Source organism: Panthera tigris, chromosome C1 (assembly GCF_018350195.1).
Source record: "Panthera tigris isolate Pti1 chromosome C1, P.tigris_Pti1_mat1.1, whole genome shotgun sequence".
Classification (NCBI taxonomy): domain Eukaryota; kingdom Metazoa; phylum Chordata; class Mammalia; order Carnivora; family Felidae; genus Panthera; species Panthera tigris.
Window position 1 is genome coordinate 191,817,914 of NC_056667.1, and position 70,529 is coordinate 191,888,442.

At 42.5% G+C, this 70,529-nt stretch overlaps 5 protein-coding genes and 1 non-coding gene across 8 annotated transcripts; 1 reads left to right on the forward strand and 5 right to left on the reverse strand.

Annotated features, from left to right (window-relative positions):
- Positions 1–1,965: 1,965 nt before the first annotated feature.
- Positions 1,966–3,683, reverse strand: LOC102969189 (gamma-crystallin D). The gene is made up of 3 exons (XM_007089933.2): positions 3,675–3,683; positions 3,341–3,583; positions 1,966–2,248 (listed from the first exon to the last, which is right to left on the reverse strand). Exons 1-3 carry the CDS (start codon positions 3,681–3,683, stop codon positions 1,976–1,978), a joined length of 525 nt encoding a protein of 174 aa, XP_007089995.1. The 3' UTR covers positions 1,966–1,975.
- Positions 3,684–8,376: 4,693 nt separating this feature from the next.
- LOC102968694 (gamma-crystallin C) lies at positions 8,377–9,974 on the reverse strand. Of its 2 annotated transcripts, none has more exons than XM_007089932.2 (3): positions 9,966–9,974; positions 9,613–9,855; positions 8,377–8,649 (listed from the first exon to the last, which is right to left on the reverse strand). In XM_007089932.2, the coding sequence occupies exons 1-3, from the start codon at positions 9,972–9,974 to the stop codon at positions 8,377–8,379; spliced, it is 525 nt and encodes a 174-aa protein (XP_007089994.2). The 2 variants fall into 2 exon arrangements, with proteins under 2 accessions (XP_007089994.2, XP_007089993.2); XM_007089931.2 differs by having other exon boundaries at positions 8,377–8,652.
- Positions 9,975–14,988: 5,014 nt separating this feature from the next.
- LOC122241686 lies at positions 14,989–15,094 on the forward strand. Its single transcript, XR_006221923.1, has one exon. It is a non-coding gene; the product is annotated as a U6 spliceosomal RNA (small nuclear RNA).
- Positions 15,095–17,603: 2,509 nt separating this feature from the next.
- LOC102968403 (gamma-crystallin B) lies at positions 17,604–19,913 on the reverse strand. 2 transcript variants are annotated; one of them, XM_007089930.2, is made up of 3 exons: positions 19,905–19,913; positions 19,567–19,809; positions 17,604–17,879 (listed from the first exon to the last, which is right to left on the reverse strand). In XM_007089930.2, exons 1-3 carry the CDS (start codon positions 19,911–19,913, stop codon positions 17,604–17,606), a joined length of 528 nt encoding a protein of 175 aa, XP_007089992.2. The 2 variants fall into 2 exon arrangements, with proteins under 2 accessions (XP_007089992.2, XP_042853469.1); XM_042997535.1 differs by having other exon boundaries at positions 19,561–19,809.
- Positions 19,914–29,665: 9,752 nt separating this feature from the next.
- Positions 29,666–31,501, reverse strand: LOC122241430 (gamma-crystallin A). The gene is made up of 3 exons (XM_042997536.1): positions 31,493–31,501; positions 31,146–31,388; positions 29,666–29,938 (listed from the first exon to the last, which is right to left on the reverse strand). Exons 1-3 carry the CDS (start codon positions 31,499–31,501, stop codon positions 29,666–29,668), a joined length of 525 nt encoding a protein of 174 aa, XP_042853470.1.
- Positions 31,502–32,839: 1,338 nt separating this feature from the next.
- CC1H2orf80 (chromosome C1 C2orf80 homolog) lies at positions 32,840–57,376 on the reverse strand. The gene is made up of 10 exons (XM_042993911.1): positions 57,336–57,376; positions 55,496–55,577; positions 53,380–53,462; positions 51,750–51,837; positions 51,277–51,348; positions 40,642–40,729; positions 39,974–40,092; positions 36,860–36,879; positions 35,911–36,037; positions 32,840–32,965 (listed from the first exon to the last, which is right to left on the reverse strand). Exons 1-10 carry the CDS (start codon positions 57,374–57,376, stop codon positions 32,840–32,842), a joined length of 846 nt encoding a protein of 281 aa, XP_042849845.1.
- Positions 57,377–70,529: the final 13,153 nt, after the last annotated feature.

The window sequence follows — 70,529 nt, forward strand, 5'->3', positions numbered from 1 at the left end:
AATAAAAGAATAATTGATATAATTAGTGTCTTAAATTTTTTTTATTAGTACCTTCCCCTCCTCGGGCTTCCTACCTCTTTCTCCCTTTGTTCTTTCCATTCCAATTAGCTTATATCACAAAAGCTTATACTCAAGAACCTGATAACATTTCCAGGTCCTCTTTAATCTTGGGAATTTGTGCTCTGGACACCATTGTGTTGGAGGCGACGATGGTTGGGTGTTCGCCTTCCCCCAACCTTCCTTGTATGGTGTCCCAGTTGTGCCTAGAAGCTCTCCTATGGTTACCAGTGATACCAGCTTCAGGATGATGCAGGTTCTAAACATGGTGGGAGACAGACAAAACCCAGGGCCCTGCTAGCATTGCTGAGCTGCTGAATCAACCATCCCTAAATCCTGTGCTATCCTAAGACTTCCTATCACATGAGCTACTAGATTCCCATATCGTTCGTCCATTTGATGTGGGGCTTCTGCTTCTGAAGTGATTCAGATTCATTTTTGGCTGAGAGATTAGGGTGAATTGTGATCAAGCTTTGGAGAAGGAGCTGCTCACCAGGGGGAAGGTGGAAGAGTAATTCAGGTATGGAAAAGATGTGAGCAAAGACAAAGAGATGTGAAAATGCTTGGTGTGCTTGGAGGACTCAGGTGGGTCAGAGTCAGGTAATAGGGGATGAAGTAGATGGGCTGGGGCTGGGTTCTTGTAAGAATTGTTTTCCTGTGGACGGTGGAGGAATATCAAAGCTTTTTAAGCAGGGAAACGACTTGATCAGATCGGTCTTTGAACATACACACCAATCCTCCTTTCTAAAATTCTAACAATGAGAACACAAGACAGAGCAGAAAGTAGAAGAACCAATGTAAGTGAATGCACCATCCAAAATGTTGAGGGCCTTGAGTAGAAGAAAAAGGTGGAGAAAGGACAAATTAGTTCTCTGCTTGAACTGAGACGTCCATCTTCTCTTCCCCTCAGACACTAGCTCTCCTGGTTCTCAGGCCTTTGGACTCGGACTGAATTATAATATAACACGTCCTGGCTCTCCCGTTTACAGATCGTGGGGCTTCTCAGTCTCCGTTAGGGAGCCAATACTTACCATAAATCTCATATTCTCTCTCTCTCTATCCTATTGGTTCTGCTCTCTGGAGAGCCTGACCAATAAACATTGTTTCAGGGGCTTGACCACATTAAGGCCAGCATTTCTGAAACTGTGGCATTTCTCCCACACTTGTCCCCTCTTGGGTATAAAATGCCTGAAAGAGGAAAGAACTGTGGCACCAGGGGCAGCCACTCCTTTTCATCAGGAAGGCAAAAGTTTTTCCAGAACCATCTCTTCTCTCTCCATCAGCATTCTTTCACTTATGTTTCCATATCCAGAGAGTGTCACGTGACAGCCTCAGTTAGCAAGAGACTCTGCCAGAGATTCATGAATTCAATGTGTACATACAGTTTAGGGGATTCAAAACCTTCTGAAGCCCATTATGGTAACCTAGCTTCAGGATCCCTGTGTGTGTGTGTGTGTGCGTGTGTGTGTGTGTGTGTGTGTGTGTGTGTGTGTGTGTGTTTTCAGAATCCCTGTTTTAAAAAGTGGGTCCTGCTATCTCTGAACCTCAGTTTTCACATCCTCACACCTCAGAGAAAAACCGAAATCTAAACAGATTTTTAATAATCTGTTTTGAAGCAACAGCTTGTTTAAAGACCAGGGAATCACATGAGACAATGTATTGTAAAAATGTTTTGCCAATTGTAAAGTTGTACTTAACACGAAGGCACGTTTTTATTGTGAGAGGTGTGTTTTATTTGTTATGGATCACACATCTTGGTTTCCGCTTGTGCTGTGTGGTTGTGCGTATGTGTGTGTGAGTGAATAAAACAATAAAATAAGAGGAGGACAAAAGAAAAACACAAGAAAACCAATGCCAGGAGCACACAGAAAATATTTTATTAGTTTCCAGATGGAGAATAAGGTAGAGTAAAAATATTTCAATAGTAATCCATGACCCTCCTCAAAGAGCCCACTCGGGCACTCGTGGCCCCCCAGTCATGGTAGTGCCTGTAGTCCCCTGGCCTCAGCAGGTATTGCCGTCCCCGGTAGTTGGGCATCTCGTAGAGGACCCAGGAGCCCTCCAACACGTGGAGGGAGTAGATCTCATTGAAGTGCAAGCGGTCTTGAAGAGACGGGCAGTCCTCAGTGATCTCTACCATCTGGCCTCTGTAATCTTCCCTCTCGTAGAGCCTGATCCTGTGGGAGCCAGCCTGGCCCATCCAGAGATGGAAAGAGGAGAAAAGCAAACCATGAAATGGATGTAACACATTCAGGCAGTCCAGCTCAAGGTATTTTGTAATATAGGATAAGCCTTAACTAATTCTCCATATTAATATACTCTCCATTTTCAAAGGTGGAAATTCAGTACCTTTTCAAGACCATAAAGTGTGACAGAAAGAAGAAGGAAATTCCACTCTTTCTGTGTTCAAAATTTCCCAGGATAAACTATTAACCGAGTTCAGTATACCCCACCAGAGAGAAACCCAAACCTTTAACAGCTTATTACTACTTTTTCCATCTTGGGGAAATATTTTTAATTTTTCAAGCAGGTGTCTTTGAACAGTAAAAGCAGCCTATGAAATGAATGATCTTGCATTGGATTTAAAATAAATCTTGGAAAAATCACCAAGGACTTGGATGTTTCTGTTTCTGTGGAAAGCAAAGTTAAGCATCGTAAGTCTCTCAGAAATCATTGACTCTCATTGAATTATTTATGAATACAATAAAGAAAAATGAGAAAGAAAAATCAGTAAGCCCAAGGACTCGTTTTTCAAAAGCCTTAGTGTTTTTAAAAAACACATATTTGAAATATACATGGGTATGTGCATAAAATTTCTCTGTGTTTCTCTCCATTGAGAGAAAGCACTTTTATTTGTATAGGTCCGGTAAATCAAAATATGCAAGTGGGGAGCAAAAGAGAGAAAAGTCTTTTAAACATTAACCCTTGTAAAAGTTTCCTTTACAATGCCTCACTGCTCTGTGACTACGGTATATTCTAGCAGTTCATTACTCTTCTATGGGATATTAGTGCTTTTTCTACAACTCCATTGCAAGTTGTTCCAGGACAGGACCCATAGCTTTTACATGTCCAGGCCAGCCAACACATTGTTGCTGAGTAAATATTTGTTGATTCATTGGTGCCTGGGTAACACTTTGCTTCTGTCTGGGGCAAATGACATTGAGCTACTCTACCATAGCTGGTCTTTTGTCCAGACTCAATTATTCTTGATGATCACTACTCCCGATGGTTAGCCTTTGCTTGAAACTACCCATTCTGTGTCCTGTCACGGGGCTGGACTCACGTGGGGGATGAGGCGGCAGGAGCGGACCGCGTCGTTGAGGCCCATCCACTGCTGGTAGTCCGGGTAGTCCCCGCGCGGCAGGAAGTACTGGCAGCCCAAGTAGTTGGGCTGCTCATAGAGCATCCAGCAGCCGCTGTCCACGCGCACCGAGTTGCAGCGGCTGAAATAGGGCTGCAGGTTGGAGTGGTCACTGCTGCACTCGTAGTGGTGGCCCTGGAAGCCCCGGTCCTCGTAGAAGGTGATCTGCAAGGCAAGGGGAGGAAAGGCTCAGAGGCCTGGCCCCCAGCCCCGGGGCGCGGGGGCCCCTCCCGGCCTGCGGCTGCGCTGGGCTCACCTTCCCCATGGCTGGTGGATGGAGGTCAGTGATGGGCCGCCGGCCCACGGGTCTATATAGCACGAGGGCTGCTGCTGCGTTGGCAAGAACAACACAAAAGGGGCCCGCGGGGTGAGGAGGGGCTCATTGTGCTCTTTTTTCTCTTTGCTGTCAAAGTCCACCGGCTCATTGTGGGTTTTGGTCCCATTCTCTCTGGAGTATTCGGGTTGCTATCACTGTCTGATGCTATTGACACCGTTTGAAAAAAAAAAAAGTAATTTGGAACATTGTTTATTTAATAATAGAAGCAGAGCTTCAGCCATTTTGTATATAGTCGATCCTTCTACTTGTATAGGTTGGGGAAAAACAACAAAATGTGACTGAAGGAGCAAAAAAAAAAAAAAAAGCAGAGTCTTAATATGGTCAATATAAAATTAATCTGCAAGAACTATCATATGACGTATGTGCCACGATATTGTACTAATTATGAATAGGAAGAGCATGACCTTAGCTAAATGTTGAAAATTCCAAAGTAGTTCTTTAAGAGAATTTTCTTATTGAAGGGTGTAAGTTACTGGAATGTTTTATCAAGGGAATTTACAAAACTTCGGACTTGCAGGTGTGCCAAACAATAGCAAAGACAATAAGAACACACCAGCAAGCACAGATCTGAGGTGTCTGGTCAGAATTTGTTACAGCCCTGTCTGGAGGTAGACTGAGGATTAGATGTTTCAGCGTGGCCAATTGTAATTCAAAAGGGAGAGCAGTGTTAAGAGGCTTCATCTCAGAAGAATGAAAAGGGAAATTCCTAAGTTGGAGGAAATAAGAAAAAGTGAACACACAAAAATCAATGACCTCTCAGGTTATTATACAGTAAAACCCAATTCCTAGAAAACCCATTTCTGGTAGGAATCCCGATACCCCTTTTTCTCTGGGGGAACAAGAGTACGCAAAGCTTTTGACTCAAAGGAGATTAACTGCGTGAACACAAAGAGAAGTTATAGCTAAAATGGTGTGGGAAGAGGAAGGAATAAATCTGGAAGCTGAGACTCTAGGAAGACTTTAGAAAGTATTTATTAGCCTGGAAGAGAATAGTTTGATGGGCTGGAAAGAGCACTGGAGTGGAAGATGACCTATGCCTTTGGCCTCTTTCATGTCCAAAGAATTATTCACAGTCCCGTGTTGTCTCATGGAAATACTTTGTCTTGACTTTGGGTCATAAGTCTTTGTAAGTCTGTATTTGTGAATAAACACCAACTAACGTACAATATGATGATTTCCGTTCTTGTTAACCACTAGATAAAGGCATATGTTTGCAAAATTACTTCTGTTTACAGAGTGGAAAAATAAGTAGAATAAAAAAATCATCATTTTAATTAATAATTTAAAAATTAATCATTAACAAAATAAAAAGGTTAAAATTGTCATTTTGCTCAGAGTTGTTTCTGCGGGGAGAGTGTTGAGAGGTAAAAATAGTAAAACATGAGAAAGAACCAAATGCAGAGCCCCAGGGAACACCCAGAGGAGCATGGTGGGAGTGGGCTGTGGGGACCACCAATACAATTACAAATTTATGATACATGTAGAGGACCAAACAAGGGAGTTGGGTTTGGTATTTTCATTGACTAGGAAGAGAAAAGGCTTTATTTCAGCCTGGAGAGACAAGGAAAAAGAAAGAAAAAACCAACCCACAGTTTTCACAGAGCTGAAAAGTGATTGGCTTGGGCCAAATGTGCCTTGATTTTAATGCTCTACAGAGAATTCCTGGATTGACAAATGTGTGTCAAACCAAAGCCTCAAACTGCACTTAGTGTGCTAAGTGAACATAAGCTAAGACTTGAGAATCCTCACGCCTGTGGCACTGAAGCAGAGGTCTGTACAAGTTGCCTGGAATGACTGATGGGGACTGTCTTTGGAGGGAGAATAAGAGATAAGGATCAGGCACCCTCAATCCTGAGCTCTAGTCTGGGAAGTAGCCCTTTGTCACTCCCGAAATATTCAGGTGGTTTCAAACAAAAGTGAAGGCAAAAGAGACGAGTTCAGGTTAAATTTTACTGCACGCAGAGTCAAAGATTTTTGTAGCTGCTGTAAATGTCAGTCTACAGAATGAAGTGTATGAGAAGTACCCCTTTCCTTATTTTCTATTGTTGAAATATTTCATGAATCTAAGTCTCATTCCACTAGGATGGACAGAAAATTGAACTGCAGTCATTGTTGGGGTTTTGTCTTCTCACTTTCCCAGGCTCTACAGTTGGGTTCTGTGGGCATTTCATGGCGGTATTGGGTGTGCTGGGAAGTCCCGTGTTAGCCATTGGTGGTGGCTGTCCCCAGCTTTCACACCAGCGTGGAAATGAGCATTGGCAGCCCCGAGGGCTGTGGGAACTGGGATGTGTTTTATTTGGCCGGCACAATGTTTAGATGTTTTTCATGATGCTTTAGGTTGGTTCGCACAACCCATAGCTCCCCATACTCGTCATCACTCCTTGTTGTCTATAAGAAGTTGTTTTATTTATTTACATCATTTCTCAGGCCCCTGAGGGCATTGAGCTGCAGCCTCAAACAAGAGTTTTCAAACTCTGCTCAGTTTTTGCCAGATGAAAACACTATACATCAGAGCAAAATCCCAAGCATTCTTCCTTGGTCGGAGCCATAGTTTACTAGGAGCTTGTGTATCTTGGGGTATTAAAGTGTCCTTTTGTAAATGTCTCTTCTTTTGTAAAATGATGTACGAAGAGATGGTGCTTAGTTTTACAATTTTGCTGGTTTGTTTAAATTTTAAGTGTCCTTGCTTGGCAAAACAAAAATTGGCAATCTTATGTTGGTCTCTATTTAAAGAAAACCGGTCTGGGAAACCTAAGCTACTGAGAATCATTTGATTTGATATCATGATTTGAGCCATTTGGTATCATAAGAAATATGTAAATAAATATTACTCCATTTATTTTCCCTAGAAATTTGTCTCGGGATGACTTTAAAGTACTAAATAAAAGTACTTGATAAACAAAAGTGATTATATATGTATTATTTAGTACCTGAAAAGTACTTGATTTTAAAAAGTGATTACATACTTATGTTTAACGTAAGCATCTCGTATTTCTGGGTAGAGCTCTGTGGTGGTAGGGACAATGCCTTTCATTTGTTTGGGTTGTTTCATCCCCAGTACTAACATATGACAGGCCTATGGTAGGTGCTTAGAAAACGGTGAAGATACTAACTCAAAAAAGTTAGGATCTTTGGGTGGCCAGTAATTGGGCAGAATCTAATAAAATTAAAAATAACTTGTGCTTTGATTGGGCGGTCTCACTCCTAGGTCTCTATCCTCCAAAAGTTATGGCATGTGTAGATAAAGGTACATGTACAATGATATTCTTTGCAGCCTTGTTTGTAAAAGGAAACTTGGACAAGCCCAGTCACCAATGGGTAAATGGTAAAATAATCTAGGGGGTCTTCAAATCACGGAATGCACTGCAGCCATTAAATAGAATAAGATACGTATCTAGATCTATGTCCATATCATTTTTCATGGTAAAAGCAAGCTGCAGACTAATATGTGCAAGTAAGTAAATAAATAAAAAGCATGCATTTCATGAGATGTCAATATAAACAGGGAAAAAATTCAAGAAGGGTGCCCATCAAGTGTAAAGCAGGGTTGGGGAATAGGGGCGCCTGGATGGCTCAGTCGGTTGAGCGTCCAACTTCGGCTCAGGTCATGATCTCACAGCTCATGAGTTTGAGCCCCGCGTCGGGCTCTGTGCTGACAGCTCAGAGCCTGGAGCCTGCTTCGGATTCTGTGTCTGCCTGTCTCTCTGCCCCTAACCCACTCACATTCTGTCTCTGTCTCTCTCAAAAATAAAATAAACGTTAAAAAAAAAAAAGCGCTAGCAAATAAAGAGTGGAATCAGAAGGACCCTCTCTACTTCTTTCTTTATAGAGTTTGTAAAGTAGTAGGATTATAGGAGGCTTTTCTTCAGAGGAAAAAATTTAAAAATAAATTAATTCTCTACTAATGGAAAGATTTTCAATTTTTTTCAACATGCAAGCAGGTTTTACTTCAATCAAAGTCTATTTAAAATATTTACATATATCTCATTAATTGCTTTGCATTAGCTGCACTTCAGGTAGGGTTTGGCCCAGGGGATATACTGGCCAAGAGGTGCACCGGGGGCTGGAGCCACTTTAGAAAAGGAAGGGGGATCTATGACCCACCCAAAAGTATGACAATGTCCACTGGAAGCTTTGACATTAGTCATGTAATACTGTGCTCAAAAGTAAACAATACTACAATTCCTTATGTAGCCTAAACAGGCTTTTTGCCAAATGGGCTTCTCTTCACTGCTCATCTGGGACCTCCTATGGCTTCCACTCACCTGCTGGGTCAGAAGGAAACTCCTAGAATGCTATTCCTCAAGACCCTCACCTGAACGCCTCCCTCCTCACCAGTCACCCTCTCCCATTTTTCTACCTTGACTTCCCTTTCCTTCTTAGACAGGCTACCTCATCCCTCCACCCCCACTTGGGAGCCTGTTCCAGACTCATTCTACCTTGAAGTGCTTCTAGAACTGAGCCCTCCCCACCTAGTCACACCTCAACCTTTAACAGGGAGCCTTTAGAGGTAAATTAATTGGCACACAATGAAAGAAAAACAGAAGTCAGCAGTTGCCAACAATACAGACTAAATACTTTATTAGGTTCCAAATTGAGAAAATGGTAGTGTGAACCTATTTTAGTATAAATCCACCACCCTCCTCAATGCGCCTGCCTTAGCATCCACGGCCCCCCAGTCGTGGTACCGCCTGTATTCTTGGGGCCTCAGCAGGTATTGCCGCCCCTGGTAGTTGGGCAACTCATAGAGGACCCAGCAGCCCTCCAGCACGTGGAGGGAGCGGACCTCACTCAGGTGGAAGCGGTCCTGGATGCAGGAGCAATCCTCGCTCAGCTCCATCATGAGGCCTTTGTGGTCCTCTCTCTCATACAGTCGCAGCCTGTGAGAGCTCGTCTGCTTGGTCCACAAAGACAAGGAGCAGAAGAAGCAACCAAACAACAGATGAATTTGGTAGGTTGGGGGATGGGACTACCAGTGTCAAAACTGAGACTCTGAGATTGCTGCATATGCTGTGGATAGCTCTGTGTTCTACCAGCATTTAACAAATATTTGCATATTCAATTTTTATTTCATATCTGGGAAATACAAATTTTAAGAGGTTCTAAGTCTGGGTTAGAGTGCATTAAGAATTCAAATATCTAGACTCCTAATTCCCTAATTTCCATTGATTCCTAGGTGATAAGTCAAATGTATATTTTGGGGAAAAATACAAAGTATTTTAACTAGTATTATTTTAATATGAGTATCATCTCCCCAACTTATATACATACAAGTGTACAAATAAAGTTGGACTTTTAAAATTACATACTTCAGTGAAAATTGGTTTAATTAGTCACTTGGAACCAGAATTCAACCGCTTTTCCAAATCAAGGGCAATTCCCTTCTCCAAAGTTGGACACAAACTTAGAATAGCCTGTATTAACAATAGAGTTTCCATTTTTACAAGTCTGTGGTGGAACCTATCTAATTCATTCATGGTCAGTTCTTTACTACTAATTAAAATTACAATTTAAAAAATTTTTAATTTGTTCGAAATACTACCTTCTTAAGTCCAACCAGCTCCTCATTCGCAAGTTTCGGTCTCTATCTCTGTATATTACATTTGTTACATAATGGTAACAAAACTTTGTAATTGACATAACGGTAGCAAAAATGAAAACTAAGACCGACTCTTCCCATGAGTGAATTCCTCTCATATTCTCTGCTGTTTCTGTGCATTTATCTCTCTGGGCTTAGGCAGTAACCAAAGCCCACTCTACCCTTCCGTGTCTTATAAAGAAAACCTGCCTCACGTTAACCCCCCAGTAATCCAGTGAGGACACTCAGGCAGCGTGATGGAAATGAGGTCGGACTCACCTGGGGGATGAGACAGCAGGAGCGGACCACGTCGCTGACGCCCATCCACTGCTGGTAGTCCGGGTAGTCCCCGCGCCGCAGGAAGTACTGGCGGCCCTGGTAGTTGGGCTGCTCGTAGAGCATCCAGCAGCCGCTGTCCACGCGGATGGAGTTGCAGCGGCTGAAATAGGGCTGCAGGTTGGGGCAGTCGCTGCTGCACTCGTAGCAGCGGCCCTGGAAGCCCCGGTCCTCGTAGAAGGTGATCTGCAAAGGAAGAATAATTCTGAATTAAATCAGTTGCTCCCAACAGATCTGGTATAGAGGCATTTTCTCTCTCTTGATGTCTCTTTTTCTTTAACTTGTATCCTGCTCACCTTCCCCATGGCTGGTTGACACGGATGTGCGAGTTCAGTGCGCTGGGCCGGCAGCGCCGCGGGTCTATATAGCCAGGCTGCTGCTGCGTTGGCAAGAACAACACAAAAGGGGCCCCCGGGGGTGAGTAAGGGGATTTTATGGATCCCTTTTACACGCTGCATTCAGTGGAAATGCCTGTAGAGTTTGCCCTCATTCTCTGGTATATTCTAACGCCGTTCTGAATGCGTCCTGGTTGAGTCCCTAGAGTTGCTTTTATGTGGATTCTTAGTATTTTCTAAATTTATCAGCACCTCAATCTGAACTTTTGACCTGAAATTCATGTCGCTATGGATATGATTCAGTTATGCCCCGTGTAATTTCTACAGGAAAATCTATGCCTTTATAGCAGTGCCCCCCCCCACTTCCAGGGGCTGTGATGTGGAATGCCACAAACATGGCCTAATTTTCCTTGATGACAGAGGCCACTGTGACTTAACATTTTTTTTCCTTTATACGATTAGCCAGTCTGGTGCAGGACACAGGTTTGGTTTCTGATCTTTGCTAGTTTTGACTGTGGTGATCTGATGCTTTAAGACATAGCTACTACTCCTTTGGTGGGCGTACTTCATGTACGAGAAATCAGCCCCTGCAAGTCAACTTGTCATAAGAACCAAGGGAAAAGTTTGTTTCTAGGGACTCTGGGCCCAAGACTAAGAAGTATATTGTTTTTTGGCGTAACTTCCCTTTGTTGGGCCCGGGGAGGCAGTAAAGCTTTGCACGCTCAGAATGTCCACTGAGGAGCCACATGAACTTGGCAAGCCACGTGACCTCTCAGAACCTGAGTTATTTCATGGTACTTATCTCCTGGGATATAGTAAGTTGAAAAAGAAAGAAAGAAGCAAACGAGAGAGGTATTTGCCTACAGAAGCTGTCCTGGCATTCAGAGCTAGGGCATGTTTTTCCTCTGTTAGACGAGAGAGAGAGAGAGAGAGAGAGAGAGAGAGAGAGAGTCTCTCGAGAGGAAGAGAGAGAGAGGGGAACAAGAGAGAGCCCCCCTCCCCGCTCTCGCTCTCCCCTCCCCCTCGCTCTCCCTCTCTCTCTCTCCCTCTCACTTGAGAGCTGCCTCACAGAATACCAGCTGCCGGCAGGGTTCCTCTGAGATCAGGATGCAGTGAGACAAAATAAGGTCACTTCACAATGTTAAGCACACGCGAAAGCAAAGTCACCGTGTCACCCACACAATACCAAACACCACCCCTCTCAGCCTCCACAATTAACTGTAGCTTCATCCTTCTTCTAGGCTACCCTCCCCATGAGTAGATTTATTGAGATGTCGAATCGTAACATTACCTCCACTTTCTGACAACATCCAGTTTAGACTGAACCCCTGCTTCTTCAGACTCTTCCCCAAATCACCCAACCAAAGTACGGATCCTATAATAACATCCTTTGCTGAGACCCCCCGTGCTTTCCCATGGAGTGTGTTTTCCCTTGCTGTGACAAGTAATAAAACCAACTTGTTTTGTGACAGGTATTCTGGGGGTCTTTGGCTGAGGGACACTGACATGAATACATGGGATTATGTGTGCAATGTGTTTGGCACCCACTTGGCACAAATGAGCATTAAGTACATGTCTCCTGTTAGTAATAGTGTGACAATACTAAGAATGACTTCAGCCTATTAATCTCTCAAACATACGCAATCCTCTCAAAGATGCCTGAAAAATTTCTTTGCTATGAATCCATTTTGCATATATATGTGTATATACATATATATATATATACACACATGTATATATATGTGTATATACATGTATATATGTGTGTATATACATGTATATGTATATATACGTATATATACATATACATGTATATATACGTATATATACATATACATGTATATATATAGAGGGGGGCACTTTAGAAATCATCTAGTGGCTTTCATTTGGTGGCTTTCAAACTCCAGTGAGCATAAGAATCACCTGTGCTTGTTAAAACTGCAAATTGTCAGGTCCTCTCCTCTCCTGAGATTTTGCATGATTAGATGAGGAAAAGACTCCAGGAATCTGTATTTCTAACCCACACCAGATCATTCTTGCATCAAACTTTAAAAAATACTACTCTGGTTTACTCTTTTTTTTTTTTTTTTTTGGTAAAGAAAACATGTTTTAGCCATCTCCAGCTAATGTTTTATTAGCACTTATGCATCATTTTCCTTAAACACGTAGGCAGAAGAGCTCTCTGCTTTGTTCTACAAAGTTTTATATGCACATAAAAAGAGAACCAAACAGAAATACCAGTATGATATAGCTGACTAGATAGGAAAAGAGGTGAAAGGGTCAGAAAATGCATAGTACTAAACTTCAGTCTTGTTTTTTTCAGATCTTTCTCTTTCTCTCTAAGGCCCCTGTCTTCCCTTCCTTTACCCACTCCTCCAACACCCCCCTAACACCATCACTGCAGTTGCCTTTCTTGGACTCTCACGATATCTCAACTAGACTGTCCGCAGTCTCCTGACTCTGTCCAGCCTTGCCTTCTTCCAAACTACATTCTGTCAGGATGCCAGGGTGATCAGAAGCAAAACACATAGGAGTGCCTGGGTGGCTCAGTTGGTTGAGCATCTGACTCTTGATTTCAGCTCAGGTCATGATCTCAGAGTCATGGGATCAAGTTTTGAGTTGGGCTCCATGGTGAGTGTGGAGCCTGCCTGGGATTCTCTCTCTGTCTCTGTCTCTGTCACCCTCTCCCCTGCTTGTGCTCTCTTCCTCTCTAAAATAAAAAAAAAATTTTTTTTAAATAAGATAAAGTAAAAAGAAGCAAAATGCATCAAGTCATGTTCTTGCTGTGGACCAAATGTTTGTGTCCCCTCCAAATTCATATGTTGAAACCCTAATCCCCAGTGTGATGATGTCTGGAGATGGGGCCTTGGGAGATAACTAGGTCATGAGGATGAAGATATCATGTTAGAATTAGTGTCCTTATAAGAAGAGCCAGGAAAGAGCTTGCTTCCACTCCTTGGGCAAGGAAGCTGGCTCTCACTGGATACTAGATCTGTTGGCATTCTGACCTTAGACTCCCCAGTCTCCAGAACTATGAGAAAGAAATGTTTGCTTAAGTCATCCAGTCCATGGCATTTTTTTATGTTAAAATATTTTTGAGAGAGAGAGTGCACAAGCAGGGGAGAAGAGCAGGTTGGGGGGAGAGAGAGAATCTCAAGCAGGCTCCACACTCAGCACAGGGCCTGACATGGAGGTCAATCCCACAACCCTGGGATCGTGACCTGAGCCAGAATCAAGTACAGTTCCTTAGCGTGGCATACCTGACCCGAGATCCTCTGTCTGTCTGAATCGCTGAATCACTTGTAGTTTCCCAAATGCACAATGTTATTTTCACTTTTCTCATTTACCCCCTAGTTTTACTGAGATATAATTGAAATATTACATTATATAAGTTTAATGTGTACAACATATTGATTTGATACATTTGTATATTACAAGATGCTTACCACCATAGTGTTAGCTGACACCTGTGTCACATTCCATAATTAATTTTTTTTGTGATGAGAACATTTCAGATCTACTCTCTTAGCAACTCTCAAGTTTATAATACGGTATTATTAACTATAATCACTATGCTGTACATTAGATATCCAGAACTTATTCATCTTACAGCTGGAAGTTTGTCCTATGTACTTCTTTTGTTTTTTAACGTAGCGATCCTTCCCACTGAGACACCAGTTCTACATTTTTCACCCAGAGAAATCTTACCCCTTTTTTAAAGGTTCAACTCAGGTATCAGTTCCTCTGTGAAGATTTTCTTGAACCTTTCCTAATCTTTCAGGCTGAATTTAGTGCTGCCTACTTGGTTCTACCAAGCATCTTGCTCATACCACTGTGATGGTGATGATCGCTTATCTAATTATGTTGTTTAGACATCAGTTTCTCGAAATAACTGAGGACAGCTCCTTTCTGGACTATTCCACCTTTATTTTTGTATTCTCACTGATCGGCAAAACAGACAGGCACATAAAGGCAACTCATTAAATGCCTGGAGGATATGAATGTTATTCCCTAGTCTGAAACCCATTGTTGCGATAGTCCATGAGACCTATTTTGAATGCTCAGCACAACAGGCATATGGGCTCCCATCAGAGTTCAGTATTTGCAACTTTCAATGTGTAGGATGACACAAGCACTCTGCATTTGATCTATTTAATGGGCCTTTATAACAGGGGAGATGAGTAAGCAAAAGAGAGAAAACAGGAATGTTGTGTTGTCCCCTAAACCCTCTGTTCCTTGGTCATTCTGTCTAATTTTTGTGTTTCCTGAGATGCCAAGTTAATGTCACAACAGCAGTGGCCAATTCCAGAGTATTGCTAGTGTCCGAGGTCCAGCCAGCAGTTGATCTTAAGCCCACCCTCCTGCTTCCTGGTAATTCATGTAGCATTTGTATCACATACAGGCTTGGTTAAATGAGAAAAGGTCAACCGGTTGGCAGCTACTTAGACCAAACTATCCCAAACAAGGAGGCTGGGAGAGAGACTAAAGCATCACCATCATAGCCCCAGCCTCTGGTTCTCTTTCTCTGCTTGTCTTTGAGGACTATTCAATAAATGACAAGAAGACAGGGGGCAACCTGTCTTAATGACCCACCTCTGCTTAACTCCTATGGCATTCCATTTGGATCAAATTGGCTTTCGTGTTAAACATAATACATTTCTTCTTGCTCGGGTGGTTGTGATTGTCACTTTAGCTTTAATAAACCCACAAAGAAGAACCCCTAAAGTCTGGAGGAGAAGGAACAGGACAAAACTAACATCAGGACCTAACCCTGTGGCAGCGAGGAAGGATCATTGGAGAGAGAACCCACAAGGAGGAGCACTCTTTGAGGGTATCCATCAATATGGCAATTCTTGGCACTTCTTTACAGAATGACCTCAGTTGCTTTGCTTGGTGGGTCTTCTATAAGGTTAGATTGGCCAGAAGATGCTATAGATTCAAAGGGAGAGAAAAGAGGAAAAGGAATAAAAAGATTTAGATTCTGGTGCTTACTTTGGCAGCATGCATACTAAAATTGGACCAATATAGAGAAGATTAGCATGGTCCTGCACAAGGATGATGTGAAAATTCTTGAAGCATTACATAAAAAAAAAAAAAAAAAAAAAAAAAAAGATCTAAAACCTGGGCTTATTACAAACTAGGACCTATGTGAAATACTGGTGAGTATAGGGTATATAGGCTGACAATGGGGTTATCTTGAATTGTGTTTTCATCATCCTGGGGAAAAGGTTAGTGGGATCCTGTAGGGTATCCCTTCTCGCATTCCACTCTTGGAGCCTGCTTTCATCTCAGACTCTTTCACCTCTCTGAGGCTCCAGTGTGCACTTTCAAGAGAGGAGGGAGAGGAGGAAGCATAGGTGAGGGACTAGTTTGAGCGTTATTCCTCTCCTGCCACCATTACTCCCCTCTGTTGGCTTTTTTTAAATGCTGGGATTAGAGGGAGGATACCGTTCTCTTTGCCTGTTCCCCAGGGATGGAAATATAATTTTCACGAAGAAAAGCTTGATCAGTGACATCCAGGGTCTCTAATTTTACATGCTTTCAGTTCAGGTATTTCAGGATAATTTCCATGTCTGCAGTCTGTGATTTTATGTCTACCAAACAAATAATGTGAAATCCAGCACTCCAAGAAGCTTTTGGCTTTCTAATTTATGCCTGATGTTATTATTACTGACAAACAGAATTCTGGCTGATGTTTCCAGTAAGCTAATACTATCGTTGGGAGTTTAAAGGTTGAAGAACTGAGAGTTAGGAATAATTGATACCAAATAATTCAAGAATCTGACTATTTTCCAGGGAAAGAACTTTTATAAATAGCCTAACCTTGTGCCCCAGTTTGCCTGGAATACTCCTGGTTCATGCTTCTTGCCCCAGTGTAATCCTTAATAGAATACCCTTTCATTCTCAAAAATGACTCAGGTTAAGCAACAAATTAGATGCTTGCTCTGTTCATAGACATGGAGATATGGAGCCCTTGAGGGCATAGGATGGAAGGAAGCTATAAAGAATGAACAGCCATGTGGGTACAGCTCAGAATAGAGGAGAGAGGAACAAGAATGAGAAAGAAGACCAGGCCACCCGGTAGCAGGTTGGAACTTGCAGACTGTTTAGAGCAAGGCCATCTAATCTTAAATTTGTACTGTTGTGCTGCTGTGATCTAAACATGTATCTCTCCTCCCACAACCTGTATAATAAAGCTGTCTGCACCCATGAAGGCTTTATATGAGAGATAGTTCAGGAACTCAAGGAAAAGAAACTGTCTCCCATCTGAGTCAGTGAGATGCATGGGGCTGGTCATGTGGGGGAGAACAAAATGGTCCACCCAATGACAAGGCAGGAGTTCAGAGTGGAGGGTTACTGGGAAAAGCATAAACAACCCATTCCCTTTCCAGAATTCCAAGAGACTTTGAGGATATGTGTGTTGGAGAAAGTGGGTACACAAGTATCCCACTCCACGTGAGATGACACTTCAGCCATTTCATTAGAATCTCAAAGAATGGGGCACTTTAGCTGAATTTTGATCTGAAGCCATCAATGTCATTGTGGAACTTTGTAAGAAAGATCCAAGAACCATATTTAATTACTGCAGGATGATACTAAGGATGTTGTTTGCTCAGTACTCTCTTTACTAGGACCCCCATGAAAACTTTCTTTTAGGTGTTGGTACTGGGAACGGTTAGGTTAGCCTTGAGTAATTAATTGATTTGTGTTATGGACTCTGTTAGTCATGGGACTTATCTTGTTTCCCCTCTCTGTCTTGGCTGCTGGATTCAAATCTGGCTTTGTCTACGGCCAACATAGTGCAGTAGATAACAACATGCAACTTGGGCTTGAACCTCACCCCTGGAAAATAAACATACCCAAAGGAAACACACATGCCATCAAACAAACTTCTCCAGGAAGTTTCAATTCCTTGTTTTCCATTTAGTATCATTTTCCATGTATAGTCATAATTCTTTACTTCCTATTAAAATGATACGGGGCTGAGTTCCCCCATGTGTATGTGGTTTTGGTAGAAAACCTGAAATTCTTCTATAAAGCATATACAGCAAAGAGACAGTGAATTCTGTTTGGACTGAAAACCTCATGGAGGAATCAAGTACTGAACATGGAATTGGCTGCTGTTAGAAGGATAAGGCACGTAACAGGTGAGGGTGGCCGGTTTGTTCGTTTGTTTTTGAAGCTAAAGTAAGGGTCTAGATGCTGAGAACAACTTCCCTCATCAGCTAAGGCTTGGACTGTATATAAAAGATGGCGGGGATAACCTAGAAGGACAACTTGGGGTGTTACAATAGCTATTTATTTATCATTGGAGCTGCAAAATTATCCTTCTAAGACTAAGCATAAATGGCTTTTGCCGAGTCGAATCGAACCTTGAGCCTACATGGGCGAGTCTTTAAAAGAAGGCTGGTGATGATATCCTTTACTCCTCTTACAGTTTCCCATCACGAAAACATCTGTCATTATGTTTGGTGAAGTGCCATTATTGCTTAGGAAGTCTTAACAGATCAAAAAGAAAAGCAGGACTCCATAGTGCGAGAAACACAAGCTAAATATTTTATTGGATTCTAAAAGAGAAGAGCGGAGAATGTAAGTACTTTAGTAAAAATCCATTACTCGTCTGAAAGAACCAACTTTGGCATTCATGGCCCCCCAGTCAAGGTATCTCCTATACTCCCCGGGCCTCAGCAGGTACTGCCTTCCCCTGTAGCTGGGCATCTCATAAAGGACCCAGCAGCCATCCAGCACATTGACAGAGTGGATTTCATTGAGATGGAAGCGGTCCTGAAGAGAGAGACAATCATCTGTGACCTCTGACATTTGTCCCCTGAAGTCCTCTCGCTCGTAGATCCTCATTCTGAAAGTGCCGGTGTGCTGGGGTGGCAGAAAAGAAAAAGTAAATGAACACAAGTGGAGAGAAATGAAAGTGTTCTAGCTCCTGCACCTCCCTGGCCACACCTACCCAGAACTTGTTGGAGTCCAGGTTTGCTTCCAGAACAATCACGTTGCAGTGTTAAAGAGCCTTGCCTGCCCCCTACCCCATCACCTACCGAGGCATCTAGTGATTTATGGGTAATATGAGGAACAGAACTCAGCTACCCTTCACTGCCATCCACATCTCTGTCCTTAGCAACAAGATTTGTCCAAAATAAAATTGATCATGTTAGTGCTTGTTGTTAGAGAAGGTCCTTCTCAAAGGTGAAAAGTGTAAGTCATTGGAAAGAAAAGTCCCATTCGATACATTACTTTTGTTAAAGAGGAATCAACATTTAGCTATTTTATGTACATTATGGAACACAGGATTATTAATCTCTTGTAAAAAATAAAATGACACATTTTCTTTATCTCTGTGTTCAGTATCAACTTATCTGGTGTTTAAACTTCCTTTCTGGTCTCTTCCCTTCCCATCTTTATTTCCCTCAGCAACAAGAACCATCTCCATTAAGCTCTGTTTGGATGACACTATACCCGTGCCTCCCACACTCCAGCACATTCCTCTAAGAACTGTGAAATCACTCTCTAAGGAATATTGAATTCAAACTTTGATCTTGGATTTGGCCTTTCCTTTAATTTATACCTCTAAGTAAACTAATAGGTAGTGACCTTGGTATCAGAATAAAAAATAGAGGGCAGGAAGATAATTAAATAGGAAAGTGAGCCAAAGCAAGCAAACATATATTTATCAGGTAAGCAGACCCGGAGCCCCTGGGTGGCTCATTGGGTTAAGCATCAGGCTCTTGATTTCAGCTCAGGCCATGATCTCATCGTTTGTGGGTTTGAGCCCTACATCGGGCTCTGTGTTGACATGCGGAGCCTGTTTGGGATTGATTCTCTCTCTCTCTCCCTCTCTCTCTGTTCTTCCCCCGCTTGTGTTCAATCTCTCTCTCTCTCTCTCTCTCTCTCAAAATAAATAAATGAACTTAAAAAAAATTAAGCCGACCCAGATTGTATCTATCTGAGTTTTGATATATTATTTCTGAGTTGATACAGTTCAGAATGATGACATTAAGTTGTATCTTGGGGCGCCTGGGTGGCTCAGTCGGTTAGGCATCCAACTTTGGCTCAGGTCATGATCTCACAGTCATGGGTTCAAGCCCCATGTCGGGTTCTGTGCTGACAGCTCAGAGCCTAGAGCCTGCTTTGGATTCTGTGTCTCCCTCTCTCTCTGCCCCTCCCCCACTCATTCTCTCTCTCTCTCTCTCTCTCTCTCTCTCTCTCTCTCTCTCTCTCAAAAATAAACATTAAAAAAAAAGAGGTTATATCTTACACAGATGGCAACTTGTTTTCTATTTGTCCTGTTTTTTCCTAATTAGACTTTGGCCTTTTAATTTTTTATTCCATTTAAAATATAAAAATCTGGGACCATGTGAGTAAAAAAGCACACACCATAGGGTTCGTGAAGACCGACTTCCCATCTGAGACAGCCTTTTAGAACAGACCACATGCGGTAGCCTCACTCCCACCTTCTGCTGTGTAGTTGGAATGATTTGGTTGAAGAATGGTATTCGTTCATGGCTTTCACTTCCAAAGCGACCAGAGACAAAGACAGAGCCACACTCACCTGGGGGATGAGGCGGCAGGAGCGGACCACGTCGTTGAGGCCCATCCACTGCTGGTAGTCCGGGTAGTCCCCGCGCCGCAGGAAGTACTGGTGGCCCTGGTAGTTGGGGCGCTCGTAGAGCATCCAGCAGCCGCTGTCCACGCGGATGGAGTTGCAGCGGCTGAAATAGGGCTGCAGGTTGGGGCAGTCGCTGCTGCACTCGTAGCAGCGGCCCTGGAAGCCCCGGTCCTCGTAGAAGGTGATCTGCAAAATGGAAGGTGCGGGAGCGTGAGGCCATGTGCCCCCGCTGAGGATGCTGCGCCAGGGCAAACCCCCGGCATCAGGGACCCAGCACTTACCTTTCCCATTTTGGAGAGAGTGGTCAGGAGGTGTTCGCTGGGTGCTGTGTGGGCCGAGGGGGAGTGCCGCTGTATATATAGCAGCCCTGACTGCTGCCTCCGCAGGAAATCACACAAAAGGGGCCCATTTCGGTGAGTAAGGGGATTTGCAAGCTCCCCGCTCCCCCTCCCCCTGGTCATTGGGGTTAGCTGAATGGTTCTCTCATTCTTTCTGGTAGGTTCGGGTTGTTCTCATTCACTAAAGCTGTTGTTGCCACCAAAATGAAAAGAGTCTTTACTCTTTTAGTTGAGCAAAAGGATGAGCGAAATTCTATCCCCCGTGCTTTTATTTTGTCGCCTAATCTGCTTCATTGACTCCTCAAAGGTAATTAAACTAAGTAATGTATTCTGCTCGGGGACTGGTGTATTTTTTTAAAACGTATTAAAAAGCAGAATTTAAATAATGAGGAATCTTAAGGAAGAGGAAACCAAGTGAAGCAATCTGTGAAAGTGCTTTAAAAAGCACAAAGCTTAGTTCGGGTTCAAGACTCTGTGGTCATCATTGTTTGTATTTTGGGGTCTATCTGGAGTAAAATCGATACTTGACTGGAAATTCATAGGTTCTTGGGGGCTGGGAATTCTCTCTTGTTTCTTTGTGCCCCGGGCCCTAGAGCAGAGGGTTGGCACATAGTGGGCCCTCAATACCTGGCTTTGACCTGAGAGAAAGCAGATAGTTATGACTTTCCTTCACTTGCTGAGGACTCCCCGAGAGCCTAAATCCTTCCTTCTGCCGGTGGCTGCCCGGAGTACTGCTGTTCTTTGGCATTGTATTCCTGCCCTCCTTCAATGTCCTAATCTTGGTATCCTTGCCCTCCTTCAACGTCTTAAGATGTTTCTTCTCTCTCCCCCATCACGGACGCTTGCTCACTTGGTAAGGGTGGTTTGAGCTACTGTAAGGAGTAATGTAGAAGCTCTCAAAATACCAATGACCTACTTCCTCAGACTTTTGAGATGTGGATGGCACCCAAGCCAGATGGCAGCCTTCGGATCGTATGGATCTCACAGTGTGGTATGGGACCCCTGAGGCCCCTGGGACACTTTCAGGAAGTTCAGAAGGTCAAAACAGTTTTCCCAACAATACCAAGATGTTATTGACCTTTTTTCACCCAGTGGAGTTTATGTCCAGAGGCTATATGACTTGAAGAGATTTGTAAAAATGTCTAATAATGCCAATCCTTTCACTAAGTGTTTTTGTTTTGGAAAATACAGTTATTACTCATAAAAACGTGTTATTTATGTTGACATGTAATAGGTTTACCCTCTAAGGCCTCGCGGCAGAGGCCTACACTCAGGCCCTGTCAGTCGTATGGTCGCCCTGTCGGTTCCAATGGTCAGCTTCCAATGTTCGAGCATCAGGGACCTGGACTGGGGGCGGGTACGGGGTGAGTGGTGCTGTCAGGACCTACACCCTCGCAAGTGACACTAACTGTGACCACCTACCCTGCCTATCCCGTGCCTTGCATCCATACTGCTTCCTCTAAAGCTGTTTTTCTTCCCAGTGCTTACAAACACCATGAAATTGTTGAATAGACACCGTTTATGGAGAACGCATTCAGGGACCAATGCCTACACACCTCCATCTGCACGCACTTCTGCAGTTTCTGTGGTCTCAGTTTCCCCATTTATAAAATAGGAATGGTGATGAAAATCAAATGAGATAATGGATTTGAAAGTACATGGCACATTGTAAAGCAATACCAGTGGTAAAAAAAAAAATATCATATCATTCACATTTTAATAAATGCTAAAGATGATAACGTTAATAGAGCTCAGAGCCTGGAGACTGCTTCGGATTCTGTGTCTCGCTCTCTCTCTCTGCCCCTCCCCTACTCTCTCTCTCTCAAAAGTAAAATAAAAACGTTAAAAAATGTTATAAATAAAGAAATAAGTTTCTGCTTCTGGGCTTTGATGTCATGGTGTCTACACTTCTGCTTATTGTATACAGACTAAATGCGATCCGTGGATAATTGCATATACTGGAACGCTTGATCTAATTTAGCAAAGGTCTTCTGTTTGGTAACTTTGATTTCACAGTCAAATGACGACTACCATTTGGAGGTGGTCTTGAAGCAAGGCACCGAGAAAAGGAATAACATAGGCAAGGGCTGTGCGGTCAGAGCAGAGAGATTCCTTGAAGTCCATCCGCTGCTGGTGTCAGACGCCCCGGCACAGAGCGTCCAGCTCTTGCTGTCCACCTGCACGCACCCTGTTGCTGTGGATAAACAGGTCTGCAGGTTGGACTGGTCGTTGCTGCCCTCAGAAGAGGTAACTTGCGATGGAATGTGCAGTAGGGGAAATCCCCCCAAGAACACGTTGCCGTGAGGTCGTTGACAAACCCCCGTTCTACACCCAGCCCACTGTGGTTGATGGACTGAGAATACAGAAGCCAGGGTCGTCATCAGCCATAGCAGAGACTCAGGGTACGTGTGCTTGTGTGCGTGTGTGGGTGCATTTCAGACCCACTGGTGAGTTAGGCCTGATTTGGCCAACAGTAGCATTTTGCCCTTTTCCTCATTTCTATATTACCAATGCAGTCTTTTTAAATGTGTTTGTCTTTCATTCTCCCTTACCTAATAGCTGTGTGTCCTTTCTGTTAAAGTGCCTTGGAGGTCTTTGAGGTGGTGCGGGAAAGGGAAGTTGATACGTAAAGCACAGATCAGAAGAAGTGTCCCTGCTCTCATTGTTTGATTACACTCTTTCACGTTTAAGTAGAGAAATAGTAGGAATAAACACAATCCAGCTGAAAAACTGTGGGGGCGTGTGTTTTCAATCTTGACAGTGCAGGAGGGCTTATTGGAGAGAAGCTGTTCCCATTCTGCCTTTTGAACTCAAGATGTCTGTGAGGATCCAGGCCCAGGGAAGGAATCATCCCTCGATACTGGAACGCCTTCCCTTCCCAGAGGCTTATCAAAGCTCACCCAGTCTTCAAGGCAGCCTAGGCCCGTCTTCCTAGGACACCCCCTCTTCAGGCCAGCTGTTACTTGGCTGTCCCTTCTCCGAGCACCTACATGCACTTCGTCACCACCCAACTTAGCCTTGCCTTTCTCGTCGAATTCCTTCTTTTCCTTGTCTTCAGCAAGGTCATGAGCTCAAGAATAAGGGCATGTCACACTCCTTTATCCCCCATGATGATTTATCAGTTAGGTGGGTGGATAAATAGAGCCCTGGAAGCACGAAGAACATGAAAAAATAATGATTCTAATTCTATTTTGGAAAACGATAGTTCTCCCGTGTGAGGTCACCCGTGTGGACGCTCAGAGACACGGAAGCCAGTTTCTCCCACTCACTCAGCTACCGCTCTGGTTCTGATGCTTCCTCTTCTGTCCGCCTTTGTTGACCTGGGAGGACTTGAAGGGAGGTAAAAATGGCCCAGAAACCAGGCAGGCTGGTGTGTGCATAGGGCAGCGAGGCCTGCCGTTGGGGTGGGGAGGTTTTAAGCACCACCGGGGTATGCTGTGAAGGTCTCAGAACTTACCTCTAGTGTCTAAGCGTGAGAGACAAGAGAGGTGGCCTGAGAAAGAGAACGGAAATGAAGGAAAAAGTGATAAGCAACATTTTTGTGAAGGAAAATGATAAAGAAGATTCTTAGCTACCTCCTTGTACTTTAAAAGACGGATGGATCAATGGAATGAGACTTGGGGTCCCAGGGGCTGCAAGGCATGCTTTGTAATGTCTCTTTGTATTATCAGCCAGCAGCCCAGGCTAAAATATGTCAGAGGTTAGGGCACTGAGGCCAATGAGGCTTTTATCAGAAATATTTGAATACTGAGTTTATCTCTCAAGTTATGTACAAGCATTTTATTTTTCTTTAAAAGTAACTGTAAAACTCTCTTTTGGAAGAACTGGTATCATTTACATCAGGAAAAAAATTAGAAAGCTGTTTAAGGTCCTTTAGGAACTCAATGGTTAAATAAACTTGTATATCAAAATATCTGAAAGTATCTACTATAAGCCTGGCTTCTTCTTTAAAAAAAAAATTTTTTTTAATGTTTATTTTTGAGAGGAAAACAGAGCATGAGTTGGGGAGGGGCAGAGAGAGAGAGGAAAACACAGGATTTGGAGCAGGCTCCAGGCTCTGGACTATCAGCACAGAGCACGATGCAGGGCTCGAACTCACAAACTGGGAGATCATGACCTGAGCTGAAGTTGGACGCTTAACTGACTGAGCCACCCCTGCGCCCCAAGCCTGGCTTCTTGTAAAAACAAAATCATTCATTTAGGAGCCATTATAGTTGCCTGAGGCCTGTTAGGAGCCTCAGTGAAAATAGTTCATTACCCTTTGCCTCTCTCCCCACACAAACGTTTTAGTTTACACGCTGGCTTTTCCTGAAGCATTTGCAGACTTCTCTCCTGACTCACTGGTAACCACTCCCAAGAGAAATCTCTCGAGTTCGTCAGCACATCGTTGACATGACACTCTGCTGAAGGAAGCCATGTCTACCTTCATTTACGTGGTTAGGATTGAAACTGCAGCAAATTTTACAGCACTCACTTGGCTCGGGTGATGAAATAATAATAGGTATTAATAAATAGCCTACCTATTAATAATAGGTATTAATGAATAGCCTACTGTATAAAGAGTGTCTAGTATGTTCCAGACATTATACCAGGAATCTGGTACAAAGTACATCATGTAGCCAACACAGCACAGTTATTATGGAAACTCCCAAATGTTTGTGAGGTCTGGGGCAAGAGCATAAATCGAGCCCCCTCCAGCTTCTCACTCCCTCACGTATACACACTCTATCCGCATGCTCCTTGCCCCCTCCACTTCCCATAAACAGCCGCCTTTTGACTCCCAGTGGCCTTGGGAGGATAGGCCAGGCAAAGACTCTCCTTTAAGTCTTGGAAACAAGGGTCTAAATAGAGGGAATTCTGGAGCTCCAGGTAAAAGGTGTGTGGTCTAGAAGAAGTGTAGGCTTGTCTCCAGGATCCAACAGATTTCTGTCCTGTGGGAACGATTATAGCTGGGAGTCTAGAGTAAGGCTCTCTGAAGCACCCAGTTCAAGCCAAGATCTCTGACTAAGTCTAATAACAGTACTGATCACCATAGAGAAACAAATCCAAAAAGGTAGATGTAGCTAGTAAGTGGAGGAACTGGGGATTGAACTCAAGTCTGTCAGCCTCCAAGGCCTAAACTAATTGCCTCTCCATGTAATAATGGTTTGTTTTAGGTATTACCTTTCTAGGTATACACTTCTAAATTATACACTTCTAGGTATCTCTTCCCTAAATTACACATTTCTCAATGTCACACTTTTTTTTTTTTTTTGTAATTTGCAAAGGTCCAGCCTCCAACTGGCCTGCTGTGTCCCTACAAACCCTGAAATCTTTGTCTTTAACAGTTCTGGTAAATTCTAGTGGACTCTTCAATGACTGATTGCTGCCAGGCTGAAGAAATCAGCATTAACTGACCATAAAAAGCTCTGAAATCCCCTATTTATTTATTTGGGTGTAGACTTCTAAGACAGTAGTATTGGGTGACTGTCAAAGGGACATTGAAGATGTTCACATTTCCTTGACTTAAAAGAATTTTCTAGAGAACAGCTCATTTCTTCCAACCCCTTTTCCTTATCAAGTCCATGTATGTAGCACAATTAGACACAACTGATAGAGTCATGGCTACTAGTAACTGAGTTCCTGCCATAGGCTAGCTTCTGTACATGAGGTAGCTCATATATTCCTCATAAGATTATGCAAGAGGGAAAACTGAGGCTCAGGGAGGGTAAGCAAGTTGCTTAAGGTCACCCAGCCATTAGGTGGTCAAGCCAGAATCCAAGTCCATGGACCTCAGAGTCTGCATTGGTAACCACTGAGTTACCCCACTTTGGTAACCACTGAGATACCCCACTTTGAAACCCAAAAGAGTCTTAAAGTATCAGATCTGGAAGGAAATACAGAGCTCATCTTGTCCATACTCTTCATTTTACAAAGAAGGAAACTCATGGCAGACTGAGCTTTGTGAGATGAAATGCTATTTTCTAAGCCTATAAATTCACCAGATTAAAACAAAACCAAATCCTAAATTAACAAAGTTATTTTCAGTGACACAGGTCACTTGGCTTTTCATTTTTTGTGAAAAGAGAACTCATATGAAAAAGACCCCAAAAAACAACAAAGCTCATATGTCATTAGTCACCCAACTATAGGACAACACAATGATTTAGCTAGGCCAGCAAGAAAACCTCAAATCTTCTGCATATTTGGTATTGATAAAAGCCATAACATTTTGATAATATGTGTATATTTATAATTTATCCCACAAGTTCCTTCAACAAGAAGGAATCTTATTTTAAAAGAATCTTCATTACTTAAGGTTTTATGCAGAGCATTATCTTTTTAAAGATTTATTTATTTATTTATTTATTTATTTATTTATTTGATTTTTTTTTGTTTGTTTTCAGGTCATCTCTATACCCAACATGGGGCTCAAACTCAAAACCCCAAGATCAAGAGCTGCATGTTCTATCAACTGAGCCAGCCAGGTGCCCCAAAGCATTATTTTTTAAAACATTTTTATTGAGATATTATTCGCATACCATACAGTTCACCCATTCAGAGTATATAGTTAAACAATTTTTTGCTTTTTGGGTTTTTTTTTTTTTTTTTTGAGAGAGAGCAGGGGAGGGGCAAAAGGGGAGAGAGAGAGAGAGAGAGAGAGAGAGAGAGAGAGAGAGAGAATCTTAAGCAGTCTGCATGGTCAGCGTGGGGTCCTTCTCGGGGCTCGATCTTATGACCATGAGATCATGACCTGAGCTGAAATCAAGAGTCAGATGCTTAACCAACTGAGCCACCCAGGGGCCCCTAAGGTTTAGTGATTTTAGTATACTCATAGATAATGTGCAATCATTGTCACAGTCAGTCTTAGAATATGCACATCACCACAATGAGAAATCCTGTACTCTTTAGTTTCATTCCCTATCCACCCATCCCCCACCCAGCCCTAAGCAACCACTAATCTACTTATGGTCTCTGTAGATTTGCCTAATCTGGGAATTTCATATAAATGGAATCCTATAATACATATTCTTATATGAGTGGCTTCTTTCACTTTGCATAATGTTTTCAAGGTTCATTCATGTTATAGCAGGTATCAGTATTTCATTCCTTTCTGTGGCCAAATAGTATTCCGTAATATGTATATATGACATTTTATTTATCCAATCATCCATTGATAGGCATTTGGGTTGTTTTCACCTTTTGGCTATTGTGAATAGTGCTGCTATGAACAATGCTTGTTTGAACACTCCTTTCAACTCTTTTGAATATATATCTAGAAGTGGAATTGCTGAGTCATATGATAACTCTATGTTTAACTATTTGAGGAACTGCCAAATTGTTTTCCATAGCAGCTGAAGCATTTTACGCTTGCACCAGCAACTTATAAGCATGCCAATCTCTCTATGTCCTTACAAATATTTGTGCTTTTCTGGGTTTTTTCTCTAGAATTATTATAACTATCCTAATGGGTATTAAGTGGTATCCCCTTGTGGTTTTGATTTGAATTTCCCTAATGACTAATAACGTTGCACATCTTTCCATTTGTTTATTGGCCATTTGTATATCTTCTTCAGAAAGATATATATTCAAGTTTTCTGTATGTATATATATATATATATATATATATATATATATATATATATATATATTCTAGACTCTGGATACGTGTACTCAGGTATATAGTTCGTAAATATTTTTTCCCATTCCATAAGCTGTCTTTTCACTTTCTTGATAGTGTCCTTTGATGTGTAAAAGGTTTTAATTATAATTAAGTCCAATTGATTTTGTTGTTGTGGTTTATGCTTTTGGTGTCACATTTAAGAAATCATTGCCTAATAAAAGATTACAAAGATATATGTTTGTGTTTTCTTCTAAGTTTTACAGCTTGAGTTTTTACACTGAAGTCTTTGATTTTTTTTTTGAGTGAATTTTTATATATGGTGTGAAATAGGGGATTAACTTCATTCTTTTTCACGTCATTGTCCAGTAGTTTCAGCACCATTTATTGAAAAGCTACTCTTTCCCCCATTGAATCATCTTAGCATCCTTGTCAAAAATCAGTTGACACGTGAGTTAATTCCTGGACATTCGAGTCTATTTTATTCATCTATATGTCTACCCATATAGACATACAGGTACCCAGGACCTCACTGCCTTGCTTTTTTTGTTCGTTTGTTTTTAATGTTTATTTATTTTTGAGAGAGAGAGAACAAGAGAGAGAGAGTGCACATGCACAAAGAGGGGAGGGGCAGAGAGAGAGCGAGAGAGGGAGACACAGAAGCTGAAGCAGGGTCCAGGCTCTGAGCTGTCAGTGCAGATTGTGACCTGAGCTGAAGTCAGATGTACAACTGACTGAGCTACCCAGGCACTCCAAAAGTCTCTTGACACATGGGTTAATTTCTGGACTCTCGAGTCTATTTAATTCCCCTCTATGTCTACCCAATGCGAGTACCTCACTGTCTTGATTACTGTTGTTGTGTAGTAAGTTCTGAAATCGAGAAATACTCCTACTTCGCTCTTCTTTCTCAAGATTCTTTTGGCTTCTCTAAGTCCCTTGCATTTCCATATGAATTTTAAAATCAGCTTCTCAATTTTGACAAAGAAGTTAACTGGGACAGGGCACTATTTTTGCTTATATAAATTTGGAAAGAGAATTGGCATTCTGGGAGAGCAGCTTTAAGTGGAAAGAAACTCCAGAGGTACACAGGAAGTAAATATTAATACTTCATTCTGCATGATTGAGTCTTTGGTAATTGAGTCCTGATAAAAATTCATATTGGAATCCAAAACAAAGATGACCATATCGCACTGTTGAAAATGAGGGGACACTGAGGGTGCCTGAATTTTCTGCATATGTAATGTAGAATAATAATATAATAATTATTGTATAATAATTTAAAAAGAACAAAGTGTGTTCACAATCTTTCCTTATCTTTTCATCATAAGTGTACTGGGATTTAGTGAAGCAGGAATTTCTTATCCACTTGTAGTCTTCAATAAGGTAATTCAGGCACAGAGAGGATAAGAAGTGACTTGATCAAAGAGATAAGCCAGTTAAGTAGGGTAACCAACCATCACGGTTTACCTGAGACTGAGGGGCTTCCCACAATGTAGGACTTTCGTTGCTGAAACTGGGAGAGTCCCTAAAAAAACTCATCTGAGTTGGTCACTTTACTAGTAATTAGCAGAAGCAGGAATGACTCAGGCCCTTTAACTCAGCATACACACTTTTCCTACCAGTTGAACGCATTCAAGCATGCTTGACTTTCTCTACCTTGGGAATTCTGCATAAAAACCTGTCTTCACTCAGCTTTTCTTAACTCGTCTTATCTGGGACTTCAGCTGCCCTAAGCTTTCCAGCAATCTCTTGTCTTTGGTGTCCCAGCCACAACTCATTCTATTTTCTTTTTTCGATAGTCTAATAGTTTTTCGTTCTATCTGCCCTTCCTCTCTTTTGCAGATCGTGGGTTGCAGAAGCAGACATAGTGCTTCTCCCTGCTTCCCATGACGCGAGTGGAGCCTTCACAAATACCGTTGCCTGACGGAGAGGAAGTCCGTAAACACTCAAAACACCTGATCTTCAGTGTCAGGTAAGTTGCCAGGGGTCACCATTCCTTAGAACTCAATTATTGTTTAAATATGAACAAGAGTCACTTAGTGCCAGGAACACAATTTGTATCTTTATTGCATTTTGACGTGGATCACAACAAGAAACACACAGCCTAGTACAAATCGATGACCCGTCTCAGAGAGCCCACTCTGGCATCCATGGCCCCCCAGTCATGGTAGCGCCTGTAGTCCCCCGGCCTCAGCAGGTACTGCCGCCCCCGGTAGTTGGGCATCTCGTAGAGGACCCAGCAGCCCTCCAGCACGTGGAGGGAGTGGAGCTCATTGAGCCGGAAGCGATCGTGGATACAGGAGCAGTCCTCAGTGAGCTCGGACACAAGGCCTCCGTAGTCATCTCTCTCGTACAGCCTTATCCTGTGAGAGCTGGTCTGTTGTGACAATAAACAAAAGAAGAAAAATCAGTTGTGTGCCTCCCTGATCTCCATAAAAGTGGCTCAGTCAGCCTGTACCTTCATGAAGCATGGTTTTCAAACCATCCTGCCGAGTATGTGTCCTTTCCTCACATTGTTGGAAATTCCTAACAAGTCAGGACGAATATTAAAATAAGACTGTGGACTTATTGTGGAAGAAACCAGTGGACTGTATTGTGGAAGAAACAAACATTGAAATAAAGGTCACAAAAGTCCTTTGTAGGAAACCATCGGGCCCAACTGTAGTTAGTGAGTCTGCAGAGAGGATGTGAACTCTTTTCCATTATGGCTGCATATAACTGAGTCCTAACAAGCTTGTTTCTAAGTCGCTTTTCACTCAGAATGTACAACAGTTTGTATTTACTCTGACATGTCTGACATTTTACCAAGTCACCTGAGCCATTTGAAGTTCTTGCTTCAAAGCAATTCCTTTTATATTTATATGTCTTTTTGCATCTGCAAATTTCTCTAGCCTACTTTTGGTTTCACTTCTTGAATCTGCTTGTCATACCACATAATTTGGTATCATCGGCAATCAGAAACACAAACTCAACATGTTTAACAAACATGAGCAGTGCTCTGAGGAGGGCCATGCCCATGAAATCTCAATTAATGACCCTGGAGAGAAACTAGGTGATAATGACTCCTGGGAGGCACGGAGGAAGCTGAGACATATCGTTCTAGTTTCTAGACCCTTATGCCATAGAGGCTGCATAGAAAACAGTCACTAATACAGTCAGCACACATTACACTGATATTGTTCTCCCAGAGTCTATTAAGTGTTTCTATTAATAAAAGGCAATGATCTAGAACAGGCTTTTAGCTATTCTGAGCAAGGTGATGTTTATTTCGAATTTAGGGATCATCTAAAAGCCACCAAATTTAACTTTAGTGGCTATGTTGTTGTGATTTCTTGTGCCCTAAAACAATCTTGTCCTTTTTTTTTTTTTAAGTCTTGTCCTTAAGTAAGAAAAAAAAGAGAGACAGGTTCCAGTGATTCATAAGCCTACTCACAATTTTCTTTTCAAGGCTTGAGAGCCAGGTATTGCTATCCTTACTGTGAACACTAGTCCTAGGTTGAAACAAACTGACTTTTTTACAAACAGGAATTTACGACGACGGATCAGTGATGCTTTCGCATCAGTCTGGTTGAACCAAGACTCACGTAAGGGATGGCCCGGCAGGAGCGGACCGAGTCGCTGAGGCCCATCCACTGCTGGTAGTCCGGGTAGTCCCCGCGCCGCAGGAAGTACTGGTGGCCCTGGTAGTTGGGGCGCTCGTAGAGCATCCAGCAGCCGCTGTCCACGCGGATGGAGTTGCAGCGGCTGAAATAGGGCTGCAGGTTGGGGCAGTCACTGCTGCACTCATAGCAGCGGCCCTGGAAGCCCCGGTCCTCGTAGAAGGTGATCTGCGGTGGAAAACAAGAGGACAGCCAGAAGTCAGCGGGGGAAGTGCCCCGAACACAGCAGGCGCTCAACAGACATGGCATGGCACCTCGCTCCGGTGGCTCACCTTCCCCATGGTTGTCGGCAGCGATGATCAGCGTCCAGTGTGATGGGGACAAGAGTGGCAGCCGGTATATATAGCAGGAGGGCTGCTGCGTTGGCAAGAACAACACAAAAGGGGCCTGGGGGTAGTGCGTGAGGGGATTTCTATGTTCTCACTCTTTTTTTCATTTGGGATCATGGGGCAGGGGGCTCTCATTCTCTCTGGCATTTTCGAGTTCTCCTCACTAGCTCCAGTGAAAGGAATTGAAGTCAGCAGAGCCATTATGACCTTGGAGACAAAGGGCGCACTTCTCATCCTATGCAGCTCTCTAGAAATACATTACATGCCCAGCATTTTGTGGTGTTTGCCTATGGAAACTGCTGAGATGAGGTTGGTGGTTCCATCTGGGGTGACTCATGACAATCCTATGAGTTCCAGAAGGACTTGAAGTGCTAAGGGTGACCAAAAAAATCCTCTAATTGAGCGACAATTACATTTTCTAAACTACCTCATCAGTATGATATGGTTTTGATAAAAGCATTTTGCGTATGTTTATGTAGGGGAAAAAAAAGATAACAATGGTGTATGTATCCACCAAAATGTCAGTTGTGGTTATCAACAAATGGCAAAGTGATAGGTCCTAGTTTTATGTTTTTATTTCTCCTTTTGGTTGTTTTTGATTGCCTTATTTTTTTTTTACATAAGTATATATTACTTTCATAGGATGAGAAACAAACTCAATTTGTAATGTATAACTTTGAGTTGCTGGTGAAAAGCAGCAAATTTTGAAACTAAGTATATTTTGTTTTGAGCTCGAACACTTCTCCTTGGGCTAAAAATAAAGAGTTTTCCCGAGACCCTGTGAGACCCTCTGAGAGCAGGAAAACATACAGGATCCTTCCATTCCCTCTCTCCCACCAACGGTCGTCTAAGGTTGCTTTTTGTTTTCAGAACTAGCATCGTGATTTGTCTGATTTTTCCTTTCCTAGAGTGTCACTGCTTCCTAGAACCCAAGTGACTGCCCAAAGAGCTTTCTCCACCACTGCCAACCTATTGACTCGTCTTTGTCCCCTGTGGGTATGTAGAAAGATGGTAGTTTGTGATTCATGGAGGGCTCCGAGAGGATAGCCAACCACAGCTACCAGTAAGTGTTCACAACACCATTTGGGCAAGTCCTTGGGCAGCACGTGAAGCAGATGTGCAGATGGCAAAAGGAGAGACAGCAATAGCCACAGAGGAAAAAAAAAATGTTCCCTCACAATTAGCAGGGCTAGACCAAAGAAAACCTGCGAAGTCCTAGACAGTGTATCCACAGGTCACTGATGTATCTTCAGTCTCCACCTAGTGCTGCAGGCCTCAGGTAAACCTCAGTTACAGCCGCAACTGAACCCGTGTGGAAAAGGAGGCATCGGTCTCCCCAGCCATACCACTGCATCGGGACACCCCACCATTTTCAGCAAAAGCCAACAAACGAAACACCGGTTTTTGCACCTGTTTCTGCAGAAAGGTGACACATCAAAACCTCAGAAGGGGTGAAATCTGTACTCACGTTCATTTGGTCAAATTATTGCTACATGTATTTACAAGCTAAACCAATGCTTAATCAGCATTTTGCAAAGTGCTGAAGGACTAGAACATTTTCTTTTCCTAGTAGATATTATATTTATTGAAAGAAAGCCTACATTTTTCCTTTACTGCTTTATTGAAATGATTTTAAATGTTTCCATCGGAGAACATAGTAAGGGCAGTGAATGACAGATTAATTTGATTTGGGGTCAAAACTTCGGGAAACTGCCTCCTACCCCCCTCACTCTGCAGTACTCAGTGCTAAACACTTGTGGCATTGCTGCAAAGCCAGTCTGTTCTGACCTAGAAATACTACATAGTCTTGAAATTCTCCGACCAGCCGTCTTCCAGTGACAATGAAGTAGCTTAAGATATACATTTTTTAAAAACCACACTCTAGCCACACAATAGGTTTCTAAGAGAAGAAAGCCCAACATCCAAAGTAACCCTTCAACAAACTTTGCACCAAAAGCTAACCATAAAGAAAAACGTGCTGGCAAAAGTTACAGTGTTAGGATGATATTTCTTTTCCCCTCCTGGAGACTTTATTATAGACTCCCGCGGTGCAATTCCATGTTTCTAAGTGACCTGCAGAATAAAAAATAAATAAAAAAAGATTTTGGTATCAAGCACATCAGTTTCAGATGTACACAGACATTAGCTTTCAGTCTATAGGGAGTTAAGGTCAAATATCAAATACTAAGTTACTGACAAAGATGGATTAAAATCCATGTAGGAACAAAAGAATATCCATGGAATTGTTCTGAGAGGTTTAGGAAATTGAGTTATATTTCTCAACTAAATACAGTATCAGATCCCACACTGAATCCTGTACAGAAAGGAAAAATGTTTAGAAAAGGACACTATTGGGCCACCTGGGTGGCTCAGTCAGGTGAGTGTTCCATTTTGGCTCAGCTCATGATCTCACAATTGATGAGTTCAAGCCCCACATCAGGCTTTGTGCTGACAGCACAAAATAAATAAACATTTTTTAAAAATTTAAAAAAAGAGAAGGACATTATTGGGTCAATTGACAAAATTGATATATAGGCGGTAGATCATATAAAAATATCAAAGTTGGAGGCACCTGGGTGGCTTAATCTGTTAGGTGTCCAATTCTTGATTTCAGCTAAGGTCACGATCTCACGGTTCATGAGATCGACCCCCATGTTGGGCTCTACACTGAGAAGGAAGAGCTTGCATGGGATTCTTTCTCCCTCACTCTCTGTCCCTCCCCAACCTGTGCGCATGCATGAATATGCTCTCTCTCTCTCTCTCTCAAAATAAATAAATAAACTTAGAAAAATTATGTACTGTATACCAAGAGAAAGAGAGAGACACAGAGGAAGAGAGTTAGAGTGACAGAGGCAGATAAAATGGTAATGCTAATGGAGCAAAACACTAATAATTGGTGAATCTGAGTAAAAGGTGTATGAGGAATCTGTGCCATTCTTGCAAACTTCCTCTAAGCTCAAAATTATTTCCAAAGAGAAGCATAAATAATAAAAGTTATACTTCTTTTGACTAACACTACCCAGAGCAAATCAATCTTTTTTGCCCCTGAGCAGTTGCGTGTTTTTCTTATACTATATTGTCTTGAATTGTTAATATATTTCTTTGAATTTAAACTTGAATCGCCCTCTCTCCATTTCTGATGAAGGGATGCTGAAGTCTCCAGCTGTGATAGTGGAGTCAGCGATTTCTCCTTGCAGCTTTACCTGTTTTTACCTCCTGTGCTTTGATGCTCTGTTGTCCCATGCGCACGTGTTAAGGATTGTCTTCTCGGAGAATTGACCCCTTTATCATTTTATAATGCCTTTCTTTATCCCTGACAATTTTCCTTGCTTTGAAGTCAGCTCTGTCAGAAATTAGTACAGCTTTTCCTTGCTTTTGATTAGTGCTGGCATGATTTATTTTGTCTATCCATTTATCTTTAATCTATATGTACCTTTATATTTAAAGCGGGTGTCTTGTAGACGACACATAACTAGGTTTTGTTTTTCGATCCACTCTGACCGTTTCCTTTTTTTTCTGCTTCATAATTTCATCATGAAGACATTCATGCAGAAGAGTTGAAATATTTGTACAATGAAGATACACACGCCCCCACCTGGATTCTCCAGTTAACAGTTTGGATTTTCTCCTCTCTGCTTCCATCGCTATCTCTTGTTGCATGCTGTGTTCCTTACCTATTAGAGCTCTTAGCATATTAATCAGATTTGTTTTAAATTCCTGGTCTGATAATGCCAACATCCCCTGCCGTATCTGTTTGTAATGCTTGCTCTCTTTCAATTATGTTTTATGCATCTTACTATACCTTGTCATTCTTTCTTGATAGTTAGATATGATGTACTGGGCAAAAGGAACTCTCTGAATACGCCTTTAGTGATGTGGTGCTGGGGTGTGTGTGTGTGGGGGGGGGGAATAGTTCAATAGTCCTCTGATTAGAACTCAATCTTTGGTGAGCCTGTGTTTCTGGACTGTGAGCCTCACAAGTGTTTCTCAGTTTTTCTTCTCCTCCAGCTGGGACAAGATGACTACAGCTAACTGGAGTTGGTATTTCCCTTCCTTTTGGTCAGCTGGGCTCTGATAAAACCCCAGAAGGTGAGGTTCTAGTTAACTAGTTTCCACTTGGGGCAGGCCAGGTTAAGAACAGCGTGCTGTATTGAAACATGATTCCTTTTCTCCTCCTGCTGCTGGAAGCATGAAAGGAATTTTCTCCAATACTTACTGTGAGAACCTGCAGAGCTCCTGGAGGTAAATTTCACAATATTGTGGGTGTCCTGCTATGACTGGTCCCCCTGGAGTTGTTAACCCTCTGAGTTGTCTGCACTGAGGTTCCCGTAATTTGCCAATTACAGTTGAGGTTTTCATACTCCAATGCTGTATCCCTGGAAGCTTCCACTTGTGAGTCTTTGCTCTCGTAAACCGTAACTTCCTATATCCACCTGTCTGTCTCTCCAACCTTTGGGGGCAGAGGTTTGCCTTTTGACCTCCCTTGTCCTACAGATCCACGAGGAGTTCATTTCTCAGCCTGTTCAGCTTTTTACTTGTTAGGATGAACGGCAGTTTCTAAACTGTGTGGAACCAGAAACCAGAAACCCTCAAATTGCCCTCTCTCCGTATCTTGTTCTGGTCCATGATCTTGTGATTTTGTCAGGAGTGATAGTAACGGAAGCAGTTGTATTATGGCTAGCTAGGTCCCGGCACTTTGCTCAGCCCTTCCACATAGGCAGTCCTTGTAGCGACCTTATGAGATAGGTACCGCTGTAATCCTCTCTTTATAAATGAGAAAATGAAGCACAGAGGGATTCACTTAACAATTCACTCCAGTTATTAAATGGGAGAATCAAGAGTCAACTCTGAGCTGTGTGACTCCGGAGTCCATACTCTTAATCATTATAGCATGCTGTTTTCTAGCTCTTTTGTATGGTCCTGTCCATTCCGAATCCATTTCCTGGTAATGTGCTCAATGTCAACACTTTTCTAGGGTATGGTGTTGCTCATATTCATTTTGACTAAGAAATGAGGAGCACCTGGGTGGCTCAGTTGGTTAAGCATCCAACTCTTGATTTTGGCTCAAGTCATGAGCTCACATTTCATGAGTTTGAGCCCCACATTGGGCTCTGTGCTGACAGTGTGGAGCCTTGCTTGGGATTCTCTGTCTCCCTCTCTCTCTGCCCTTTGCCCACTTGCTCTCTCAAAAATAAACATTAAAAAAATTAAGAAATGAGTTACCAATGTCAATATAATACAAAAGAAATCTTTCAAACTATTTTCCAAATTACCTGGATTAAAAAAATATATATTCTCCTTGTCCCTTACTTTATGAAGCAGTTCTGTGCCTGGAAATAAATAGAAAGTTCTGAATGAGACATCGTTTTATCTTGAGGTTGTAAATGTTCACCAGTTAAAAGACACGGTACAATATCCATAAAACATACGGATAAAAAGACTAGGAAGTTCAAATATATAATTTGAAAAACTTCAAGCAATAAACTGTGAAAGCATATTTTCCATTTAATAAAGATATTGCTTTCATTAATTTCTTTGTTATTTCTAACAAATCAATAGGACACATGTATGTATATTTATATGTACATGTACAACAAATATTTTAATATCACAAGAGATATTAACAGTGGTTATTTCTGAGGAGTAGGACAGGAGTGTGGGGAAGGCGGAATTCTTTTATTTTTCAGTTTATATTTCCTGTATTGTTTGAAAGTTTTACTATAAGCACATATTACTATTATAATGTTTTGAGCTAATTTAAAAAGTACATTACCCAGGAGTTGGAAAAGATGCCTAATGTACACAAAGGAAAAAGAATGAACATAAAGTCATAATGAAAGTCAAAAAGAAAGTCATAAATGTGTTTTCTGCTGTTTGATTATCAAGAAGAGGACTTTATGGAAGGGATTCACCTCAAGACCTGGCCCTACTTCAAAACGGGCACTTATTTTTTGGACACTCCTGGGCTTACAGGCAGTAATTAGCCTATAGAAATGGCTGGTCCCTAGAAATGAGCCTGTCGGTCAGTGTAGACAGAGCACAGTGGTTTGAGAGCACTCAGGACAATGCAGTTTATTGCCAATTCAGTAATGAACAATAATTACTGAATATCCACTGCTTGCAAAGCACTATATATACATGTGGGAAATAATAAGGAAAGAAAAGATCTGCTTCCATCAAGAAGCCAACAATCCTTAATGGCGGTGGAAGAAAACACACAGGAAGTGAAATTGTATTTTCAAAAAAACATACCAGTGAGTCATCTTGAGAGCCAGATTTTCGGTACCTAAGATGCATAAATGGGCCTATGAACTCCCGTTTCAGAGATCTGCTTTTTCATAATTAAGTTTAACATCTAGATATCAGTGTGTGTGTGTGTGTGTGTGTGTGTGTGTGTGCACATGCATACGTGAGTGTACATCTGTGTGTTATTTCTGGAGTTGTTACTTTTTTTCCTGTTGTTTTGTTTTACTTTCTAAAACTTGCCATCTCCAAACTCATATTAAAAAAAAAAACAACAGCACACACATCTTACTTCAAATAGTTCTTCAGTAACACAGATACGGTTCTAGAAAAGCCACATCTTTAAATCTCATTATAGCAAATATCTTTAAAAGAAAACAATAGAGTAAACCTTTCCCATAAGTGGGATTGCTATGTTACTGGAACAACACCTTTTTTTAAATTTTTTTTTTTACATTTATTTATTTTTGAGAGACAGAGAGAGACAGCGTGAGCAGGGGAGGGGCAGAGAGAGAGAGTGAGACACAGAATCAGAAGCAGGCTCCAGGCTCCGAGCTCTCAGCACAGAGCCCGATGCGGGGCTTGAACCCACGAACCGTGAGATCATGACCTGAGCCGAAGTCAGAAGCTCAACCGACTGAGCCACCCAGCTGCCCCAGAACAACACTTCTTAAAACCCTGATATGACCAAAGAATTCAGGCAGTTCCTAAAGCAATTGTTATGATAAGGATACATTTCTTACCAGCCAATAGTTTGCCTCTAAAACCTGAATAAATCCTGAGCCCTGTGTGGTCCAGTCTATTCAGAGATTCACATTAAAAAATGAACAGTACAGCAACCAAACTAGATAAAATTTTTATTTGTTAAAGTAATTTTTTTAAGTTTCTTGATTTATTTTTGAGAGACAGCATGCGCAGTGGAGAGGCAGACAGAGAGAATCCGAAGCAGGCTCTGCACTGTCAGTGCTGAGTCAGTCCCATGCGGGGCTTGAACTCATGAAACCATGAGATCATGACCTGAGGTGAAACTGAGAGTCAGACGCTTAAGGGACTGAGCCACCCAGGTGCCCCATAAAAAGAAATTTTAATTTTCACTTGTGTTTCTGAAAGCAAACCCAATTCATAATCCAGTGTACCAAGTTTCAAAATTCCCTTTCCTTGTCCTAGCTTATAGCCCTGCTGCTGACCCATAGTCCCTCATTCTGCAAAGCCCTAAAATATCCCAGACGCCCAGCTGTACCACTTATCTGACTCTTTCCCCTCTCAGCTTTTATTATGTTGACCAACTGGGTTTCCTGACGTCTGTATAAATTTCCTTTTCACTTTGCACATTACAGTAAAGAGCCAGGGCGGGAAGGGGAAAGAACTCGCTTGCCTTTTTCCTTTTTCTCCAGCCCAGTGCCTCTCTGACCTTTCTCTGAATTCTGCAGCATAAATGTGCCAGGAATCGGATGGACAGGGCAGAAGCAGCAGAGATGCAAAGCAGGCAAAGATAAATTTTCATTAATGTGAAAGGGACCAAGAAGAGAAACACTTAGGACACAGGCATTCATATAAATCTCCTCAACACATTTACTTGAATCAAAAAATAACAGCTGAGGGGCGCCTGGGTGGCGCAGTCGGTTAAGCGTCCGACTTCAGCCAGGTCACGATCTCACGGTCCGTGAGTTCGAGCCCCGCGTCAGGCTCTGGGCTGATGGCTCAGAGCCTGGAGCCTGTTTCCGATTCTGTGTCTCCCTCTCTCTCTGTCCCTCCCCCGTTCATGCTCTGTCTCTCTCTGTCCCAAAAATAAATAAACGTTGAAAAAAAAAAAATAACAGCTGATTAATTTGTGAATAGTATTTCTTAAGTGCTAAAAGATAATAATGGCTAGTATTTATTTAGGGTTTACTTTGCACCAAGCACTAATCTAATCTCTTAAAATGCATAATCTCAGTTACTCATCCCAACACCCTGGACAGTAGGTAACCTTATTTTTCCTGTTTTGTAGAGGGGGAAACTAAGGCACAGAGAGGTTAAGTAGCTTGTCTGAAGTCACACAGCTTCACACAGCAAGGAGTGGCTTGATATTCAGACCCACAGCATCTCTCTCCAAAGGCTAGACTTTTAACCACAATGTGAGTAAAATACTCCCCAAACTCTCCGTTATCAGTTTGGTCCAATTTGCATTTTTAGACCTACTTTGTTCTTGGGCTGGATGCCCAAAGATACATTTTTTGATGATTTCCATGCTGTGACATTTACTTCCCTTGCAGAGCTGCTGGCGGCGTTTTTGTTTGCTCCCCTTCTTAACTTGACACCTAGAGACACATGCAGTAACCGTATCGGTATAAGAAACTTTTTTTAAAAAAATGAGTCCACCCACGGTTTTAGATTCTTCCCTTCTAGAGTGCTTTGCTCCCAGGGCTGCCTGGGTGGCTCAGTCGGTTAAGCGTCTGACTTCACCTCAGGTCATGATCTCCTGGTTCACGAGTTCCCGCCCCACGTCAGATTCTGTGCTGACAGCTCAGAGCCTGGAGCCTGCTTCAGATTCTGTGTCTCCCTCTCTCTCTGCACCCACCCACCCCCTACCCCCCGCTCTGTCTCTGTCTCAAAAATGATTAAAAACATTTTTAAGAATTAAAAAAAAAATTAGAGTGCTGTGCTCCCAATGCTAAAGGGTCTGAGAACAAGACTTCTCTGACTTCTATAAAATGAAGGGAAATTAAGTCATGGATGCTTCTGGTTTGTTTTTGATTTGTTCAACTGGACAGAAGAATCTTATTGCTATAACAACTTTGGCCTTACTTTGTGTATTCACCTCCTAGTTTTACTTAAATTTCTCAAGCAGTGGAAGTAAGCAGGCTTACCCTGTTTGCGGGCGTATTCTGCTGCTTTGGGTGCCGTTAACATGGCAAAGGGGTGCAAGGAGAGGCGGAAAGGTGGAGCTCGGGGAACCTGAAAGGAAAACAGTCTTATTTTTAGTTTTTAAATTAAAAAAATTTAATGTTTATTCATTTGAGACACAGAGAGAGAAAGCGCACAAGCAGGGGAGGGGCAGAGAGAGAGAGAGAGAGAGAGAGGCATAGAACGTGAAGCAGGCTCCAGGCTCCAAGCTGTCAGTGCAGAGCCCGTCACTGGGCTCGAACCCACGAATCCCAAGAGCATGACCTAAGCCTAAGTCAGACGCTAAACTGACTGAACCACCCAGGCGCTCCTTAAAAAAATTTTTTTTAATGTTTATTTATTTTTGAGAGACAGAGAGAGAGAGACAGGGAGAGACAGAGTGGGAGCAGGGGAGGGGCAGAGAAAGAGGGAGACACAGAATCCAAAGCAGGCTCCAGGCCCCGAGCTGTCAGCACAGAGCCCGACGCGGAGCCCAAACCCACAAACTGTGAGATCATGGCCTGAGCCAAAGTCCAACGCTTAACCGACTGAGCCACCCCCAAACAGTCCTGTTTTTAAAAGCTGCACACACTTTGCGCCATTAACAGCCGCAAGTTGCAACACTTGGTCTGTTGAAGCAGCCGTGGTCCCCTCACACAGTATGGATGTCTGCTGGTGGAACTCATGCCTCACATCGTATGCACGTTCATTCGCTGCCTTTGCTGCCGCGCTTGGTCCCCTTTGCCCGGAAGGCTCTTTCACACGCTGACCCTGCTCCTCACATCGTGATAACCATTCCCTCCTTTTCTGCCTACAGGCTCCTCCTTTTCCATTGAGATAGAGCTCAGATATCACCTTTTCTGAGAAACTCGCCCCGATGTCTCCCACCTCCACTCTCCTATGCTGGCACCCCACCCCCCCACCTTACCCCCCAGGCAGAATTACTGACTCACTCCTCTGTGAACTCAAAGCATGCACTCACGTAGAAGAGCCGCAGTGTGTAATATCTGCACTTAGTCATAACCCACGGTCTGCTGCTCTACACTGGGGACTTCTTCAAGGTTAGGACTGTCTCTTCACTCGTTCATTCCTTCAGTGAGTTTTCACTGAGCACTTACTACAGGCCAGGCCCTCTTTTAGGAGCGGTGGTTACTGAGACAGACCAGGTTCCTGCCCTTCTGGAGCTGAGTAAGGAATCACAAACAATAAATGATTAGACAACCAGGGTAAGCCTACATTGTGATGGGCTTCATAAATGAAACAAGATGGTGTACTAGCAAGTGACTGGATAGCCACCACTTCAGAGTGGCCAGAGGAAGACTCTAGAAGGGAAGCAGTGTTTCAGCTGAGATTTCCAGAGTGAGTGGCCGACGGCCCTGGGAAGAGCTGGAGAGGAGTACTCCGGGCAAAGGGAATGAGAAGGTCCTCTTGGAATAACCTGTGTTTCCAGACACAGAAAGGAAGCCAGGGTGGCGAGAGCATAGCGAGAAAGGGGAAATTGTAGTTGGGGCTGAGGAGGGAGGCAGGAGCCAGATGCCCTGGGTCCTTGTTGGCCATGGTGTGGAGCTTACGTTGTATCGATTCCAGGAATCAATGGAAGCCACTGACATTTGTTTAAGCAGTAGGTTGACCAGGTCTGGTTTAGCTCTGCTGCTGTGTGGAGCATGGGTTGGAGTGTGCAAGCAGGGAGCCCAGTTAGCTAAATTAACCTTTTCTCTCCAGTGCCTTAGAGAGAAGTCCCTCAAGTGTCATTGGCTGGTTGAATAACTCCCATTCCAGTCAAACAATAGTGGTTAAGAGCAGACACTTTCGTTTCAGACTGGCTGGCTGTGAAGGCAGGCTACACCATCTACAAGATGTGTGACCTTGGGCCTGTCACCTAACTCCTCCTGTTTCTTCACGTGATAATAATAACACCGGCAGTGACCTTACAGGGTTGTGGTAGGGATTGAAAAGTTAACATATGTAAAGGACTTAAAATAGTGCTTGGCACATAGCACCACATATTAGCTTTCAAATTAATGACAAGAGTAATTATTATTTATGTTTGTTATCACCATCATAATCATCATCTTCCTCCCTGACTCATCTCTCTCTATTGTAGTGAATTACCCAGGGCAACAACTTGGCCACCATTTCCTTTACAGGATCCTGCCTGGAAATAACTAATCGAATAACTAATAATAAATAACTACTCAGAGCCAGCAGGCCTGAAGTAATTCATATCCCTCTGCAAGACCAACAAGTTTCTGCTTTCTCACCGAGAGAGCTTCAGGCATTACATTTACAGAATTTACAGAACTCTTATTTCTAAGGAGCAAGATGTGATTATACAATTCTCTTTATGTGTACATTTCAACAAATATGGCATTTCATCAATAGGACACTTTTACATGATGTACAACTGAGGCAAATACCGAAAGACAAGGACAATAAAATAAATACCCATTTTTAGATTTCCAGGTCAGTAGAACATTTCTACCCTATCATCCAAACTCTTAATGATCAAGTTCCCACATCACTGGTATTCCTTCAAAGTACGTAGAAATCTTCATTTCCACGAGAACTTGAGTTTAAGATAATTGTGTGGTTTATACATAGGTGGGATTTGGCGGGGGGAGGGGGGGATAGTTTTTATTTTTTATTTATTTTATTTTATTTTTCTTTAAAGTTTATTTATTTTGAGAGAGAGAGAGAGAGAGAGAGAGAGAATTCCAGGCAGGTTCCACACTGTCAGCAAGGAGCCTGACGGAGGGTTCAGGCTCATGAACTGTGAAATCATGACCTGAACCAAAATCAAGAGTTGGACACCTAACAGACTGGGTCACCCAGGCGCCCTGGGGGTGTATTTTTTTGTGAAGAAAGGTACTGTATTTATGTATTATTTTGCAATTTTCAATAAGAATAACCGAGCAGAGAGCCAGGAGAAGCCTGTGTTCCTTACCACCCTGTGGAGCCTTGGTAGTGGCCCCGATCTGCCCACCTCCAGACTTCTTCACATGAGAAACAGACTCTGGTTTTCACGATTACTATAGGTTTTTGGTTATTATCACACAGAAAACATGGATTAAATAATAAATGAGGTTGTGTTCTCTTTGTTGACAGAATAGTTTATAGCCACTTAAGCAGGAGCCCTTCTGAATTTGACCTCAGCTTTTGCAGTGCCTGGGTGACTCAGTAGGTTAAGTTTCTGACCCTTGATTTTGGCTCAGGTCATGATCTCACAGTTTGTGGATTCGAGCCCCTCATCGGGCTCTGTGCTGACAGTGTGGAGCCTGCTTAAGAATTTCTCTCCCTCTCTGTCTGCCCCTCTCCCACTCATTCTCTCTCTCTCTCTCTCTCTCTCTCTCTCTCTCTCTCTTTCTTTCTCTTTCTCAAAATGAATAAATAAACTTAAAAAAATAAATTTGACCTCAGCTTTCCTTTTTTTTTTTAATTGAAAATATGTTTATTTGAGAAACAAAATCCCTGCTTTAACTGCATCTGTAACAAAATAAGAGGGATACAATCAAAATAGTAAACGTTTAGAGAGAAAAATTTATAGCTTTAAGTGTATATATTAGAAAAGCTCAAAATCAATGATTTAAGCTTCCCCCCTTAAACCGGACAGAGAAGAGCACATTTGCTCAAATAAAAGAGAAGGAATGAAATAATAAAGAATTCCAAAATAATAGAAAACAAGTACACTACAGGCTTTTTAAAAAAGAAAATCAGGGGGCGCCTGGGTGGCTCAGTCGGTTAAGCGGCCGACTTCAGCTCAGGTCACGATCTCGCGGTCCGTGGGTTCGAGCCCCGTGTCGGGCTCTGGGCTGATGGCTCAGAGCCTGGAGCCTACTTCCGATTCTGTGTCTCCCTCTCTCTCTGCCCCCCCACCCCGTTCATGCTCTGTCTCTCTCTGTCTCAAAAACAAATAAAAAAACGTTAAAAAAATTAAAATTAAAAAAAAATAAATAAAAGAAAATCAAAGCCAAACCTCAGCCATTTTTTTAAATGGCTAACATATTTATAGAGTATACCTGCTATCCAGCATTGTAAAAAATTAAACATAAGCATAAGCAACGGCCTCCGTCTTCAAGAAGTAGATATCTATTCAGAAACATGGCCCTAAAACACAGAAAGTAATAAAATGAGGATTCGTATTGGTGGGGCGATTATGGCTATGAGAACGGCCCTTCAGAACAACATATGCCAGGTATAAGAGAAAGAAAACTGGCTTATACGTTGTTCTCGATGCCTTTGAAGATTCAAGACTTGATGTTTTTCATGCTCTAGCTCCCTATCCACTGGGGAAGACAGACCCCGACGATTTTAAAGGTCACTGCCAGCTCAAATATTCTACGGTCCTGATAATCTGATGGCTCATGCAAGCAGTTCCTATAGCTTCCTGTGTGGTTTGTATGAGAAGTTATTTTCCAAGTAGGGCGAAATTTAAATCCTAAACCTAGAGTTGGTTGTACATTCTTTTTTTCCTTTAAAGCTATTTCCTAATATCATCATCGTGTCAGTGTGGAAGTATTATGGCAATTCTTATTTCTTGATTCAAGTTCTCCTTAGGTGCCATATTATGTCCGAAGCACATTCAACGAAAGTTTCTTCTAACTGGAAGCATGAAGAGGGAGAGAAGATGGGGATGTGTCACGTAGGAATGTGCACAAGAAAGGCCCCGGATACATCAGTAAGGGCTGAAGAGCATAGACAGGAATCCGCACGAACCTTTCTTTCAGCCTTGAGCAGTAACTTATTAACATGTCATCTGGTATCACTGAGACAGAAGGTGGAAAGTTCCTGATTCTAGATGTCAAAGTGATCGGGTATATGCGTATGACAATCATATTTTCCAAAGTAAAAGCAGGGCATGTGGTCTGGAAGGACAGTTGGATCTGTCCAAGAAGTTTTTCAAATGTGCTTGGGATGGGGCAACATCGTATTTTCCAAACATTTTAATGTCTGTGAAGAGAAATGGCAAATTTCAAATAGGAAGAGTACTGGAAAATCCAGGACTTGCCTGATTATATATCCTGTAGTAGAATAAACAAACAAACAAAAAATGGACAGAAGATTTTCAGCAGGCACTTCACAAAAGAAGAACGTAGAAATAGCTGCTCATTGATAATCAGAGGACTGAAAATTAAGACCACAATGTAAATTAAGGCCTCAGCCACTTAACAGACGGACAAGCTTAAAAAGCCTGAAAGCAGCAAGCAGATGACCTACACTGCGGGTAGAAGTGTAAATTGGTACAACCATTTCGGAAAGCAATTAGACTTTATGTAGAGTTGAAGATGCACATCCCTGTGACGTAGCAGGTTCACACCTAGTTACAGACCACACAGAAGCTCTTTCACTGAACACAAGGGCGGGGCGCCTGGGCGGCTCAGTCGGTTAGGTGTCTGACTCTTGATTTTGGCTCATGTCATGATCTCACGGTTGTGAGATCAAGCCCCAAGTCCGGCTCTGTGCTGACAGCGTGGGGCCTGCTTGGGATGCTCTCTCCTCCTCTCTCTCTGCCCCTCCCCCACTCATATGCACTCTCTCTCTCTTGCTCTCTCTCAATAAATAAAGAAACAAATAAATAAATTCTTTTACTGTACACAAAGAGACATATCACAGAAATCATCCCAGTGTCTATAATGGAAGAATATATAAATAAACGGTGGCATACTCTTCTACAGCAGAATACTATACGCAGTGAAAATAAACTGTGTGTAACAACAGGGATGAATTTGTGCAACATAGCGTTGAATGAAGAAAGGAATAAAACATTTGCTCTATTTATGAAGACTGTCTTTTATATTACTTATATCAAATTCAAAGAATATGCAGAAGTAAACGATACATTGATTAGACATGTATATGCGGTCAAACTAGAAAGAAAGAAAAGAAAATGATAAACTCGTGATTCAAGATAGTGGAAGCCTGGAGCAAGAGGAAGGGTAGGGGCAGGGAGAGCTCCCAAACGGTTGATACGTCCAATTTCATCCACTTGGCGGATCTGTTGTTTGCTTGGCCTTTATACTTTCAACATTTATTGTGAGTGTTCATTTGGACATCATGGATATTGAAAGCGTGGTTTCCAATCTCCCATCAATAAGATCTGCCAATACTGAACTTTTGTATAAATGCAGTAGGTCCCTGTCTTTATCATGAGAACACTTTTTCATTTTTGTATGATTCAGGCTGGGTCAAGAAGAGAAGACACTTGGCGGATTATTGTGGTGAGTGCCTGAGGTTGGGGCTGCAAATGGGTCTGAGGGTGGAAGATAGGCCTGCTGCGGAGAAATCAGGCTGCTATCAATGGACTCCGGGGGGTGGGGGGAAGGAGGCTGACCATCCTGAGTGTGCTGAAGGCCCCCCACCCTGTGCCAGCATCGTGCACCTGATATGAATGCTCAGAACGACCTAGCAGGGTTGGGTAAGTGAAATCATGCATATTTACACATAGGGATATTGGGAATCGGGGAAGTTAATAACTTATCCAAGGCCACACAGCTGGTAAGGGACAGAGCGGGGACTGGACACCAATCTCTGAAGAGCATGCTTTGAACTTTGGATGCAGTTAAGCGATGGCGGGTCAGACCTGGGGTGTGGCTACAGGAAGAGAGAAGGAAAGCAGAGAGGTTCCGATGTTCTCTACCACTTCTCCTCGTCTTTCTCCTGTCTCGGTTGCACTGATTTTTACTCTCTCTGCCTCCCTTTCCTTTTTCCTCTTTCTCTGAGAAATGGAGCTGAGGAATGTTTTTATTGCTGGCTTGCTTTATTGAAGGCAGATTTATGCTCCTTTTTTTTCTTTTTTTAGTTTAAAATCGAGTAGGCTATTTTATATCTAAAGTAATTGTAAATAACTGTCATTGGTGTGAGACCTTTACTTGATTTTTTTTCTATAGGTCCAAGGCCCTCAGCAGAAAAATGGCTCCCTGTCATTAAATAACAGCTCCCTATCAAGAATAGAACCTGAGGATAATTGACAGAACAATACTGGGCCTATGATGCCTTTCGGTCACCAGGTGGCAGCAAATACTCCTGAAGAAAACCATCAAGCCTTTGCACAACCCACTATATACTGTAGCCAATTCTAGTGGCCAGAAATTTACATAATCTGATTAGTATTCAACAGGGCTTTAAGCTCTTGCTTGGGGAGGATTTTAGCTGTTGTCTAGGAGACAATTTTATCCAAAGGAATCAAGGTTTATTCAGATAGGGGCGCCTGAGTGGCTCAGTTGGTTAATCGTCCCACTCTGGATTTCGACTCAGGTCACGATCTCCCAGTTGTGAGATGGAGCCCCGTGTGGGACTCTGCACTGAGTGCTGAACCTGCTTAGGATTCTCTCTCTCTCTCTCTCTCTCTCTGCCCCTGCCTGGCTTGCAAGTGTGCACGGGCTCGCTCTCTCTTTCTCTCAAAATAAATAAATAAATAAACATTTAAAACAACTCAAAAAAGTTTATTCAGGTATATGCAGTAATTCCAGAAGAATCTTTGTCAATAACTTCTTTTGAACAACCTCATCGCCTAGTTAAATCAATTTTTTGAAATTATGTTAAACCTTGAAAGACTTTTATTTTTTTTTAACGTTTTTATTTATTTTTGAGAGAGAGACAGAGTGCGAGCAGCGGAGGAGCAGAGACAGGGAGACACAGAATCTGAAACAGGCTCCAGGCTCCGAGCCGTCAGCACACAGCCCGATGCAGGGCTCGAACTCATGAACCACGAGATCATGACCTGAGCCGAAGTCTGGCACTTAACCGACTGAGCCACCCAGGCGCCCCTGAAAGACTGTTTTAAAATAGCTCTTCCACTTTAATCTTTGAAATGCTACATCTCCATTGAGGGTTCTACTAATTTTTTAAATAAGATGTGGAGGAGGTCCCTGAGTTGAGCTGATATAAAGCCACAATAGAAAGGCCTGGGTGGGCATTCTTGCAGCAGGGAGGAGCTTGTGAGGTCCACAAGGGTAGAGGATCCTCAGACTTTTTTATTGTAGCTCAAGTGGTATCATACCCTTTGTGATCATTTGGTGTCTAAAATGGGCAAAGTTTATATTGTGTTAATAATATATTTGGATGCTTGATGAGCTTTTTAATTTTTGAACATTTAGAGCAGTGGTTCTCAACTAGCTGTGATTTTGCTTCTGAAGGGACATTTGGCAAAGCCAAGAGACATTTATGGTTATCACATTGGGGCAAGCTATTGGCATCTAAAGGGTAGAGGCCAGAGATACTGCTAGACATCGACAATGCCGAGGACGGCCCTACACACACAACAAAGAATTATCTGGCCTGAAATATTGAGAAACCTTGATTTATAGGAACATAGAGGAAATCGAATACCCAAATCCCAAGTACCAGAACCTTAACTATAGTTACTGAGGTTACCATGTGCCCAGCACTGGGGGCTTTACTAATTCACCTCATTTCCCGCAACAATCCCATTTTCTTGTCCCAGTTTTTACGATGAAATTGAGGCTGAAGGAACTCGATGACTTACCCAAGACCACTCTGCCTGGAGCTGGTGGGGCATGGGTTCACACCCAGGCAGTCTAGCTTTAGAATCCTCATGCTTAACCCCTACACAAGCTGCCTTTCCTGTACAAACCAATAAATGAGCTGACAGATCCTGTAACAATAAATAGACGCAGACCTTTGAAGGAATGCCCGCTCCATGACCATATTATCTATTTCCCTTCCGAGCTGGTCATTATGTAGTCCATGTGCACATCTAGGCTTTTTGTTACTGGTCACCCATTGTCCATTGTGAGGATAGAGACTGTGTATAACTGAACAGAGAAGGTGCGTAATAAAGTCTCTTTACTAAAAAAGTGAAAGACCAGATGTATAGATAGAAATTGGTCAGGCTTCCTCTAAACAGCATGACTTCCTGTTCTGGCCCCTTGAAAGGAACCTGGCCCGAGCTACTCAGGCACCCATGTTTGCAAACCTTCTTAATTGATAACCTAGCCAAAACTAGAAAGGTTCACAGGGCCATCCCTTCCAGGATGTGATTTTTTTATATTTGGCCTTTGGCCATTCGAGTGAGACCAACCAATCAGTGCCTGATGACTGCCTAGCTGTTCCAAGGCACCGGAAGATAAGGAAAAACACAATGGCTAAAAGGAAAGGGTTAAGCTGAGATATTAATGTGTATGCGTTGGGCGTATTGGGGAAAGGGGGAAAGAGGGCAGCCTGAAAGGGAGAAAGCTGCAGGAAAAAAAAAAAAACAAACAAACAACCCAGCAGGAATGAAGCATTATGGCTTGCTTGGCTCTCTAAAGAACCAAAAGGGTTGGGCTTTCTTTAAAAACCAAAAACAGCTTGGTCTCTGAGGAAAACTGGGCACAGAGTGGCTTTATCTCAACCAGGTGGAATGTCAGGTCCAGTACAAGATATAAAACCCATGAGAAAAGTAATCTTGCCTGATTCAATCACCATTATATCCCTTGCACCTACAACCATATTGAATGAATGAATGAATGAATCAATCAATCAATCAATCAATGTAGTTGAAGCTAGAGTGATCAGAGAAAAGGTACTGACTTCCTCTGTGATCAAGGGAACTTGAGTCTCAGAACTAGAGCCAGTTTACATATGGATTAAGGTGATGGGACAGTGGGATTCAAAGTTACAACACTTCTTAGTAAATGCTTGATTTTTTTTTTTTTCCTTTTTTTCTTTCTTTTTGTAAATGCTTGACTCACAAGCTGGACATGGTGAGTTCTTGATTTGCTGTATGGTCTGCAGGTAAAGAACGGGGCGGGGGGTGCTTTTCTGTGACCATAGCCCTGCCCCTGCCCTGGCCTCCCTGCCAAGTGCTGGTGGGGGTATCCACAGTGATCGTGTGAGCAGAGGGCTGGGTATGTGGGTGTGGGTTGTCCCTCACTCCCACTGCACATCCCCCTTTCCTCATCCATTTCCTACAGGTATCTAAAGGTAAACGGATAGGTAGTTCACATCTAAATAGCACCTCTTGTTTAATGCTTACTAAATGTCCATACATCCATAAGTAGCAAAAACGGAATTGGCTGTAAAGACCATTCACAATTCTAAAAAAAACTTTTTTTTAGATCAGTATATGGAAGAGATCAAAGAAGGCAAGGACCGAGGGCTCTGTAGAAGAGGTGTCAGAACTCAGGTCACTGGAATTGTGATAATTGCCGTGTCTACTGTTGTGATTAAAGGACTCTCGCGGGAAGAAGTGTGGCAGCAGCAAACTACAGAACGTATCACGAGAACAAACCTTGCACATCTTGCCTGAGTTCTGGATGTTCTGATACATCATGCAAGGGGAGTTCTTGGGCTTGCCAAACGTGCATTACAGAGTAAGCGAGAGATTCTGTTCACCAGAGACAGAGGCAGAATCTAGACTCAGAGCCTGGCGACCTGTTTGCTGCCTCTACTTAGCCTTACGCAAAACACATTTGTCCTTATGAACACAGCCCTCACGTGAGGAAAGCGTTTTACAAACCTTTATGAGCCAGGTAAGACGTGGTCCCCTCTGGTTTTGTATGTTTCGATTAACAACTGTTATTTCATGCAGTTGACAATGTTAAAAATCCATTATAAATGTATAAAAATAAAGAAATCCTCTCTAAAATTTCCTCTTATTGATAGTCTCGGGTCTCCCCTACCTTGGTGGCCCCAGTATTGGTAGAAGAATCGGCTCCATACATTTTAAAGACTTCCTCAACTGGGAGACTGTTCTGTTAAAAAAAACGACAGCACCAACAAATGTATTATCATGTCATGGTTTTTCTTTTATTACGACACAAAGCAATTGTAGCTCCAACATGTACAGCATCATGCCTGGATAGCATGGGCACTAAATCAGTAATTTCTGAATAAGCAGGTAAATCAGAATCACCTGTATCCAATTATTTATGTCTTTCATTCTGTTTTTTTGCCTTTTAAATGAAGGTTTTCACAATACCATATAGGCATAAAAGACTTTTTACTGTATCTTCAAAACTGGAACATTTAATATTAGTAAACCTTAAGCATTTAGGAAGAGCGGTTGAAAAATAAAATAAATATGCATGAATATCAAAATGCACATAAGTAAATATAAAATCCCCATATATGCAAACAGTGTTCTTTACCTTACCATTAAGATTCCAGCGTAAGATGATAAAATCATTGCTTCTCTTTCTTTCCGGTTTGGATATGTGGGTCTGCCATGAAATGGCATTTTCCTAAGGGGGAATAGGAGTAAATAACAATGGAAGGTTTATTTTTGGGTTTTTTGGACATCTATTAAGTTTATAATAATAATCCATAAGTAATCTCCAATGGCCATGTGTTATGCATCTATTTACAAAATTAATGTGGTGAATCTGCTCTCAGTAAAGTACACACTTAGAATTCTGAATCTTCCAACAATGGTGATGAATTTGCCTTCGTTGGTCCATGTTTTCACAGCTAGCAACCATTGGCCACTATGGTGGACACTTAATGGTTTTGCCAACCCGTATCCTCTTCCCCTTCTTGATGGGGGGAACTGCTTTACCCACTGTAAGCCTATGTGCTTCTCGGGAAGCCATGAACACCCCTAGATTCCAAGGGTAAAACACTGTGGACTAAGCTAGTCAGCGTATTCCATGTCCCCCACCTTCCACCTCCAGACAAATTAGGGGCTGAGGCACAATTGAGACACAATCTTGTGATTTTTTTAAAAAATCTATTCTCCTTTGGACTGGATGTTGCAATAAAATGGGCTGAAATTAAGAATAATGTCCACCCAGGGGAAATAGTCCAGAAGTAAATCCTGATGACACGATTTGAGTTTTGAATTAAGCCCTGCCTAATGCAGACCGACTCATGGACTTTTCAAACGCAAAGTTAATAAATTCCTTCTTCCCTCCTCTTTTGGGGGGTGAGGCTTACGTCTGGATTTTCTGCTTATTACAACTAAACCCTAACTGATACAGCGAGCCAGGACAAGGTGTGTGTTCTAAGGCAATGGAACAGAAAAAATAACTGGCCTCTGGAATAAGCTATTCAATCCTGTCTTCATTAGACATGGCAGAAAATACCAATAATCCTGGAAAGGATTGACACAGCTGTAATTCAAACACCTCAGCCCAGGTAGATATTGAGCTAAATGCTTAAGAAATTGTGTTTGATAGTCCTCAGAAAGAGCCTTTACCCACAGAATTGACCATTTTAAAAATCATGGCATGGGCACAGTAAAGTATGGTCCATATTTCTAAGACAGAACATTATGTGGGAGAAGGATCTTCATCTGACAGAAACCGATGCGTAGATACAAAATATACGAACAAGTATATGAGTTCTCCAAGTTGACAACTATAGGGTTTCTTCAGGTTTCTAGCTGGAAAGGGATGGATACTCACCCTGCAGTGTTTTCAATGGTTTTTTTTTTTTTAATGTTTATTTATTTTTGAGAGAGAGAGAGAGAGAGAGAGTGCGTGTGAGCAGGGGAGGAGTGTGAAAGATGGGGACAGAGGATCTGAAGCTGGTTCTGTACTGACAGCAGTGAGCCCGATGGGGGCTTGAACCCATGAACTGTGAGATCATAACCTGAGCCGAAATTGGACCGTCAATTGACTGAACCACCCAGGCTCCCCACCCTGCAGTATTTTCAAATCAGAGTGCCTCGTGGTGGATGATGCCAGATAGAAGTTTTGTCTATCACTACTCATAGTCATATATTTGAAAGAAAGAAAGAAAGAAAGAAAGAAAGAAAGAAAGAAAGAGAAACCATTTCCACTTACACTTTCTCCCACTCCAGCCAAGTGAAGTCTTCCAAGTGATCCAGCCATTGCAAAGCAACATTGATGGCCAAGTCATAGTGTGCCTGGGAGCGGGAAGCAGACAGAAAAGGGATGGGCTTAGACATTGGCCGAAGCACTCTCTGGACCCAATGACAATGGCACTGCTAAGCCTATTCTACTATATTGTCACATCCACAAAGGTGAGGATCATCAGCTAACCTGATTCCCAGACAGAAATATTTAGGGATCTTCAGTCATTACATTTACCTCTCACTAGAACCGATTTTTGTTTTTGATTTATGGTGACAGGAAAAGAAAGGATGGATTCTTGGAAGGAAACTGGGAATCTGGGTTCAAATCTAGGTATTGCCAACAACTCATGGTATATCTTCGGGTAAGCAATTGATGTTTTCAGCACCTCAGTGTCCTCAAATTTTAACATAGAAAAAAGTGAAGGTGGGGGGAAGAGGGCCTCAGAGAACAATTTTGAATTCTGTGAACAGAACGTCAGAAATGTGCTCCCAGGGGCACCAGGGAAGTGGTGTGTCCACCTGGGGTGTCAGGGAGATCCCGGGAGGCTTCAGAGAGAGGGCCCTGGTGGAGCTGGGGCTTGAAGTATCAGGAGAATTTCTACAGGTGGAGAAGAACTTGAGGGTGGAGGGACCAGCATGAGCAAACGACTGGAGGTAGACCCCAATGAGTGGCTTGCTAAGAGTCTAGTATGCAGTAAAAAGCTGAGGACCAGTTCAAATATTCATTCCGTGCCTGTTGACCATCTTTTCCTGGTAATTTCTAAGCATATTCACCTTGTCCCCATCCAAATATTCTTTCTCCTCTCTCTACCCCGCCCCCCTCCAGAAAAGGGAAGGTTGGTTTTGTTTTTGGGGTTTTAGATGGGTTCCAAGGTTCTAACTTTTTCGAAACAATGTACAGTTGACCCTTGAACACCCAGGGGTTAGATGCACCCACCCCTGCAGTCTAAAATCTGTGTACTGTGAATAGCCTGCTATGGACTGGAAATTTTACCAGTAACATAAACTGTCAATCAACACATATTTATATGTTGTATATATTATATATTGCATTCTTATAGTACAGTAAGCTAGAGAAAAGTTGATTAAGAAAATCATAACAGAAAATACATTTACAGTATTGTACTGTATTAAAAAAAATTCTGTGCATAAATGGACCCACACAGTTCAAATCTGGGGTCAAATCAAGGGTCAACTGTACTTCTTCCAGTGACTAAACAAAACTAGAGAGTGAACAACAGTAAAAAGAACTGTGATTGGTGGTTGAAACCTAATGGAAAGGTTGATGCAGGACTAGCCGTGTGGGCGTGGCCTGTTTGCTTATTACAAATACAAATTCCCCAGCCACGCACCCCCAACTTCCACAATCAAAAGGGCCTTGCGATGAGACCTCATTAAAGTTTGAAAGCACTTATCTGATCGATTTAAGTTCCCCATTTAACATGTGCACAGAGATGTACTTTAGAACACCAGGCCTAACTGCTTATTCAGCTCTAGGGAAGTCAGGCAGGGACGGAGGGTAGGGCAGGGACACATCCTTTCTTCCTTAATAGTGCAAACAGGTAAGCATAAAGAAGCTGAGGATTTACTAATTTCTTGTGAATTAGGCCTTTACATAATTTCCGTGAAGGGAACTTTCATTACAGAACATGAATCTGAACTTCAACATTAACAATGATGACGGATTTTGATTATTCCATTCTTTGGTTTTCTCCATGAATGCAAGTGGTAAGTAAGTAAGTAAGTAAATAAATAAATAAATAGAATTAGAGAACTACATAACTTATTTTGTCAAAAAAATTGTTGAACAACATGTATGTAACGTTTAACTTTGCATCCATTTTGCTTTTTAATCTTTTCTAGGAGCGAAATAGCCAAGAGCAAACAGTCTCATAACTTGGACTTTCTCGTTATTTTTGCTTTCAGTGTAATGAGTCGAAAAGACCGTGTGGAGGACTCTAGGATGAGGACACTACGGGAGGATCAAGATTAGGCTTATTTAGGATATACATTAGGTCCTTGCTCTGTCCCCTGAACACAAAAAAAAACACAAATGTGACTTGCGTCGGCATGCCTTTCTTTACCATATCATCTAGAAAGGTGAGTTGCCTTCTTCCTTTTGGGTCAAATTCATTTTCCCGAAGTCTGATGCCAATATAATCTCCCCTTAAAAGCAAGAGAGCAGCATTGAACCATTGGGAAGGAGAGGGGAGCTCAGTTTGCCGAAGCGCGCTCTTTCCAGTGCCTCCCCTCCCCCACCAAAACCCAAGAGCTCTGGTAGCTCAGCTAATATTCGCTTTGAGTTAAAAGGCAATTCTGCAACGGTGCAGCTTTAAATGTTCAACCACCATGAGCTTACCTCACATTTATCTAAAAATGAGACTCCCGTAGTCGGAACAGGATTCATGGGAAAGCAAGAGGCGGGGCTGCATCACAAATTCCCACACGCAGAAAAGGTTTTACAAAACCCAAAGGATTGAGATCCACTGTTTAAAACAAAGATTCCCTTGCTGCCCGTGTTAAACCCAGGCAGAATGTCCACAGTTGAAAAATTCCAGCTCTGTGATATTCTGTATGGATGTATTCTCTCACCCTAAGGCCCCTTTTCCCCCATTAGAAAGCAAATATCCTGAGGAGTTATACAGAAAAGCGTACCAGAAATTCCACTTTTAGTGTGTCCTGTGCGATCCTTCCCTACCAGTGATTTTAATGAGGGGTCCTGGCAGGAAAAGAGAAAGTGGTTTACCGCCCCCCCCCAGCCCCCCAGGGAGAAGAGCCAGAGGGACCTGATAAAGGAAAGAGGATTCTGGCTCCCGGGGTCTATCTGCACACTTTTACATAAGGCCAGTTCTGTTTTCAAGGTCTTTACCAAGCACTATGGGCAAGTTACTGTGGGGGGTGGGGTGGGGTGGGGTGGGGAATGGGGGTGGTAAGTTTGTGTCTGGTTTCTTAAAGTTCTGAATCACTAGGCTAAGATTTTTTTAAAAATTCTCAAATTTTTGCTTTCTAATTCCAAGGCAATTCATTTAAAGTAGCCTAAATGTATTCTTTAGATATAAAATTATACTTATATCAGTTTTGAAATGCCAGTTCTACATGGAGGAATTGACATTCCTGATAATAGGGTTTTTTTTTTTTTTATTATTATTATGTTGGCCTCCAAGCCCATACATGTAATTATGTGTAGTCCTACATATTTTATTCCAGTATTTCTTAAGGACTTGTTAAAACATAATTATCTTAGTAGGTAGAGAAAGGACATTGGATGAAGACTGTGATAAGGTCTTTGATAAAAAGGATATTATTGTTGTGCCTATAATATATATGAAACAGAACAGCCTTTTCTCCCCTTTTCATATGGTCTGTGATTTTCACCAACCTCTTAACAAAGTACCAAATCATAGAAAAGCTACCATAGGAGAAAAAAGATTTTTCCATGGGAGAACTTGGCTTTTTTTTTTTTTTTTTTTAAGTTCAAATGGCAAGAACAAGGAGATGAATTATTTAGTTGATAAGACTAACAATGAAAGAGGCAGGCTACACTTATAAATGTACCTTTGGGCACATTTTGCAGAAATCTCGCCTGTGTTCCTGGCAGGGCCCTTTCAAAGGCACACCCTGTCCAGTAGAGGCAGCCTGGCCTGGGGGTTCAGCTGTCAGGTTCCAGAATGGGGATGCCTCGGATGTGCAGTTCACGGTCTTGGCAGAAACATCTCTCCCAAGAGAGTCAGCATCCTGCTTTGCACCACATGTGAGGCTTCTCAGGCAGGAGGCAGAAGCCAGATCATCTAGCTTTCTCCTATAGTGCAGGAATCCATTCTTCTCTTAGATTTTTACCCTCTGCCAATATCCAAACCATCGATGACCTGAAACCCACCAAATGCCGAGTGTAATAAATGAAAGCTTATTCTCAATCATACTTACAGGAGTTTTTTCATTTCCTCCTTTAGGAGCTTTCTTTCCATGATTAAGGCTTGTTCAGATGAGCAGATATCTGTAGCTTACACTGCACTTGATATCCTTGGGGAAGAGTCAGCCTCTTTGAGCCTACAAGCTACAGCAGCAAATCAGAGAGAATTTGAGTTAAGGATGCTATCACTCCAAATACCAGTCATGGAGTCCTAGACTCTGGAAGGGATCCGGGAGTGTGCAGAGCTCAGGCCTCTTATCCAGCCGGTTCCAGGTTGGAATTAAACTGGCTTGGGGGTGGGAGGGCAGTGCACTGTACCTTGAATTTGTCTGACACCTCTTATTCTTTCCAAGTTTCCCAACATTCACCATTTACTTATCCTTGCAATAAATAAGCAAGTAAAATAGTCATGGCTCATGTAATAGTAGATGAGACTATTTGGACAGAAACATCCAAACATGCTGTGGTCTGAACATGTGAGTTCTGTGTGCATTCCACATAGTGACTCCCACTGAATCCACCTTGGTACAATGGCTCATAATGGAGTTTTCTATAGAACCTGTGTACAACTTCCTATGGCCGGTAGGTCCTGGAAAGAATACATCATCATGGCAAAGGTGAGGCCATGTCTTCAATTCTTATCTCCACATTGAACCAGAAACCGGAGTTTAGGTGATGGCATCAGAAGGCATTTGAGGTCACAAAAAGGAGTTTATTTAAAAAATCATCACTTTTAAATGGGACATCTAAGGAGAGGTATAAGTAGAATATCAACTATGTCACAATGTTTTATTTCTTAAACAAGATGGAAAGCAAATTGTGATGGTTACTTTTATGTGTCAGCTTGGCTGGGCCACTGTGCCCATATATTTGGTCAAAAATTATGCTGGGTGTTTCTGTGAAGGTATTTTTTGTATGAGATTGACACTTAAGTCAATCAACTTTGAGTTGAGCAGATTACCCTCCATTATGTGAATGGGCCTCATCCAATCAGTTGAAGGCTTGGATAGAAGAAAGATTGATTCCTCCCAAATAAGAAAAAATTCTGCCAGAAGAACTCTCCTCCGAGTCTCCAGCCTGCCAGCTACCCCTTCAGATTTTGGACTGGCCAAGCCACCACAATCATGTGAGCCAATTCTTTACAGTAAATTTCTCTTGTACATGTATATACATTATACATAGATACATATATGCTCTGTTTCTCTGGAGAACCCTGAGAACAAATATAAAAAAATGTTAACATTTGTTGACTCTGGGAAGATAAATCTATAGGTGTTCATCATATTACCTTCTGTGCTTTTGAAATTGTGCATGTGTTTTTAAATTGCCACTCTAAGTACGGTTTGAATAAAACTTTAGAAACTTCTGGGAAAAAATGTAGTCTGTAAACTACATTAAACATGATGCTTGATTTGATTCAACTCTCTAACAATAAGCAGAGAGAAGACAGGATGTCCTTAATTTACATGAATTCTTCACCAGACCAAATTAATTATTTTGGACCATTTTTGCTGCCACTGCATCTGCTTCAGTCTTGGATGGGATGTGGAAAAGATAAAAGGGGGGGTAACAAAGTAGGAACATTCCACAGGAAATGAATGAACTGTATAGACAGTAATATAGCTCTCTAGGAGAGTCAAGTGGGAGAGAAAACTATAAGCCAGAGAGGGGACCTCATAACCTAGAGAAGGAAAAGCACTGGACGGGGGAGGCCAGATGCCAGGATGTAGTGTCTGCTGTACCCACTGACTGACTGGCATGGTTGTGGCCAAGCTTCTTGGGTCTTCTGCATTCCAGTCTCAGGTGTTGTCTAAAAAATGATGAGCCTGGTTAATATCACCAAGAGCATTTTTCACCGTACCACTCGAAACTTCATAAAGGCTAGCACAAATTATGATTCTTCTAATTCACTGAGTTGGAAACGCATTTGTCGGCCGAACATTTGTCTTATTTCAATTCGTTCACAAGGGGGCAGATAGGCTCCCTTAGCTTTGATGCTTTTTTAAAAAGCAAAAGACTTAGCATTTGCTTTAACCCATTCTTGTTTGTAATTCTGAGCCAGCCCTTAGAATTTCAGACTTAAATTATAAAATATGCATTTCTTGCCCACTGTGATAACTTCCCCTTGGACCACCCTCCCCAACGCCATTCAACGTGGCATAATAAACAAAGGTTTAAATCTTAAAAATATGAGCGAGCCTCACCCCCAGGAGGTCCAAAGACCTAGTAAGGCTATCAGCTAGCTGTGTCACCTTGGACAAGTGAATTTATGTCTCTGTGTTTTTCTGTTTCCTCTTCTGCAAAACAGTCATTGAATGATTGGAAAGGTCCCTTCTAGCTGTAGAGTTCAGTGACTTCGTACATTGAGTAGCTCTGTGTGGTTGAAAGGGGGCCATTTGCATAGACTATTTGGTTTAAATTTGAATTCAGCCGGTCACTCTTATTTTCTGTCTACAGAGCTTTAACAAAAACCAAGACTCTGGCTGGAAATACACACAAAGGGTCTAATGGAAAGATGTTAGCTGTCTCAGGCATTAGCTGTTTCATAGAAACCAACCCCCAGAAGTCACAGCCTACATACTCTGTAAGAATATCATGCCCTGAATATCTGTAAATATCTGTATACTCCATGCAGATCCCCTCCCTGCACCCCTGTAGCTATGATACAGGACTCTCAGATTGTGTTCTATTAGGTGCCCAGCCCTTAATAAATTCCCCTTTCAGAATCTCTTACCAACCAGAGACGGATTCTGGTGCTTTTGTTCTCTCCCTGCTTCTGGAGGCGTGCTGGAGCATTGAACATCATCGTCTTGGGCTGGTGCTCACAGACATCAGGAAAACACATGCCTTTTTTTTTTTTTTTTTGGTTGCTAGGAAACAATGACTGAATGAAAATAATTTGTTTTTACCCATCCCCTCCCTTCCTCCAACCCCTGCCATCCTGCAGGGGAAAGAATGTCATATATTTAGACAGGGTTGTGATCCTGACCTGGAGTTCACGTATCTTTTTACCTGAACAGGCTTCGGTTTCCCACCTAAATGATTAATCGGAAAGCCTAGAGGATGCAAGAAGTCCCCCTCCCCTCCCCCAGGGTTTTTTATAGCACTTGGCTGCAGACCCAGGAGTCAACTGACTGAGCAGGGATTTCTGGGGAACGTCTGCCCCGAAGCATTCAGGGTGATTCCACCTGATGATAGTGCGGTGGGAGTCCTGAAGAACCATCACCTTGGTGCAAGGCATCACCATTTCCCCCCTGCTAGGGGGTCTCCCTGCTCACACACTTGTCTCTTCATCCTGAGTACTTCTTCCCCTGCTTCAGGCTTGCTCACAGTTTCCCACCCCTCTTAGCGGAAGACCAAAACTTGCCACGGCCTGTGTGCAAGTCTCCCCCATACTCCTGGACAGAGCAGAGTTTGTTCTGGCCCATTGACACCGGGGCGTCTGTTATCAGGAGCACTTCCACTCCTCCCCACCGACCAAGTCTCTTGGTTACTTGATGTCTCAGGTGTTCTATGAGTGACAGTAAAAACTCTAGATCTGGACTTTTAGAGAATAGTTGTTCACTCCACAATGAATTTATGCTCTATCCAGACCTTTCCAGGCTTTATGAGCCTAAAGTTTATACAGTTTGAATTTTATGCAAATTTAAGACAAAAATCGTAAAATTGTGAATACAAAATTGAGTTTTTTTAGAACCCTTGATCACAGGTTTCACTTTTTTTTTTTTAGAGAGAGAGAGAGAATCTTAAGCAGGCTCTATGTCCAACACACAGCCCCACACGGGGCTTGATCCCATGGCCCTGAGATCATGACTGAAATCAAAAGTTGGATGCTCGACCCACTGAGCCACCCCAGGTATCTCAAGTTTCACATTTCAAAGAGTTGACAAATACCACACATTAAAAATATACAAAAAAAAATCACAGTATTAATATTAACTTTATTATTAACTGACATGCCCTAAAATTCTTTTTTTTTTTAACATAATACTCTTTGATTATTTCTTAATATGACCGAGATTTTGGGGTCACCTGGGTGGCTCAGTCAGTTAAGCGTCTGACTTCAGCTCAGTTCGTGAGTTTGAGCCCCGTGTCGGGCTCTGTGCTAACATCTCAGGGCCTGGGGCCTGCTTCAGATTCTGTGTCTCCCCCTCTCTCTGCTCCTCCCATGCTCATGCCCTGTCTCTCAATAATAAATAAATGCTAAAAAATTTTTCTTTAAATATGACCGAGATTTTATAATATTATATTCTATTGAGACATTAGAAAGACAATTCAGTCTTGCCTCTAGTGTGGCTGTTCACAATTATTTTTAATTGTAAATAAAATACTAGAATAAACTAGAATTTGTTTTTCAGCTTACTGACTCCTGTTGGTGATGCCTACTCTATAACATTTGCCCCAATGTTTCAGTTTTCTGCTCCCAAGATGCTCCTTGCCAGAGGGCAAACCCTGGAGAACTTCAGCCTTGACCTTGCTAGGTCTGTTCACCCCTGCCTCCCTTCCCCTCTCCCTATCACCACAGCTGAAGTCACTGCAGCTGGCCCAATAAAACTAAGATCTATCAATTGCAGTGCTCTCCTCCCCAGCTTCAGTCCTGGAAAACCCAGATAGGGTCTCGGTGCTCAATGGACCAACAGGGATTGCTTGTTGCTAAGACCCAGCATTGGCGGAGGTAATGGTAGCAACGTGCCTTGCACCAATGCCAGGGCAGCCACCAGGAGGGAATGGAGGGTGGTGCCTAGGCTGCCTAGGTTGCCTCTGCTCACTTCCCCCATGGGGAACTCGTGCAGCCTTTGAAGAACCCAAGAAAGTGAGGAGCCCTCCACATTGGCTGCTTTAGCTTTGTGAGAAAACCCACCTCTTCTTATATTTCTTATTCTCAAGACATTAAAATCAAAACAAAATGCAACAGCCCAAAGCGCTTTTCTACCACATCAAGAAATTGTCAGTTCTCACAACACATCTTTGAGGCAGATATAAAAATAATATCCATGTTTTATACATAAGGAGACTAAGGGATAGAAAGGGCAATGATTTGTCGGAGGAAAAATCCACTTGGGGTCTGACTCCCCAAGGCAATGCATCTTCACCAGACTTTTTGATGTATTCTTCAAACTTTCTAAGATTCCTGTAGTATTCAAGATATCTGCATGTAATAATATTGACTTGACGTTGTGGAACATTTCCACAGAATGTAGATATGAATTTTTCATCGTCATCAAGACTTATATTTAAATTACTGAAAAGGGGTCGTCTGGGTGGCTCAGTCGGTTAAAGCGTCTGACTTCAGCTCAGGTCACAATCTCGAGGTCCGTGAGTTCGAGCCCCGCGTCAGCTCTGGGCTGATGGCTCAGAGCCTGGAGCCTGCTTCCGATTCTGTGTCTCCCTCTCTCTCTGCCCCTGCCCTGTTCATGCTCTGTCTCTCTCTGTCTCAAAAATAAATAAAAACGTTAAAAAAAATGTAAATTACTGAAAAGTAATACTACTACACAATAGACAACGGAGTGGTAACTATGTGATTTTGGGTAAGTTGCTCAACTTCTGTACTTTATTTCCAACTTCTGTAAAGTGCAATGAAAATCTATCTCATAGGTTTCCAAATGTTAGAAATGTCATATATTTGGCCTAGAACATTATAGGTGTGTTATAGGTTGTTGTTATTATTATTATAGTTTTGCAGCTTAATCAATTAAATTTATTCATCCTTTGTTCTTTAAAATGTATTCTTAGCAGGTTTGTATTGAATCCCCTTAGATAGATGGTAAGCTCCCAAAGTGTAAACATTATGTTTTCTATCTTTGTGTTCCCCAAAAGAGAGGCACAATGATGCTTTGCACATATCACGATTCACTAAATATTGTCTGGCATGGGGAAATTTTTTATGTCCTGAACGTAACGTAAACTCTGAACACATTTAGCAAATAGAAGCTCTGCTCTCTCATCTGTAGGCATGTTCTTGCCCTTAGTGGTCGAACAACTGGGGAAGGGGGGTGGTCAGCAGGGGTTGACCAGATGGTAGTGTTTTTAGCATTTGCATTTGGTAAGGAGAAAAACCTGTATGCACATGTAAATAGCTTACGGCCAGCCACCATATGTGAGCATACAGGTTTTGCATGGGGGGGGGAAGAAGAGATGAGATTTAGTAATCTTCTCTGTGAACACAAGAGACCAGACATTGGAGAGTTACAAAGCTCTGACTCTACTCACCCTAGGATTTAGACATGTCTGAGCAGATCTGGGCAAGTCAGGAGGACCACAGATTTGTACACCAAGATTCCATTTGCATCAGTGGTTCTCAACATTGACTGTACTTTAGAATCACTCGAGGGGCTTTTAAAACTCCCTGGATCAATTAACTCAGAATCTCTGCGGGTAGGACTCAGGCATCCATATTCTTCAGATTTCTCCAGGGCTTGCAATGTACAGATCAGGCTGAGAATTACTGGCCCGTGAAAGACTGAGGAATAGCCTAAGTATTTGGGGGTGCCATATTCAGATCCCTTTCACCTTGATAGTCACTGTGAGTGCAGCAGTGATATTTCCTTTGGTGGGCACCAGCTGCCATCTTTCCTTGGGGGCAGAGCCACCATTTTATTTTATTTTTAATAAAAAAAATTTTTTTAATGTTTATTTTTAAGAGAGAGAGAGAGAGAGAGAGAGACAGAGCGTGAGCAGGAGAGGGGCAGAGAAAGGCACACACACAGAATCTGAAGCAGGCTCTGAGCTGTCAGCCCAGAGCTTGTCGCAGGGCTCAAATTCATGGACCATGAGATCATGTCCTGAGCCAAAGTTGGGCACTTAACTGACTGAGCCACCCAGGCACCCCAAAGCCATCATTTTAGACTTAGCAAGATATGTTATACAGGACATTCGGCTGCATGTAACAGAAACACAGCCTTTACCTATCAACTTTAAACAGGTATCTTATTTCTAGATCAACATGGATCCATATGTTTTTCTTCCTATCATTAGCTTGTGAACATCACATTTATATTACATTATAATTCAATATTTTTGGTATTAAATTTCAACAATTAAAATATACTACCATTTTTATAAACCTCTTTTGAGTTTTTTCTTCTTATTACGCTACAAGCCTCTAAACGTGGAAGTGCTGTTCTATTCTGTGGCTGGCTTCATGAAAGATACACAACAACAGGGCAAGGACCATGACTTCGAGAAACAAACAGTGAAGAAGTAATAGGTAATATTGCCACCTTTATTTTTTTCCGAGCGAGGTTTTGGAAGCGTGGTAGGGATTGGGCTGACCCAGAGGTCATCGTTCTCAACCAACCTAAGGAGATAAATCATTCTGAAATACTGCCTTTGCAATAGTATTTCTTTTTTTTAATGTTTATTTATTTTGAGAGAGTGTGTGTGCATGAGCTGGGTACAGGCGGGGGGGGGGGGGGGGGGGGGGGGGGGGGGGGCGGGGGGAGAATCCCAAGCAGGCTCCAAGTTGTCAGCGCAGAGCCCAACAGGGGGCTCAATCTCACACACAAGATCAGGACCTGAGCAGATATCAAGAGTCTGACGCTCAACCGGCTGAATCACTCAGGCTCCCCTGTAGTAGTCTTTCTTGAAACAACAAACAACTTAGAAATTAATCTACTAATCCAATAAGAAGGGATAAAGATCATGCTTCAAGTTACCATTGTTCTCTTATCTAAGAATAGATATTTTATAGAACTTGTTTTTTTTTTTATTTGAGAGAGAGAGTATGTGTGTGCACGTGCAAGCGGGGGAGAGGGGCAGAGGGAGAGAGAGATCACGCACACGTGAAGAGGGGCAGAGGGAGAGTGGGGGAGAGAGAATCCCAAGCAGTTTCCACACCGTCAGCACAGAGCCTGATGCGGGGCTGGAACTCATGAACCGTGAGATCACGACCTGAGCTAAAATCAAGAGTCCAACACTTAGCTGACTGAGCCCCCCAGGCACCCTGGACTTGGTTTTTAAATGTAACCTGGGTGTACATTTAATCCAATGGGGCTGAGGTAGAGTTTGTAATAGGCTTCTAATTGTGATAAGGAGCAATGTTAATAGACTAGTTCTTTACCAGAGTTGAGGAAACCTCAGTTTCCCACAAACCCTCCCCGCAAAGCTCATAAATTTCCACGGGGGCCTCCTGGGTGTCTTGTGTAGTTTTATTCTGCCACTTCTGCAGTTGGTCTCCTGCTTCCCTGGTCACTGCCAACGTTTTCACCTTCACCTCCTTCAGTCCATGTGGCTTGAGACTCAGGTCACTCTCAGCTTCTTAGGACTGAACTGTAATGTCAACCCCCTTTCCTGGGTCAGACTCATCCTGCAGTCACCCCTCTCAGGTATGGAGAAACCAGCCCACACATACCCAGGTTCATTCCTCCTCACGGCTTACAATGCATTACAGTCTGATACTCTGGGTGACTCAGATTCTGATTATTTTTACTTTGTTGGATGGTTGGTGTCTTAAATAGCTTTCTCTTTCTAAGCCTCTGTTATAAGTCTGTGTTTGAGAGCAACCCGAGACTGCTCTCCTTTTGCATGGTTCTGTAGAACACTTGAACTAAGCTTGAATCCCTGAACCAAGTATTTTCACTTGGTTCATGGTATGGATTCTTTCTGTGGTCTCTTCCATTCCTGAAGCAATTAGATCCCAGGATCCTGGGTGAATATTCTCAGGAAATCCTAGGTATGTGTGAATTTGCCACAGTTATGTGATTTAAATTTTTCTCTCTGAGATTCCTGTTTCATAAAGAAGGTCTTTGTAGGGAAGTAAACAGGATTCGGGGAGGATAGTCAAAATAGCCAATTTAATTATTTTTACATTTCTTTTAAAAAGCTATCGGTTAAAATGATTCAAGCAATGCTCAAACGCACTCTTGCTAAAAACTCCAATGGCATGGAGATACATTAAGTCATGTGGTACAGCCTCCTTCCATCTCCCAGCAAACTTTTTTTCCTCTGGTTGTAAGCATTATGAACATTTAAGTATGTGTCACTTGAGTCATAACACAAAGCCTTTACATACATAGGTAAATGTAGAAACACTTGTGACGTGTCTCTTTTCATGTAATGGGATTATAGTGATATTCTGTATCGTTTCCCCACCCCCTTAAAACCTCCTTAGAAAGCTCTCCTGATTGGGATATATAAATCTGCCTCATTTCTTTGAACTGCTGTGTACATCCCATAGTATTACATCGCAATATATTTAACAGTTCCTCTAGAAAGAGACCTTTGGGTTGTGTCTAGTTGTTTGCTGCACTAAGCAATCCTGCAGTGGCATCTTTATATAAATACATATTTAGCTTTGTGAATAAGCATGCCCTTAAGATCGATTTCTTGCAGTGGAATTGCCAACTCAAGGGATAGGTACATTTAAATATCGATAGACACTGTTAGAATTGCTGTCTCTATTTCCTCTTCCTCTGACAAGTGAGTGTAGAGTCTATCAACTAATTCTTCTGGTGCAATTGGGGGATCACCAGGATTTTGCATGAACAGCCAAGGAGCGATTTTGGCAAATATTTCAGAGTACGTTGGACTCTCGGGCAGTCTTTCAACTCCTCGGTTGCAGATTCGGATCCAGACATGACACAGGCTTTGTGCACCTCTGGTTTCTGCGGTAAGCATTTCCCTTCATGTCTGTGAGGTTTCTTTCATAATGCCGCGTTTTATTAATAATACTTGTAAGGCACACTTTCTAGCCTCAGCAGTAGTTTGTGTTCCGACCATAGTGTGGTTGGCAGGTCAGTTGTAAATATCTGACCTGGATTGTACTGAGAAAACCCTTTCCTTCCTTGTTAAAGACTCAGGCAGGGGCAACTGGAACAATTTTTTAATCTTAAAAATCATTCCCTTAGGCTTTCCCAGAGCTTACGAGGGAAGAGAGACCGGATCAACTCTCAGTTTACCTCCAGTGAATAGCGTCAACGCTGTTGAGTGTTGGCTTCCCGTGGCTAAGTCCTTCTAAGTCTGCTGTCCTCTGGTCCCTGGAATAACCCCAGTCTCAACCTTGCAGGACTCTCCATGTTTCTTGAGCTGGGGAATTAAAATGCCATAGCCTGTATGACGCTTTGTGCCACTTTACGACAATACATTTTCTGTAGTGGGGGGGAAAGCTGTGGAAAATGAACGTGCACTCTCTATGTTACGTGGACTGGTGATGGGGGGGAGGGGATGGCGGTAAAAATGCGTGGAGTTTAGAGATACTTTAGACTCAGAAGTAGAAGGGTGAGGCAGCAAACATAACAGTTTAAGTGAATTAACGGAGCACTTGTCGAATGCTTGCTAGTTGAGGTATATGCTTATTTCTATTTCTGGGAACAACCTTATGAAGTAATGCCATTTCTTCATTTTGAGATGTGACACTGAGGCTCAGAGAGGCTATATGACATGTCCAGAGCCTCATGACTAGTAAGTCATTTGCAAGAGTTATGCTATATTTGTTTTTTTTTTTAATTTTTTTTTTAACGTTTATTTATTTTTGAGACAGAGAGAGACAGAGCATGAACAGGGGAGGGGCAGAAAGAGAGGAAGACACAGAAGCAGAAGCAGGCTCCAGGCTCTGAGCTGTCAGCACAGAGCCCGACGTGGGGCTCGAACTCACGAACTATGAGATCATGACCTGAGCTGAAGTCGGATGCTCAACCGACTGAGCCACCCAGGCGCCCCAATATTTGTCTTATTTCAAAATCCTGGCAGATCTCACCACAATGCAGCGTGCACCAGTTTATTGTGATAAACAATAAATTATTTTTTTTAGTATAAGTATATCCCAAATATTCCATCTGGGTATACGTTACTAAAAAAAATTATTCATCATTAAAAAATTATTCATTATTTATCTGAAATTCAAATTTAACTGGACATTCTCTATTTTATTTCTTTTTTTGTTTTGTTTTATTTTTTAGATTTGAGAGAGAGAGAGAGAGAGAGAGAGAGAGACTGCACTAACAGGGGAGGGGCAGAGAGACAGAGACAGAATCTGCAGCAGGCTCCAGGTTCCAAGTTGTCAGCATAGAGCTTGACTTGTGACTCAAACTCACAAGCAATGAGATGATGACCTGAGCCGAAGTCGGTCACTTAACTGATGGAGCCACCCAGGTACCCCAGGACATCCTGTATTTTCACGTGCTCCCCTAGATGCCCTAACCTATTAAGAGTCTAGCACAGGGGTGGTGGATGGGAAGGGATGGAAATCTCTCTTCCCTCTCTCCATTTTCTCTTTCTTTTTTTTCTTTCTTTCTGTGCCCTCTTTATATTTCTTCCCCTGCTTTCCTCAAGGTAGCATGACCCATACCTTGTGATATTCTTGCCTACACTCCGGGTTTTGATTATAGTTTCTAGAAAGAATGTGGCTGTTTTCACTGACTTTTACCTTAAATCAACTGGCCTACTGAGGGCGGTATGAAGCCTCTCTCATTTCCACTTCGGACGGCAAGTTTAAAGATTGCCAGTCTCCATTTTAGATAATGCAAGAGAGATAGATGTTCCTTAGGATTAAAGTTGTCAGATTTTAGCTCGATACAAAAGCTGTTCTGAAGAGAGGATATGCAAGAGACATGGGGTAATTATGCCCGACCATGATTAGATCCAGAATTCGTACTGACTGTAAATCAACCAATATCTGCAACCATGTGGCAAGCACTGTTTGTGGCTCTCTGCAGGATTCAGAGATAACGTCCTAACCTTGAAAGGAAAATAAAGGCACTAAAAGAGAAATAGGTAGAGGGGTGCCTGGGTAACTCAGTCAGTTAGGCGTCCCAGTCTTGATCTCAGCTCAGGTCAGGATCTCACAGCTCATGGGTTCGAGCCCCGCATCAGGCTCTGGGCTGACAGCTGGGAGCCCAGGAGTCCGCTTCAGATTCTGTTTCAGTCTCTCTGTGCCCCTCCCCTGCTCACGCTCTGTCTCTCTGTTTCTCAAAACTAAATAAACATTAAAAAAATTTTTAAAATAGAGAGAAATATGTGGAAATAAATGGCGCTTTTCCGAAGCTTGAAGACGTCTGTGGGCACCAAGCTGTGTGCCACTGGCACACCACCAAGATCGGGACATTTTAAAATGGTGGCCCCGGATGTTTAGAAGCGGTGACGTCACAGACTCATGTGGTCAGGCCAGGGATGTATCTGGGTCTCAGACAAACTTGTTAGTGACGCTTTTCTGTTTACCATCAACCTCAGTGTTAAAGAAACCTTTGTGACTGCCCGGCCCGGTTTGCTTCTGGCTGCTCTTAGCCCGGTGGCAGTGGCGGGTGAGGCCCAGGCGGGCCCAGGCACTGTGTCTACCCCCTGTGCCTCAGGGGCGAGTGGGAGTGTTGGCTGCAGTTCTGTCTGGCGCAGGGGAGTGGAGGACTGGTTGTCCAACCTCACTGCCGGTGCGCAGGGCCAAAGTTAGGAAGCCTGGGAAACAGGAAGTTGGTCTTCAGTCCGCCTCCGTCTCGTGCTCCACCTCTGTCCTTTGGTCTAGAGTAGCTGTAGCTGTCGCGTCTCTACTTCCTCCCTTCCAGGCAGCGAGCTGGGGAGCGCTGGTCAGGGAAGGCACTGGTGGTTCACCATTTATAGGGAACTCTTGGAAGCCTAAGCGTCCTAGCAATGCACAGGGAGGCTTCCTCGTGGTGGAATTTTAAACCCCTCGAAACCACGATTGACAACCTTCACGTCATCCTTCAGACGTGGAACTCAGAATCGCTTCTGCGTTTCCTGAACATGACAGTCCAGGCCCTCGGGCCCCGAATGTCCCTGTGCTTCCCACAAACACATCTTTTATCCTCATCTCCATATTCCTGCTGCAGTTGGACATGAACTGTCCACCCACGTCAACAATATTAGCGTCTGCGATAACATCCCTTTAGATGTGCTTCAAGAATTCCAAAGGACTTGGAAGAAACGTGGCATTCTGGTTTGGAAGGGTGCTATCAAACAGTTCTGAGTTTCCCTCTTTATTTTGGGGGGGGGGGGTCTGTGCCTCCATGCTGCCTGAAAAACTATCGGTAGAAACAATCTTCCCTGAGTTATGATATGTGTGGACCGGTAAATGTACTTGGGCATAAAGGGCTATTATTGAAATAACATGAAAAAGGATTTGCCAGTCTTGAGCAATAATGCAAGATATTTGGAGTGTTCTGTTTTTACTCACTTCTTTTCTTTTTTTTTAATGTTTATTTTTGAGAGAAAAAGAGAGCATGAGTAAGGGGAGGGGCAGAGAGAGAGGGAGAAACACAATC

Bases quoted from the DNA above. Each gene is read 5' to 3' on its own strand.
- LOC102968694 (XM_007089931.2), bottom strand. The intron at 8,653-9,612 runs GTGAGTCCGACC...TTGTGGACCAAG, and splicing joins CCTGCTGTCTCATCCCCCAG to CAGACGAGCTCTCACAGGCT.
- LOC102969189 (XM_007089933.2), bottom strand. The intron at 2,249-3,340 runs GTGAGTCCAGCC...TGGATGGGCCAG, and splicing joins CCTGCCGCCTCATCCCCCAC to GCTGGCTCCCACAGGATCAG.
- LOC122241430 (XM_042997536.1), bottom strand. The intron at 29,939-31,145 runs GTGAGTCTTGGT...TTGTCACAACAG, and splicing joins CCTGCCGGGCCATCCCTTAC to ACCAGCTCTCACAGGATAAG.
- LOC102968403 (XM_042997535.1), bottom strand. The intron at 17,880-19,560 runs GTGGCTCTGTCT...CTGCCACCCCAG, and splicing joins GCCTCATCCCCCAGGTGAGT to CACACCGGCACTTTCAGAAT.
- CC1H2orf80 (XM_042993911.1), bottom strand. From the start codon at position 57,376: ATGGAAAGAAAGCTCCTAAAGGAGGAAATGAAAAAACTCCT. The intron at 55,578-57,335 runs GTAAGTATGATT...CTTGCTTTTAAG, and splicing joins GAGGAAATGAAAAAACTCCT to GGGAGATTATATTGGCATCA. The intron at 40,093-40,641 runs GTAAGCCTGCTT...ATGTGTCTCTAG, and splicing joins AGAATACGCCCGCAAACAGG to GTGTCAAGTTAAGAAGGGGA.